The sequence below is a fragment of the Chlorocebus sabaeus genome, chromosome 7 (genome assembly GCF_047675955.1).
Source record: "Chlorocebus sabaeus isolate Y175 chromosome 7, mChlSab1.0.hap1, whole genome shotgun sequence".
In the NCBI taxonomy this organism is placed as follows: domain Eukaryota; kingdom Metazoa; phylum Chordata; class Mammalia; order Primates; family Cercopithecidae; genus Chlorocebus; species Chlorocebus sabaeus.
Genome location: NC_132910.1, coordinates 75,434,535 through 75,506,623, shown reverse-complemented (window position 1 = coordinate 75,506,623; position 72,089 = coordinate 75,434,535). Strand labels below are relative to the sequence as shown.

At 36.5% G+C, this 72,089-nt stretch overlaps 1 long non-coding RNA gene and 1 pseudogene across 1 annotated transcript; both read left to right on the top strand.

Moving 5' to 3' along the window:
* Positions 1–21,359: 21,359 nt before the first annotated feature.
* Positions 21,360–65,751, top strand: LOC140712099 (uncharacterized). Its single transcript, XR_012093549.1, has 3 exons — positions 21,360–21,431; positions 64,909–65,030; positions 65,451–65,751. It is a non-coding gene; the product is annotated as an uncharacterized lncRNA (long non-coding RNA).
* LOC103236223 (very-long-chain enoyl-CoA reductase pseudogene) lies at positions 59,016–59,933 on the top strand (annotated as a pseudogene).
* Positions 65,752–72,089: the final 6,338 nt, after the last annotated feature.

Here is a 72,089-nt window from a genome sequence, read left to right as displayed (position 1 = left end):
GCCATGAGAAGAAAAAGCTGACTCTCATTCCCATTTGAACCAACCACTCATATTTTCAATTCGTAGAATTTTGATAAATGTCATTGCTCCAAGGTCACCCCCAGGGTGTTCAGAGACTTTTATCTTGCCAGTCATCCTAGTTATTTTTTTCTCTTCCTTTTAAGAAGTTTTTATCCCTAATTTTCACATGTTGTTTATTAACAAAACATGTACAAGGAATGCAGACTCTATATTTCAAACATTTCTAGCCTTCAAGGATGGGAGAAGAATTAAACAAGGGAGAAGGCTGGCTTCCAGCAATAACACAGCTTTAACAAATACATGAAATATTTATAGAACACATAAAGAACAAAGGAAATGGAGCACTTCCTCTGTGTATGATTGCTCTCAGTGTTTCTGTTGACCTGGTCTTTTGCCACTACTTTTTTTCCCCCTGAGATATCTGTTGAGCAGCAGTGAGTGAGATGTACCTGGTCAATGTACTTTCAACACACAGTCTCTCCGACTTTGTAAAGGAAGAATCTCAGATGCTAATGATGATTGCATTAACATTTTCATTCTGAGAACACTGTTTTTTGGAGGAAGCACACTGAGAAATCAAGACCTCTAGTAAGTTGTAACTATTTCAGAAACCATCTAATTTTAACCTAGATTTTCAAGAACAACAACCAAAACTGCTAAAATGTTACAACTACTATAGGAGAAGCCACATAAATTGAGAAACTGGCAGGGTGATTTTCTCAAAGTAAAAAAGAAAGTGTCTTCATACTTACAGCTCATTCCTAGGGTTGCTCTTACTTCCCTAGAACTTAGTTTAACAGTTTTGCAAACATATTTATTTAATTGACCACAGAAATTTTCATTATTTATGTAATGAGAAAGAGAAAAGGTGAGCATATTAGAGATCTGCTTCTGGGGTAAAAACTGATATATAGCACCTAATATAGTAGCATTAATGGGTGTTGTTACTGAAACAGGAGAGTTGTCTGGCCCCCCTTGCAGGGTCTGTGACAGAGTGTGGCTCTCTACCCCACCACTGTGAGCTCAAACCCCTTTCAGGAGGGGGAGCGTGCAGATGAGCAGGTGCAGGAGATAGGGCAAGCTCTTTGGGCTCTGGCCTCATGGTAGTGTCTGGAGGGCGATGCCTATGAGCCCAGTGTTACAGTGCTCTTTTAGCTCTGCTGTCCACAGACTGCTTAAGTGTTAACCAGCTCAGTGTCCCCTCTGCTTTTCTGCAATGGGCCAGTGTGACACTTCCTGTGTCATGAGGTCTTGTCCAGTGTACCCAGGAGTGTCGAGTCACACAGACTTGAAGAATGGTAAATGTGGGGGCTTTACTGAGTGGTGAAGGTGGCTCTCTTCCTTCTAGCATGGGAGCTAGAAGGGGGATGGTGTGGGATCTTCCCCCCGGAGTTTGGCTGTCCAGCAGCCGAACTCCTCCCTGTCTGCCCTAGCGGAACTCCTTTTGGTTCTCAGACGCTCCTCTTTCTCTGCTGCACCATTCTGCTGTTCATATGCTTGTCTCCTTGTCTCCTCATCTCCCTCTAAAGTCTGGGGTTCATGGTTTATATAGGTACAGGATAGGGGGTGTGGTTGGCCAAAAGGCAACTTTTATGGCACAAAAACAGCATAGCCTGTCCTTACTTAGGTCTGCAGGTATCCAGGATTGAGAGTGGGGCCTTTGCCGAGGAATCGCCCTCTTCTACCTAGTATTTCTCTGTCTCCTGTTCGTATAATTACCACATATAATTCCCCATATAACTTGCTCAAACTTACATCACTTGCTTTATCTTTCCAACACTTGGGTCCTGCATTTGTGCAGTGTCATTAAAGTGCTATTTAAACTTAATAATTGATTTTTACAATGCTAGTTTACATCCATTGTACCAGGAGCTGTGCTAAGTGTTTTACATATAATATCCCATTTCATATTCACAGTAGCCCTTTGATATTGGTAAAAATATCAAATATAAGAACATCAAGATTTGAGAAGTCCAGGAGATTTGACCAAGCTGGGAGGAAGAGAGTCTTAGATCCCCCTGGATGTTCTCACTCCACGTGTATTCCCACCCCAGCTGGAACAATGGTGTCACTTTAGATTGTAACATTTCCCGTTTCCTCTCCTCACAAAGTAAAATGTGATCGTTGATTCAGAATAGTCTTTTAGAGCATCGAATTTAACCTGTTCTCTGTGTGTGTGTGTGTGTGTGTGTGTGTATGTGTTGAATATACTGGCTTAAGACAGTGGCCAAGTGTGGTAGCTCATGCCTATAATCCTGGCAAGGCAGAAAATCGCTTGAGCCCAGGAGTTTGAGGCCAGCCTGGGCAACATAGGGAGACTCCCTTCTCTACAAATAATAATAATAAATTAGCTGGGTGTGGTGGTGCATGCCTCTAGTCCCAGCTACTCAGGAGGCTGAGGTGGGAGGATTGCTTAAGCCCGGGAGGTCAAGGCTGCAGTGAGTGGTGATCAGGCCACTGCACTCCAGTCTGGGCAACAGAGCAAGACCCTGTCTGGAAAAAAAAAGAGAGAGAATGAGAGAGACAGTAGTAAGTATCAACATAGTGTGGATTCTGGAATCCATATGCAGCTACCAGTGAGAAACAGTCTCCTAGAGTCCCTTCTATTTTATGAACCTCGCCCCTGCCCCTCTTCCTCTGAAGACCTTGACTATGCTGCTCAGTTTGTTTGGGAGTAGATCATTTTTCACTTATAAACATTTCCTCCACATGTGGTATTCAAATCATGGACTGTTACAAGAGATGTGTGTAAGCCAGGGCAGTAGTTTCAGATAATCAAAAATAAAGCTTCATTTTAGCAAACAGCTTAGAGAAGAGCTCAGCATGGAAGAAAAGGTATTAACTGTACAAATGTTGCAATTGGAAAATTAGTTTTAAAAAAGAAATTTTAAACAAATTTGGTTGACTGTAAGGGCATGATAGTCTAAGTTACATTTCTGGACACATAAAAAATCTATTATAAACACATCCATGCAAAAAAATACATACATACATATTCACCTATTTTTGAATTACTCTATTGTATGACCTCAGGAAATGTTACTTTTTATGGCAAAAAAAACTTCAAAAAGAACATTGTTTTAAATTTGGCAACTTACTTTCTCCTAACTCTGTTAAAACTAGATGATCCCTTTAACAACGCAATGTGGGTATATAATGTGAGTGATCACTTCTTTATTCAGTTTAGTCTTTTCTCCTTATGCTTAATCTCAACTCTGTCTTGAAAATAATAAAGAGCACATGTTGGCTGCCTGGAGTCAGTCATCAAGGAGGCTCCTATCATTTTTATATTATTGGTTTGTTGGGTATAATTAGCACTATATAAATAAACTTCCACCTCATACCTCCTTTCCTTTTAAGACTCAGATTAAAAAGTTCAGCTCCTTCATTGACCTTTCCAGAACCCCAAGAACTATTACCCTTTCCAAGCCTCAGTTCCCACAACAGCTATTGGTATCTCTTTAAGAGCTCCTGGTACAATTTGTCTTCTATCATTTTTGAGAAATTTTGTATATTTTCTCTTATCCAGTGGTATGAATAAAATATGTGACTACAATGTGTGAACAGAAGTTTGGTTCATTTCTATTATTCTGTTAGTTAGTGTCAACAGAAAGAGTCAAACTCTGTAAAATATTTGAAGAGATGTGTTCTGAGCCAAATATGAGTGACCATGGCCTGTGACACAGCCCTCAGGAGGTCCTGAGAACATGTCCAAGGTGGTTGGGTTGCAGCTTGTTTTTATACATTTTAGGGAGGCATGAGACATCAATCAAATACATTTACGAAATACATTGGTTTGATCCAGAAAGGCGGGACAACTGAAAGCCGGGGCTTCCAGGCTGTGGGTAAATTTTCCAATTGACAATTGGTTGAATTTTTCTAAAGACCTGGAATAGAAAGGAAATGTTCAGGTTAAGATAGAAGATTGTGTTGATCAAGAATTTTTTGAAGTATTATAGTGGCTGCCCTTAGAGAGAGTGGATGACAGGTGTTTCCTATTCAGACCTTTAAAAGGTGCTACACTCTTAGTTAATCTCTTTAGGATTGGGAGGACCTGGAAGAAAAAGATCTAACTATGTTAACAGAGATTCTTTACAGATGCAAACTTTTCCCCACAAAGGACAGTTTTTTAGGGCCATTTCAAAATATGGCAAAGAAACATATTTCGGGATAAAATATTTTGACTTTCTTCTTTGTCATATAGTCGGAAAGTAAGAGTCAGATTGGGAAGTAAGTCGCAATATATAGGGTCTGCTGAGAATTTATGGTTTGTAAGGCATGACTCTCCAGAGCCCTTAAATAGGAATTAGGGCAAGATAAAACAAAAAAAAAAAAAATCAGAGTTTAGTCCTCATTAGCAACACTGGCACTGTCCTCTGTGTATGAGTCATTTAAACTTATTGGCTAAATAACAATAGAAAATGTTTATGTTTGCTTACAGTAGACCTTTATATAAATATTTCTTATAATCCTCAGAACTATTATCCTCCATTTACAGTTAAGTAAACTGAGGCCCTGGGAAATAAGACATTTTAGTTTTAAAAGCTGCTAAAGTCTGCTGCTACATCATGCAGGTAAGTCTTTTTACTTATATTTGTCATATCACTCTTAACCTTTCAGAAAGCTTTAAAATAATAATTACTATGCCTAGTGCTTTTATGACTATGTTAACAATTCATACCTATTCTTCCTAATATTCTACCTAGATGATGTAATTTGAAGTTAAAGAGATACATACAAACTTTGCTGACCCTAAAATTCCCTTCCTATTGTTAGATATGAGTTCTAAATTTTCTCTTCGAATAATCAATATGTCAGTACGTTCAATTCTTTACCTTCTACTTTTAAACTTAACTTCCTCATAAGGCAACCTTTTTTGATTACCTGCTCCACCCTGACTCATTCCAATTACCTGCTCTGTCATAACCGTTTTTCCTGCCAAACCACTCACCCCATCACTCTCTCTAAATTCGCCAGTTGGAATTAGTTTAGCCTGTGTGGTCTAACCCTAGCCAATAGGGAAATGACACAGCAGCATGTGCATCAGGTATAAGAACCCCTTCCCCTCCTTTGTCCAAGTGTGTGGTCACCATTGTTCCATCAGTGAGGGCCCACCCTTCTATAGAAGTAAATTGCCTTGCAGAGGATTAAAAAGAAAATTTTATATTTGAGTGCTATTTCTTTTGTGGCACCGAAACTTTATTTATAACACTATGTACTGAATTTAAAAAAACAAAAAACCTAATACCCTCCTTTTTGGCTTGGAAGTCAAAACTAGGACTTCTATCCCCAGAAGATAACAGTTAAAATACCTTAAGCTATGACTTCAGGGAAACCTTCTAGTTATCTTCCTAAACTAGTCAGAGTAGTGAGCAGTATTGTGGCTGATGCTATGAAGCTGACAGAAAGAAGCACCTAACAGATGAGGATGGGTGTATGTGGCAACCTCCAATGAACTGTGGGAGAACCTGTTCTTCCAAAGATTTCAGCCCCCTTTTCATTGCAAGGGACGATGGACCATTGCATATGATTGCAAGAAACTTTAGTTACCAGTCTTTGAAACTGCAGGTTGCCTTAAAAGAGAAAATGTTAAGAAGGGTGTGTGTGTGTGTGTGTGTGTGTGTGTGTGTGTGTATTTTCTGGGAATAAGACAGGTAAGCACATTATTAAGTAAATAGGGGTTAATAGGGGTGAAAGTTTTTTCCTAATAGGAGTCTTTAGCTTCAAAGGAAGACCTGATTTGACAAAAATGAAGGTATGTAGTTAAAACACCGAGTGCCTATTTTACGATGGGGCTGCAGAAAATTTGAACCCATCTCTGCACAAAAGGTGATGGATGGGGGCTTATGATCATCAAGAATAAATATAAGGAATAAAAAGCAAGCAGCTCCACTAGCTTTATTTTCTCTACTTTTCTCCTAGCTAGCCTGGGCTCTGCTTTGCTTGTGTCACTCAGCTCTGAAGAACTCTTTGTCCTGTAATTTAGTCTGTATGCCATTAAGTGGGATTAGTTCAGGGAAATCCACAGGAATAGCAAAAGACAGAAAACATGAGGATGATGCCCCCCCTCCACCCCCGCAGGACTGAAAATGTTTGGAAACATCAAGGGAATAAAAGTATGTCAGGTAACAGACTTTGTCTATTGAACGACTTCATGATTTTGATGCTACACAATACTTCACAGGAAACATTCAATTACATTAATCCAAAATTCCCTGGAAATAATAACAGATAGAAGAGGAAAAAAGGTACATAAAGAAAACAAACAAAATACCTTGAAAAGCTAGGAGAAAAAAGGGAGAAGAAAAAGGAACTAAAGCGGAAAAGGAGAAGGGTAACGTAGTTCGCATGTTACAGAGAGATTGGACGCCACTGCTTACTGCCTGAGGTTACTAAGGAACCTTTAAATGAGATTTATTTCTGGCTTGGAGCAGTTTGAGGAATAAATGTGATTAATCATTATTTTGATTCTTATAAAGAAAAATAGCATATCCATATAAACAACCATCTATCCAATTTTATTCAATGAATAGATGACAAAAGCTGTGACAACACAGGTCTATGATTGCAGAAACACTTTAGTAGAGTACTCAAAATATCAAAAGGGTGTTTAAAAAGCAAACATTTGACTAAATTGGAAATGCGACAATTTACTAGGTGGCTATCTTAAGTGGACTTCTTTGCAATATTTGTTGAATGAACTAAATTAATTTTGTGCCTTCTCTCTCAATACCCGAGTTTTCTGGGATCCTATTTTGGACAATTCATCTTTCCTTTTTCTATACATCATATTTTTGCTAGTGAACCAAAACCCATTTAAACAAAGTTTGATTGAATAAACAAAACAATACTGAGGTTAAAATAAATTTCTAGCATTACTTCTGCAAATATAAATGTGTATATAAGTGACACACTTCTCTAAGACTTCAGTAGCAACTATTTTTAGGGGGTATGATAAGATTTTATTTTGAGTAAATTCAATTTGAAACCTCAAAATTGAAATAGGTTTGGCATTTTTTCATCACTGGCAACCACCCATGTTATTAAATAAGAAACCTGAGAACCATTTTTTCCATGAAATTTTTGAAATACCCACAAGTGGCATTAAATGCTATTTGGCTGTGCCAACACAGTCTTGAGCTTCTCTTGGCTGAAATGCTATCCAAGGACAAATGATCAAATGATGCCAGTTTGCCTATATGAAGGTTCATCCCCCCATCCCCACTATTATCCCTTCAAGAATATATACTTGAGATCAGTCCCAAGGAGGCTTCTTTAAAGCAGTGCCAAGTGGTCATGTTTCCACAAAATGTACTATATATTGCATGTGTGTGTTTAAATATACTCCAAATTCTTCTTTTCATGGGACAGTGCTAAGAAATTATGTTGCTCTAGTTCACTGAAGACTTTCCATAAGTGGTAAGGCTTTGCTGTTTTCATCAGCTAGTATAAAAAAAAACTTTAAATCATAATATCATTTATATTAAATTAATATTAAAATATTAATATCATTTAATTAAAATTAATTTTTAAGTGTTTACTTTGTGCCTAAGAAAAAGACAAAATTCCCACTCATAAGGAGTTTATAATCTTGTTGGGAAAACAGACAAGTAAACAGGCTGCTAAAATGTAATAGAACAAATATAATGACAGAGGCAAGAATAAAGTATTGTAAGGGCCCAGAAGAGAAGCATCTAATCCCGTGTTAGAGAGTAAGAAATATTCAATGTTCACTGAAAGTATATGAAACCACAGCAAGAACGTAAACTTTTAAACAGAGATTTGACTATATATGTATGGGTCAAAGTTAAATCCACCAATTAGCTAGATAACCTTGAACAATTTCCTTATCTCCTAATTTTTGCTTTTATAAAATAGATATAAAAATATTGATTACAAAAGACTTTGGCAAATATTAAGTGCCTGGTGCCTTTTGCTTAGAAAACATTTCTAGGCCTTTTGCTTAGAAAATATTTGCTTAGTAAATATTAAGTGCCTGGTGCCTTTTGCTTAGAAAAAACTTTTCCCTCAAATTTATATATAAAGGTATAAAACTTGACTGCATATATGCTCAGATATCAGGAAAGCAACCTAAATATTATGAGAACCAAAGGAAAATGTATGTTTTTTTATCTTTCTGACTTTTTATGTAATATTTGTGTACAAAAATTTTGTTAACTACAGAAAACATCAGGTATAACGATGAAAGTTAAGTCAATTTTTACATAAATGATATTAAAAAACTATTCATGATGGTGTTATCACAAATATATTTTGGGCTCAGTAATTTCTCAAAAACTATGGAATCATAGTTTAAGATTCAAAGTACCTTTTGATAAGATGGTATCACTGTGTTATTTAATGTAATATTTGCTAATAGAACAAAGTTTAAGTGTATTGTATGTAGTTTCAATAAAACTTATAGAAACTTCCAAAGTCTTTACCTTTTCCAAAGTCTTGAACTTTGTCTTGACATACTCACACACAAAGATTTCACAAACGTGCAATGCCTAGGATATATTAGGTATAGAAAGAGATGCAAAATATGGGTAGATATGGTTCCCGCCTTCGGCAAAACTGATGTGTACATGGTGGAGTGCTTCATGGTAGAACATAGGTAATAAGGTGATGGTGAGATCATTGGAAATGGGCTTAAAATACAGTTAAATAGACATGAGGTTCCTGATTTTTCCAAAAAAAATATTAATTCTTGTTTCCATTCTTGCACCTCTCTAATCCATTCTCCACACATTTGTCACATTGTTCTTTAAAAAAATATGTATTATATCATACATACCTTTTTTTTTTTTTTTTTTTTTTTTTGACACGGAGTCTCGCTCTGTCGCCCAGGCTGGAGTGCAGTGGTGTGATCTCGGCTCACTGCAAGCTCCGCCTCCCGGGTTCACGCCATTCTCCTGCCTCAGCCTCCCGAGTAACTGGGACTACAGGCGCCCGCCACCACGCCGGGCTAGTTTTTTTTTTGTATTTTTTTAGTAGAAACGGGGTTTCACCGTGTTAGGCAGGATATCCTACATACTTCTTGTTAGACACTCTATGATGTGTTTCACTAAACTTGGGACAAAGACTAAAGTGAATACTATGGTCCATGAGAGGCTTCATGATTCGGCCTCTGCCTGCCTCTCCAGACTCACTTATAAATATTTTCTCTCCTTCATTATGCCTGAGCTCATATAGCTCTTCATTCTTCACAGGTCAAAATCTCTTCTGCCTCAGAGGCTCGTCATTTGCTATTTCCCCAGCTTTTGTGTAATGTAACATTTAATCTTGAGCATTTCCTCATAGAATTAAACAGGTTTTAACAACGTAACTTTTAATGGTTACATTGATCACAAGTGTGTATCATTATAGAGGGACGTCTTCAGTTTCCGACACTAGAAAACACTCTTCATTTTTATGAATAATTTTCTTTTAATCACTCATTTGTCTTTACTCTCAACCTATGATTTGGGTAAGATTGGTTTTGCTCGAGGTGCCATAGATAGGTCCTAATTAGTTTAAACTAATTGATGTATATCTGCTTTCTGGCCACAGAATTCTTCAGGACAGGACTTCTGAAAAAATTTGAGTCAATGCACAGGATATTGTCCTGGGAACCACCATATAAAATAAAGAAGAGAAACAGAATCTGTGGCAAAGAAAGGTTAAATTATTGATAGCATGTTTTGAATTCTGAAACATCAATTTCTGAAACTAGAACTCCTGGGGGTTTTTTTAATTTAATTTTTTATGAAAATGCTATAATTCAAATCTCAGTAAATCTTTGTCTTCATGTCTGATTATTTAAGAAAATTACTAGAAAATGGATTAATGATCCAAGGGTGAAATTATTTTCTAAGTCTTTTAATAAATGCTTTTTAGTACAGTTGGTAGCAATTATTATTCCCAACATCAGCGGGCAAGGGTGACTTTCCCAACTTGAAAAAAACATTCTTAAAGAAGAAAACAAAATCTTCGCCTTGGACTTCTCAAATAAGTACATATAGGTAGTACTAAAATTAAGTTGGAAACAATTTGTATTCTAATAAGTGGGAAAAATAACAAAAACTTGAACGTATTCGAGGACAGATCATATCCCAATATTTCTGACATCAGAAAAGTTTAGATAATTATGGAGGAAATTAGTTCTAAACAGTAGAAAATACAGGAGAAATTGAGATTATACTAGGTATCTAATAGATGCAAGCATTTAGCCAACAATCAATTTACAGAATTTGCTTGTTTTTTAATAAGCACTTAATTTTAGTTGACTACTTTGCATTATACCCACATAAAAATGTTATAAAGTATATTTTATTTGTCTGAGCCTGTAGGCCTCTTTTGAAAACCAAATGAGAATCAGCCAATTAAAACTAAATAGTTGAAGAAACAAGCAAACTTGGCAAATTTGGTTATTTGCAGGATTGCCTGGTTTATTGGCTTTTGAAGAACTGGCTTTTGGCAAAATGATCTAGACACAAATCTAATCGGTAAATTTTTGAGGGACTTGCTAGGGAGCTATTCTTTATGTTCCCAAATAAGTAGATCTTATAAACAAAAATGGGCTTGAAGGAAAGAAGGACACATTTTAATTGAACATAAAGACAAATGTGCTAATTTTAAGGATGAGAAAAGATTGAAATGGGTTGAGTTTTCATATGCTGAGACACTTAACCTGCCTGCGGTTATTTCTAAAGTTCCCTTCCAGACTCACAAAAATAATGTCTTACCCAAACCAAACCAAAGGGAAAGAAAAAGTCAAGTCAAAGACAACCAGAGACAGACAAAAGCTCACAAAGCATGGTCTGGGTAGGACAAACCAGAGATTTTAAGCATTTCACAAAATTAGTGGTAGATCAGGTGTGGAGACAGACATAAATATGATGCTTATACCTGGTTGTCTAGAAGCAGCGCCTGCTTGGCCATTCTGGTGCAAGTTATTTACTGAGAGAGCCCTCTTGGGAGAAAAGGAGTGATGGAAGCGTGCTGTGGCTTCCATTTTTATGTGAAAAAAGTTAAGCATGGATTTGGTCTTAGTTGAAGTCTAGCTTCAGCCTTTCGCTTTGGGCCTGACCCAGGGACAGTCCTGGAATCTGAAAGTCCTTCCTTATCAGTCAACCATTGTCTGGGGGCTGCTGCAATATTCCAAGTTAAGATGGCTTTCATTGCCTGAAAGCAATTCTCCACTATAGAGGACAGCTGTGAACTATTAGCAGCCAATACTTACAGGAGCTGGGCAGGATGCTGTCTGCCTAAGTAAAGGACACCCTGGTGGGGTCACTGACAGCTTAGAATGTATAATGGAAATGTAGAATACTGGATGCATTATTCTCTGGTCTATCTAATTAATTTTAAAAGTATTTACTAATTACTTTCATAATGGTGACTTTTAAAATCATGTATTAATGTTTCCCAAGTATTTTCATTAGTATATTTCTCATGTCATAAGGAAAGGAGAGAATATTGTGAAACAGGGAAACTGCTCTCTGAATGTCTAGCATTTCTCTGGCATTTTTTAAATTTGTAAAATTCAAATAAATTTCATCTTCTACTCCACATATACCTATGCTGATTTTGATGAGAAAATATATTTGATGCTACAGAAAAGTTAATTTATAGTAACTTGTTATGAAATATTTCATTAAAATTGATCCACCAGGAGGATGCTTCTGATTTGTTTTGTGGTTTACTTTGGCACCTTGAGGATATGGGTACCTTGTTTGTGAACACAAAATAGTGGCATCAGCCATCCCTACCTCCTAGGCAGTAGGTGCTTGGTAACCTGGGGGAGCTAACTTTTCTATTTATATTTTCAAGGTTGCTAAATTACAGGAATATATTTGAGACAATGTTGACCTTATTTCTTTTGTTGTACATCAATTCATGTTGTTGATGTTAGGGCTACAGAATTGTTTTTCACTAGTAGATGGATCTAGCATACTGAAGACTTCTTAGACATACATCTTCTTTTACCTATATATCTTATATTTGTGTCATTTGTCCCATCAAAATATACTTAGACTTGTATAGTTATTATCCTTAATGTAGCCTGTGATTGTTTATTTGAATTTCACTCTGACACATGCAGTGGGAGTACAAAAAGATTTTAACCAATCTTACTTACTTCGTGGAATAGCAAATGAGCTGAGTTAGACCACAAAATCCTGGATTGGATTTGAAGACTGGGAAGAATGTTAATTCTGACTGGCATCCATGGTGTTTCATTTCAGTTTACCACCCAAATAGCCAACAAGTAGTGCAAAGGTCACAAGAAATGAGAATAAAATAATAGACTGGAAACAGCTCTGCAAAGACACCCTGTGTTTCTCAGAGACACTCCCACAATTCAGGAGTCAAAGTATCTGGTAGGTATTGAGAATCCTGTTCAGTGATAGCAGCCAAGAATTGGGGCTGTTTCATCCAGTAGGCTTGGGCAGAGGCCACTTTGGCACTCAGTTGTGTTCCCACCAATATGGAAGACAACACTCTCTATGCTGCAGACATCTATTTCTTACTGCTCTGCATCAGGCCTACCATGGGCTTGTTACACAGAGACGGCTTAACTGTTGAAGATCCTTGCATGAGCAGACTTCTGTGGGGCCAAAATACAAAACATAAATAACTAAACCCATTTCTAGACCAAAAAAAAAAAAAAAAAAAAAAAAAAAAAATCCACTATATAGGAATATTCTAAATTGCATGTTAAAACACTGACTCCAACTGACCAGAAGACTGTTTTATCAATTTGTTGATTTCACAAAATTGGCCAAAGGCTAAATAATCAGTATGAATCAGTCATTATGCATAGATTCAGTATGTCCCACTAAATAGGGGAAAAAACTCCCAAGATACCAGTAACATATTTTATGTGACATATAGTAAGCAATTGCTACATGTATTTGGATAAATTATTATATTTTCTGTGCATCTTTACTTCCGGAAACAAGGGTTCAGTTTTTTCTTTCCTGGTTTTTGTTTGTTTTTGTTTTCGTTTTTTAAGAAAATAATATGTTTACTCCAAATTGCAGTTTATTCTGCCTACGAAAAAATAAAGGATTTTTTTTTTTTACTTTTAGCCTACCAGCTATTGTCAGATAGTTATTGTCAGGAATTCCCTGCTACCAACAAGAAGCCTTGTACTTTTCACACCATAGCGCTCAGGGTGAAAATCTTCTCAAAATACTTCTATTTTTCTTCTCTCTTCCTCTAACTCTCCCTGTCTCTGTCTCTGTTTCTCTCTCAAACACTCACGTAAGTATCATCTTGTGAAAATAGATTTGGATCTCCAGTTTATCCAGATATTTATGGACAACAATCCCATTTTAAAGAATTTCTGACTGTTCGCAGTAGCTCACTCCTGTAATCTCAGCACTTTGGGAGGCCAAGGCAGGAGGATCACTTGACGTCAGGAGTTTGAGAAAAGCCCGGCCAACCTAGTGAAACCCCATCTCTACTAAAAATACAAAAATTACAGGCACGGTGGTGGTGCCTGTATTCCCAGCTACTTGGGAGGATGAGGAAGGAGAATTGCTTGAAACTGGGAGGAGGTTGAAGTGAGTTGAGATTGTGCCACCGCACTCCAGCCTAGGCAACAGAGCAAGACTCTCTCTCAAAAAAAAAAAAAAGGAAAGAAAAAAAGCCCCAAAGCAACAAAACAACAGCAACAACAAAGAATTTCCATAGGTCACTAAAATTTTATCATCTATAGATCTGCCTTTGTTGTTTGTGTATCTGCATGTATCTAAAAATTTATCCATTTATCAGTGAGTATCTATTTTTGATATCATTTAGAGTTAGGTCAGTAATTGTGTATCATGTGCATTTTTATTTGTTAAGTAAGACAATTCATTTACCTCTTGCATTTTACTTGTTCTTTATTTGTTTAGAGGTAGGAAGCTGTTTTATACCTATATATTAATCTTTCATTTATTACTGAAAGGTTAATCAGACTAATTTAAGACATTTTGGATTTCCTTTAGAGGCCAGAGGTATACAATTCAATCCAATTATTTTATTCTTTAAAATTAACTGTACCTATGTAGCATAAAAACAAATTATTCTATAAGTAAATAATGTAATTTCACTCCCCAAGCACATTTTAATAGATACTAAAAGATGAATAATGAATTTGATAACCATGGCCCTGTAAGTAAGTATATTGCTGGAGGAGATGCAGTGTAAATTCCTGTCACAAATTTCTTTAGGCTGATTTTATTAGTAGTAAAATTATCTGAAAAAAAATTAAAATTGTACTAATTTGAATTATTTAGTAAAGAAAGGAATACTCAGTGGAAAATAAATGTTTGTTTCTCAAAAAGCTGAATATAAGCCATGTTTATATATGGAAGAAAAAAACCTGTTTGGACTATTTTATTCTGTGGCCTAGAAAATAATTCAGTAGCATTACTATAAAAGCTTGTTCACTGCATTAAAACACAGAGATTAGTCAAGCACAGGTTGCTCATAACAACCAGACTTGATAATTCACAGTAATATTCTTCCTGAACATTTTGAGCTTTGATACTATCAAGATTTTTTCTCTAGTTTCAGAATCATTATATTAAGGATTTGAGCTTAAATTATCCATTAATAACTTTCTGGCCAATGCTATTGAAATACAACACTCTGGTATCTTCACTTTCACTCATCACTATAAAATGTACTCCTATTTTTAGTGTTATATTAGTTTAAGCCATTTTGAGTGCTGTTTTTCTTTAAATACAGGTATTAGTCCAGATTTTTGCTTGCAAATGACAGAAATCCAACCCAATGGCTTAAGTGGAAAAAGGGAGACTTTATTGGCAGTGATAACTAAACCACAAAAAAGAATGCAGCCCAGTCTAAGTCTCAGGTTCCCTCTCTGTGTCCCATTCTGTGTCTAGCTGTATGTACTCTTCAGCCTTTCAGGGTATAGCGGACTCTTGTTTGTAACTTCACCAGTGTGCATGCCACCTTCTTCCAGATTTGCTTGAAAATCTGTATGGTTCTGGAGATGCTAACTCAATCCCTGACATCAGAAATCAAAGTCATACATTTGACAACAAAGGGAGCCTTAGATTGTACCACTAGCCTACTGTGACATTGGCCTTTTCTATATTACTGTTTTTCTTTTTCTATTGAGATATAATCCACATAGCAAAAAATTCACCCTCATAAAGTATATGCTTCAGTGCTTTGTAGTATATTCACAAAAATTGTACAACCATTACCTATGATCTAATTTCAGGACGTTTCATCATCCCTCAAAAAAACTTTTTACACATTAGCAGTCATTTTCTATCCCCCTCCCTTTTCTCAACCCCTGAAAATTACTAATCTACTTTCTGTGTCTATAGATGTACCTACTATGGGTTTTCATACAAATGGAACCATTTGATATGTTTTTGTGTGTGTGTCTGGTTTCTTTTTTCTTTTTTTTTTTTTTTTTAACTTAACATAATGTTTCCATGCTCATTCATGTTGCAGCATGCAGCAATACTTCATTCCTTTTTATGGCTAAGTAATAGTTCCTGTGTATGGATGCACCACTTTTGCTTATCCACTATCCATACTTTCATTCATCAGTTTATGAGAGTTTTTGTTGTTGTTGTTGTTTCTTTTCATTTGTTTCTACTTTTTGCCAATAATGAATAACATTGCTATGAAAATGTGTATACATGTGTCTGAGTGGACATACGTTTTCATTTTGAGGGGTATATAAGAAAGAGTCAAATTGCTACATCATATGGTAACTTCTATGTTTAACTTTTTAAAGAACTGCCAGAATATTTTCTAAGCCACTGCACTGTTTTACATTCCCACCAGCAATATATGAAGTTTCTAATCTCTTCAGAATCTCACCAGCATCTGTTCTTTACCATCCATTTTATTCTAGCTATCCTAATGCGTTTGAAGTGATACTTCATTGTGGTTTTGATTGGCATTTTCTGTGGATACGAATGTTGAGCTTTTTTCATGTGCTTGTTAGTTACTGCCTATCTCTTTGGAGAAATGTCTGTTCTTGTCCTTTGTCCCCATTTTATTGGGATACTTTTTGTTATTGAGTTGTAGGAGTATTTTATGCAGTATGGAGACTAGTCCCGTATCAGAAAGATGGTTTGCAAATATTTTCCCCCATTCTATATATTATCTTTGACTTTCATTATAGTGTTCCTTGAAGGACAAAAGCTTTCAATTTTAATAAAATCCGATTTATCTATTTTTTCTTTTTATTATTTGTGCTTTTGGCATCATATCTAAGAAATCAAGGCCTAATTAAAGGTTACCAAGATTTATAATATTTCTTCTGTGGGTTTTATAGGTTCACCTAATCCATTGTGAGTTAATTTTATATATGCTGTTTGGTATGGACCCAATTTTATTCTTTTTCTTGTGGATATCCAGTTGTTCCAGCACAATTTGTTGAAAGATAATTCTTTTCCCATTTGATTTCTTTGTAGCTTTGTCCAAAATGAATTATCTACAAAGGTAAGAGATTATCTTGAACTCTCAGTTCCCTTTCATTTAACTCTGTATCTGTCCTTATGCCAGTACTACATAATTTTCATGGCTTTGTGGTAAGTTTGGAAATTGTACTAATTTTGGAAAATGTGATTTCTCAAATTTTGTTCTCTGTTTTTAATATTATTTGGGCTCTTCTTGCATTTTCATCTAAATTTTAGGATCTGCCCATCAATTTCTGTAAGTTATCTGGGGTTTTGATTGAGATTACATTGAATCTGTAGGGAAATTTTGTTAATGTAGTTATCTTAATAATATTAATTCTTCTAATTCATAATGATGGAAAGTATTTCCATTTATTTTGGTCTTCTTTAAGTTCTTACAATGATTATGGTAGTTTTCAGTGTCCAAGTTTTCTACTACTTTTGTTAAATTATTCCTAAATATTTTACTATTTTAGATTCTACTATAAATAATTTGTAAAATTTTTATCTTTGGATTATTCATTATAATGTATAAATAAAATTGATTTCCATTGATTTCATTTAGACAATCTTCTATTATCTAAATTCATTTATTGGCTCTAGTAGTTTTTATTATGATGATGATGGATTCCTTAAGATTTTTTTGTATCTCAGATCATCTATAAATAGAGTTAATTTTACATCTTCCTTTCCAATCTTGATACCTTTCATTTCTTCTTTTTTGCCTATTTGTCCTGGATAAAACCTCCAAAAATGTTCACTAGAAATGATGAGAGCAGACATCCTTGTATTGTGCCTGATTTTAGGGAAAAGACTTTCAGTCTTTTACAATTAAGTAGGATGTTAGCTGTGGACTTTTAATAAATATTCTTCATTGAGTTGAGCTTCACATTTCAAGTTTTTTGACTATTTTCTTTTTATGAAAGGGAGTTGATTATTTTCTAATGCTCTTCTTCTATGTCTATGGTGATAATCATTTGGGTTTTGTGTTTTATTATATTAATGTGCTTATTATATTAATATAGTATACTGCATTAATATATTTTCATATTTTAAGTAATTCTTGCATTCCTGGGATAAATTCCACTGGGCTATGGTGGATAATCCTTTATATGTGTTGCTGAATTCAGATTGTTAAAATCACAGATTTTACATCTATATTCATAAGCCTGTAGTTTTCTTTCTTGTAATGTTGGTGTTATGAGTTTTTGTATCAGAGTAATACTGGCCTCATAGATTGAGTTGGAAAATGTTCCCTTCTCTTCTAGATTTTCAGATGAGTTTGTGAAGGATTTGGTATTGATTTTTCTTTAAATGTTTAATAGAATCGTCAGTGAAGTCTTCTGGTCCTGAGTTTCACTCTGCAGGATGTTTTTTGATTAGTGAAAGGATTACCAAGGGAATACTATGACCAATTATATGTGAATGCATTTGATAACCTAGATGAAATGATATCCTGGAAACATGCAAACTACTAAAACTGAAGATAAAATAGAAAATTGAAATAGATCCCAAAAAGGTAAAGAGGTGAAAATAGGAATAAAAAAGACATAATAAGAAAATTGGAGACATATATTTCTTATTAATATAGATGCAAAATCCATGATAATACCAAAAAACATTCATTTGTTTTTATTTACAGTTATTTGTTGATATCTCAATTTGCTAAGACATTGTTCTTATATTTTATTTTAGTTCTTAAGACATGGTTTTCTTTAATTTACTAACCATGTTTAAAATAGATGATTTAAAATATTTTTAGTAGGTACAATGTCTTGTACCTACAGTTTCTGTGGACTCTGTTAGTCAACAGTAGTTGACTTCTGTTATTTTTACTATTTATTTCCTCGCATGTCACATAATTTTTATTTCAAAACTAGACATTTGAAATAATACAGTGTGGCAACGTTGGAAATTAGATTCTCTCCTATTGGTGTGTTTTGTTGTTGCTACTTATTGTTGTTATGTTTGCTTGTTTAATGGGTTTCCTGCACTAACCATTTGAAGCTGTTACTGGCAGCAAATCCGTAACAGCAGCAACCTTAGTTCTTGCCTCCTCACAAGAAAGAATTCAACTGAGGGGCATAAGGCAGAAAAAGAGACTGAGGCAAGTTTCCGAACAGGAGTGGTAGTTTATTTAAAAGGCTTTAGAACAGAAAAGAAAGGAAAGGAAAGTACACTTAGAAGAGCCCCAAGTGAGCACTAAGATCAAGGGTGGTGTTTAACCTTGATCTTAGGACTTTACAGGCTGGCCCCTTTCCCATGATTCTTCCCTTAGGGTGGGCTGCCTGCATGCACAGTGCCCTCCTTACCCAAGGGAAGTGGGCACATGCAGTGTGTTTAGGAAGTTGTATGCATGCCCATCTGAGGCTTTCTTCCCTTTTCCAAAGGAGGGCTCCCAGAAGTTCCTACTCCACCATCTTGTCTCTTAATGCTTATGTCCAGGAAGTTGCTTCTCCCTGGCATCTGCATTCAGTTAAAACAGTCATGCAGTAGGTGTGGACCATCAGGAAATGGCCTCTCCCTGGTGCCAGCTGCCCAGTTCTCACTTTTTAGAAAGGCAATGTGATAATTGCCAAACTGTCACCTAACATTCCTAGTGGTGAAGGGAGAGCCCTCTCCTTCCCAGGTGATGCGTAACTACCTGTAACGAAGCCCTTATTCTTTATTGACTGTGAGCTCTAAAGTCTCTGCATGTTGAGTTTAATGGTCAGTTAATGATTGGACAGACATTCTTTAAGTCTCCTATTTTCTGAGTGGCCCTGTATGCATGTGGGGGCATGGCATCAGTGCTCTGGCAGGCGGTTTGCAACTCTGCCTTTCCCTTCATTTCCTGCTCATGCAGAGGCTCAAGGTCAGCCAGAGGTGAGTGCTTAGAGCCTTCTTTATAATTTGGGGGTATACACATAGTCCTTGACATGCACATAACCCATTGCAGGCACATAGCCTCCTAGATTCCCAAGAATTTGTTGTAGCTTTTCAAATTTCCCCTTAGATATCTTAATCCCTAGGCTTTTTGTTTAAGTTCTTTAATCACATGTTGTTTTCTCCAGTTTGTTATTGCCATGTCAGGCAACTGCAGTGTTAAACAACTGCTGCTGATTATTTTAAAATGCCCCCAGGAAAAAGATCAGAGCTGAGTGAGCTTTGATTCAGGTCCAATAAATGCAAGCTTTGGAGTTGGATTTTCCAAGGAATTTCTAGATAGGTCAGGGAATGATGGTTATCTGGGAACAGGACTTTGAAAAAGCTCTAGCCATGTTCTCTCATCAGTGACTGCTAGGCTGCTGGTTTTACCATGACTGCAGACTGTTGGTTTTCAAGGCTATTACAGAACTAAGGAGAGAACTAAGGCTATTGCAGAACTGAGACGTGGGAATGGGACACGTTAAATTGCCACAGGCTCACTGTTGTCACTGAGATTCAGAAATTTTTCTTGAATAACACTCCTCAGATTGTGGCAAGTCTTTGGTTCATTCCCACAGTTCTGAAAATGTTGATTTTTAAAAATGGCAGTGGTGTTCTTGTTGCTTTTAATGAGCAGAGGATATTTGAGGTTTTTATTCTGCCATTCCCATTGATGTCACCTTTCATTTGCCACTTACATGTATAAGAATTCGAGTTTAGTTTTTCCTTTGAACTGTAACCAAGAGCATCTTAACTGATACCCTTCCCTACTCAGGATAATTCATGGCTTCCAGTTCTAATCTCCAGTCTTTTTTTGAAGAACTAGCTTCTAATTAAGAAAGTCCTGGGATAAATTCAATTGGCAGAACCTGGATGATCTATACACGTTCTATGCAATTACTAGGATGAGAGCGTGCAGTCCTTTGATTGTTCCAGCTGAGTGGTCAGATAAAAGTAGGAGTGGAACTGTGTCTGGAAACCTCTACCTGGCCACGTGATTACAGATAGGGAAAAACAATTTTCCCAAAGTTCAGTAATATTATTCTGAATAGACAGGATTAAAAAATGCTCACAAAATGCAGTTTGTCATTTTCAAAGAGGAATTGTGATTTGCTGGCAAAAATATGGCAAAATCAGGAGAGAAGCTATACCGTGCCCTCACTCCACTTTGGTTTCTTCCTTGTTCCACACTCCATGATTGTTATTATAACAAGCTTCATAACCCCAAACTCTGTGAATGAACTTTATGGTTATGACTTCTCTGATCTGGGGCAATACTGAAGGGCCTTGATGTAAACACTTCCGGTGGCAGGAGAAGGAAATACTAAAGAAAAAATGTAAATATGATTTTACTCACCGGGAAATGTATACCATGATTTTTCATGGATAGTAGAAATAATGTGATCAAGCATATGCTGCCAAATGTCTGATACCCCACATGAATTCGAAAACATTAGGCGATCAAGCAGGGATTTTTTATTTAGAAATTCTGATAAAACTATATTCATGATTGCATTTTAATCAAGTTACTGTATTGCCTTTGAATGTTATCATAATTTCAAGGTTTAAATAGTGATTGTATTTTTGTGTTCCTTTTGCATTTAGAAAAAGCAATTATTACCCAATGAAAGGGTTTTGATGAAAATGGCTTAGAGAAGTAATTATCTAAGTTCAATTCTTATACATAATCATAAGCCAGCCTTTTAAAGTTTAATGAAGGTTTTGCCTCAGTCCGCCTTCTTACCTCAAAATGTTACAGACAATGCAGGCAATAGTGCTGTTCATTAAGATACTGCAATATTCTTGATACAAATTATGACTAGGGAAATATACCAGACAAAATAGAGGGGTGGGGTACCTGGAGTCCTTTGTGGGCTGATCCTATTGAGGCTAAGGGCATAACTTAAATGACTAGATTTCAAATGAGAGTCATTCCAATTCCCCTTTTCCTGTGTAGAAATAAATGTTTCATGACTTTCAGGCTGTCTGAAATTCAATCTCATTCTGTATCCTGTCTTTTGGAGCCATTGCCAGTACAATCGCAGGAGCAGCAGATAACAAGGGACTGATAATGAAAGTGAGGTATGTGCTATAGCTATTTGCTGTATATTTTACCTCCCTTCCAGCTAAAAGATATCAGTGGGAAGACAAGCGGCTGTTTCTCTGCTAAGCTCTTGATGATTATTTGGTGGAACAAACTTTTTGATTCGTAGATTGTCAGAGATAGGCACAGTCTTGTCATCTATTCCGCTATTTATTTAATACAAGAATTGCTCTTATATCCTTAAATTTTGTCATTCATCTTCTGAATAGATTCAGTGACTGGAAACACTTCCTGGTGACACAATCCATTCCAATTACACATACCTTTTAGAAACCTCTTCACAGTATAAGCTGAAATTTGACTTCTTAAAAGTTCAAACATTGCACTTGTTTTGTCTGAAGTGGATAGGGAAAACTGAAAATCGTGCAGGCTCAGAATACTGAGAAACTTCATACTAGGTTTCACAGAAAGATTTCAGTTTAGATATTTTTTTTCAGGTAATAATTCATAACATTGGAAAAGTGATATAGATACTGCTTTTGCCCTCCATTGAGATATTTGACAGTTTCTCACTCTTATGAATATGATGTGAAAATGTAGGCTAGGTGGTAAAATTAATCCATACTAGCTGGTTAGAGGCCATCCAAAGGATGTCTATTAATGGATTTCTGTTAACCTGGAGTTTGGATGCAAAGGTTCTTTCCTTGATCGTGTCCCATTTGACATTTTTGTCAATAGCTTGCATTAGAATTAAGAAAGTATATATTTACCAATATGCAGATGGCATGATGTAGAGAAGAAGTGCTTTTATGTATAATGACTAGTAAAATCAGATTCAAAACTATCATAGCACATTAGATGTACAGGCTAAATCTAATTATAAAATTTTAATAAGGGTAGACATAGTCCTTTTCAAGTAAACACTAGAGGTCTATAGCTTAGAAACATGATATGAAGAAAGCCTAGAAACTTTAGCTGACAGAAAGAATATGAGTGCTCTTATACAGGAGTTAGCAAATTAAATCCTACTGTCTGTTGATAAACGAAATGGTATTGAAACATAGTTGTACTTACTCATTTACAGCATGCCTAAGTCTGCTCTCATACTTCAACAGAAGTACATATTTCAAGAGGAATTTGAGGACCAAAAAGCAAAAAAATATTTACTATCTGGCCATTTATGAAAAGTTGTGTTGGCCTTGATCTAATGCGAATAGTTTTGGTTAATACATATAGATGGTCCATGTATATGGAGATAACCCCTGACATTTTTGGCACTACTGCTTAGTTTTATCCTTTTTAATAGTTTCGGTTCTGGACTCCACATTTTGCTAGGGACATTGCCAACTATCCAGAAGACAGTGATGGGAAACGTAAAGGGACAGCAAAAAAGCCATGTTACATGAATAACTGTGAAAGAAACTGGAAGTAATTTCCCTAGAGGAGAGAAGATTTCTAGGAAATAAGGTAGCTGTATTTGTGGTTTCATATATGTGAAAAATAATTGCATAGAAGTTATGTGCTATATTATGAAGCTTTAGAGGGCAGACCTAGGAAAAATGGGTTAATGAAATATATGGAGTTAGGGTTTAACATATTAAAGAACAATCTACTGATTAAAATTATCTGAAAATAAATTCTATTGCATTGGGAGGGCATTGTTTCCCTCTGTAGAAAGAATTGAATCAGGAAGGCACATCCACGTTTTTGGATATGTAGACATGATCTTAGGAACAAGGAAAAACAAACTCTTCAATAACCTTTTTGGTTCCTATAAATGTTGAGACTGTACTATTTTATGTCTGTTACTGACCACAACTCGTCCAGACCTCATTTCATCCTGACTGGTTTCCAGCTTTGATCCCATCTGTTTCTTGTCCTGGGCCTGTCTGGTTTGTCAGGAATCCCCTGAGACACAGGCACCTACCACAAATTCCAATTACCTAGTCCTAACGTCCATCTATAGGACTTTGCTCTTAGATGTAATCCCACTTCACTTATTTTATCCGAATGATAATTCTGGCCTCAGGCTGGATAGTGACAGCGTAGTCCTAATCTAAGGCCTAGGATCATGCTCATTCATGAAACAAATATCCATTTTCACTTTTTGTTTACTTTTTTTTATTAGCACCATTTACTTGCTTTAGAACAACAAACATCCATTGACCACCTAACAGGTATTATTGTAGCACCTGGGGATATAGCAACATTTATTATTCATAAATGATCCTAATCTGGGCATGATCTTATATGAGTCACTTATTTTCTTGTCCACTTGTTGCCTAACAGAGATAATATTTATAACAGTCTACCACTTTGTGCTGCTTATAAATATCTGTTACATTTCACACACACTGAAGTGCTGCATACCACTTGTTAGGTACTGTCCTAAGCACTTGGTAATATTTGATCATCTAATCCTAATAACATGTCTACAAAATAGAACCTATTATTTATTATTCCTATTTTACTGATGAGAAAATAGAGACCAAAAGAAATTAAATAACTTGACCAATGTCATGAAAAAATTCTAGAGCCAGGATTCAAACACAGGTGGTAGCCTTGCTAAAACCCCGGCTTATCATTACAGATGCTAGGTTGAGTGAGAGTTCCAGTAGCTTAGCTGGAGGTGTTTCCCTTTCCCTTTTCTCTTGTCCATGGTCGTCTTTATAGGGCCCAGAAAGTTCTTTCAAGGAAAGTCATCCCATGGGAGGCTAATGCCTGGAAAGTCATGCATCTTTTGAGTTTCAGCAGGTATTTGCCAGATAAGGTACGTGATGGAACTCTGCATAACCATAAAGTGGAACTCAAAACTCTGCTTAGCTTCATCATATTGGTCTGTTAGAAAAATGGAGGAGGAGAAAGAAGAAGAAAAGCAGAATGGGAGAGAATACTTAATTGTAAATGCAATCATATAGAAAGAACAACTATGCATCACCCACCAAAAAATATTATTCAAATACTGTGGTCACTTTTAGAAAATAATATCACTCATGCATAAAATTAAAACTATCAAATTGCTTCCATTACAAGATAATGTGGATTGGTAAGTTTTCATGCTTGTATTATGCCTAATTCCTGGGCCGTTTGCTCTTCTACGGTAATCCATGCATTGTACTGCAAGTAGAGCAGAATTAATCTATGCCCAGGGATTTTTTAAAAGGCAGCCTGCATACTTACATATCACTTTTGAGTTTGTATTTGTTCACAGGACCATCTCCTTCTAGGTATTGCCTAAACTTTGGGTCCAACCTTGTATGTAGATTTCTATATTGCTGGGTTTTGATATGGTTTCCTAATCTATCAGTTTTCTATTAATCCTTTACATATCATCATCACACTGGACCAGGTAGGAGTTTCAAAGTAGTTCTAGCTGTATTTCTCTTACGTTTTGTATGGTGAAAAAACATTTGTAGTGCATATTTTACCTAATAGCAGTATATTATAAGCCCCTTCTCTTCCTTTCTCCATTCCTTCTTTCCTTCCTTTAGCATGTATTAATAACCCAACATGTGTCAGGTCTTGGGCTAGGTTCTAGAACACAAAGATGAAGCATATACCACTTCCTTCTCTATGAGCTCATAACCCAGAAGGGAGTCTCTAATAATAGATAATAATAAATACTGTAATGAAGATGTGCATGAGATACTGTATTATGCTGTGAACCCTAGAGGAGGGATGTTATTCATTATTTATTTGATAAATAGTTGACATGTATTCACTAAGGATTAGACATTGGGCTAGATGTTGACGGAAGATGAGAATGTTGTAGACAACATTTTGATGAGTTTTGCTGTGGGAAATTGCATCTTAATAGGCTATAGGGAAGGTTAAGTTGGGTGATAATAAGGCAAGTTTATGTAATGGAAAAGATACAAAAGAGAAAGAAAAAATGCTGATGCAGTATAATGAGAAAATTGAAGGATCAAAGTCCTTAAAAAGGCTAGAGGAGGCTGGATCTAGGTCACAAGTGGTGATGTTGATTAGATAGAGGAAGGAACTATTCATTTGCTCCTAACAGGAGAGAGGATAAATTAGGTCTGTTGCCACAGACCTGGGTAGGGAGGGGTTATTGTTAAAAGATAAAGCAGTTGTCATATGTTTGCCTCTTTTTATGTATATAATAAGGTCACCACTTGTTAGTGAAGGTGGGAGACATGTTGGATATTTTTAGGTGCACACAGAAAAAAAAAATCATTGTTTTGGAGAGTAAAAGAGTGAGATTACTAGGTAGGCAACCTGCCTCACAGATTTAAGGGCGTATTTTAGATTTTGGTTTTAAGTTTGAAGGAAGTAGAATTGAAATACAAAAGTTTCTCTAGCCATGTCCTGCTATTTAATATGTGCAGTTGTAGAATAAGCAAATGATTGGATTGAATTGCTATAGTGTTTTCCGGAGTGCATCCATAAGAAAGAGGGATTAGCAAGGATGTTTCCATGAAAGTAGTTATGGTGGTGAGTCATGAATATGAGCTGTATGAGGAGGACAGTGAAACAGTAGTGAACAATTTAAAAGATACTTGTTCCCTTTAGGCAATTTGGGGCTTTGAAATCTTGCCTGTATTAGGTGGGTAAGATACGCCTTCTTTATGGGTGTGTTTAACAACATACGAAGGGCTTCTTAAACTCAGCATTTAAAAAAATAGCAAAATGGGAATAACTAAATAGAAACTCTCTAATAAGACCTATATTTCATTATATGTTACAGAGAATGAACAATGAATGTTGGAGAATGTCCTTTCCTGTCTCTTCATCATTCTGAATCTAAACTAATGATAAACTTCAATCAGTGACATTGAGGGGATGGGTAAGGGAAAATATAAAGAGTCCTCTGTGCATGCAAATTTGTTGTTACAAGGAGCCTAAGATGGTGGCGTCTTGCTTTAAAGACCTTACTAATCATTACAGAATATTCATATTCTCTGCTCAATAATTTGGAAATGACTTAGATGCTGTAGCTCTCTGTGTCTCTAATTTCTGATCTCTGTATTCATCCATGCTGTCTTTAGTACAAGTATTTATTTCTGCAGACTTCCCTTGTTCAGTTCTTTATGTTACATGGAGGAAATTCTGAGAATCTTCATCAGTAGCACTATGAAACTCCTTCCATACAGAACAGGCTAGAACAGGCATTGTCAAACTGGGCTAAATCTGTTCTGCCATCTGGTTTTCTAAAGAAAATGTTGTTGGAACATAACCACATTCATTCATTTCTGTATTGTCTGTGGCAGAGGTAGACCATCATGATAGAGACCATATGAATTGAAAAGCCTAAAACATTTATTACCTGGCTCTGAACAGAAAATACTTATTGACCTCTGGTCTGGAACAGCATTGTGTATATCCCACAGGTCTAATACTGGAAGTTTCCATTAGTCCTTCTTCAGAGGTGATAGAGTGCACAGTCATAATGGCAGGGCCCTAAGGACTTCACTATCTCACACTTCCTGTCCAGTCACCTTCACTCCAGCAACCATCTTACTGAGGGGTGCTGTCACTGCTCCTGTCCACTTTCGAGCTGTTGGATGCCTCGAGAATTCTTTCTGCCCTTGATAAGGAATAAACCTGTCAGTAGCATGTGACAGTTTTTCAACTAATTTGGGAGATGATGCAGATTTTGCTGTTTCTTTACTTTTAATTGCTGTGTTTTCTGGTTCTCGGTAGGGAGACATGAAGAAAATTGCTAATTCCCTTCAGTTAAATAACAGTTTAGATTAAATAAGAAAGAACTTTTACTCTTTAATAAAATGCAAAGTTATCATGCTTTTCTCCGGCTCGGTCATTCATGCATCATAATGTGAATGGAGTTCTAGGAGTATGATGTTTATTCTCACAATAGGTTTAATTCTGAGTGAAAGCACTAATTGAAAAATCAGAAGAATTTTGTCTTTAAGAGCTCATGTTAATGCATCCATTCATCCATCTGAATTTTGATGAACTCTGTTTTTTTCTATGTAAATTCTTATCAGAATGGCCTGACTCTAAATTGTGCTCTGCTTGTAACTTTCATTTATGATTTGCTACTTGTTGTTTACCAGCTCTTTTTAAACTACATCGTAGAAAGAAAATGTTTTAAACAATGTCACATCCAAACGGTGATTTCTCAGAGCTTCAAATGTAGGTTTTAATCCTTCTTCCAGGTTAGCCAGACTCAGGCTGCTGCACAGCACTGGGGCTTTTCAGACACATTAAGGATTCTGGACAGCTTTCACCCCAGACACCCTTGTGCTCCTTGCCATTCTAATGGTTGCATTTTGTCTCTGGGTGGAATCTTCTCACATTTCATTTAGGGGAAGTGATTTGTTTCCAGGCTACAGCTTCCCAAAAGCTATAATCACATGGGTTAACCGACATTAATTTCCCTATGCATCCTGTTCTGCAGTCTATGGGGAAGGAAGGCAGATACTGCTTAGGTTTTCTGTCTTGTGTCCTTTTGTGTTTTCATCAACTTTTTATTGTGCAGGAAAAGATTAGGAAAATGGGAATCAGGGTGGCAAGAAAAGCAGAATGAAGGGAAAATAAATTGCAGGGCAGAGCTTTTTCCTCGTCTTTTTTCTTTTTTAAAATTTAGCCATTAGGGACCTAAAGAAAGCTAACTCAAAATTCACCAGGGCTTTAGGACTGCAGGGTGAGGATTTAGGCAGCATATTCCTTCAGGCTCTACTATCCCCACACATATCCTGAATTAAACATATAAACCAGGGGGTGAAGATGTGTGAAATTATACAGACTGATGGAGGTTTCTGCTTCTCTTTTAAGGGAAGATCAATACATTACACCTAGAAAAGTTCTTTTTTTTTTTTTTTGCATGTTTATTGTAACTTAAATATCCAAAATATTCATGTACATTTCTGTATCCTTGGCCATAACAAAAACCGGCTTGGCAGTAGGAGTGTAGAAAGAAAGATTCACTTTATAAAATCTGAGTCAGAAAATATTGATCAGAATTGTCAGAACTTGATAGTTTAACATTTATTTTAGTGATCATAACTAGTTTAAGATGGTTTTACTTTTTTGATAAGAAGTTTAGGGTTATGTAGTTCATTTTAGTTTTTAAGATCAAAAGCATATATTCCAATTTAAGAATTTTCCTTACTTAAATTAATCATTGTCCTGGCAATAAAAGTGTACATTTGTGGAAAGATTTGCATGACATAAATAGTCATTCACCTTAAATTAGGAAGCCAAAGCCCCAGTGAGACAGGCAGGGAAGGACTCCTGTTTAAACTTATTTCATCCAGTGAAAGTGTCGGAAAATGAGATCCAGATTCTGGGTTCCTTAGCACTTCATCGTCCACCTATCCACTTCACCAAGCACTTTGTTTTAATACCTAGAGATTGTCATCATAGAAAAGAGTAATGTGATTCTAAGTAGACTATCACTAATGCTTTAGCCATAATTACAAATTAATGTAACTATAGTCTTCTGACATCTATCACTCATTCATATATCCACTCACTCAACAATTATTGCATGTGTATTCTGTGCCAGATATGGAGCTACATACCAAGGAGAGAAATTGAAACAATTTTTTATCCTCAGTAAGCACAGAGTCTTTTTCTGTGATGCTGGCAAATTAATCAGAAGACCAAAATAGCTATCAAAATATTTCATTCTCAATGTTTCTGATCAGATAATAATTAATAATTCAATAATTCCAGAAATTAGGCAATAATTCTCCTAAAATTAGTTTGGTTTTGCACATAGTATTTTAACAGAGCTAGACATGGAGAAACATACAATTATTAAGTGGAATGGCACTTGGACATTTATTGTGTGCCAAGGAGTTATTGGAATATCAAGTGCAAAAAATAATCAGGTATTATAAATGTGTAAAATAATATTGGTACAGAAGAAAAGTCAATGGACTTATTGAAATTAGGGGTTCATATAATTCTTCTGTTACTCTGAGAGCTCAACATTCCCAAGAATAAAGGCTGCGATGAGACAGTGAGCAAGCCACTAGACTTGGAAACACGTATCCGGATCTGAGACCTGACTTTATCATTTACTCAGTAAGAGATGTTGGGTATGCAATGCCACATTATCTTGAATCTGAGTTTTGGATTTTTTTAATGGTCACAATAATAACTACTTTATCAAGTTACAGAGAGAACAAGGTGAGATGCAACAAGGGAAAACACTTTGTAAGCCATAAAATTGAAGAGATTACTGATATTAATAAACAGTAAGTATAAGTGTATCTTATGAACACATCTTTTTTCCTGCACAATCTTCTACAATTCACAAATATTTATTCTCAATATGTTTTCATTTTCCCCTTCCCTCTAATGCTTGGTTAATTGCCTTAATTAAAATCTACTACCTGCCCCTTCTCTTCTCCATTCCTCTTCATTATATTTATAATTCAAAATTTGACATTAGTTTTGACTGATATATATAATCACAATGTTATCCATAAAAGTAAAATCATAACAATATGAATTTTGGTGCAGCAGTGAAGATCTCAATCCTAGAATCTCTGAAGATGTTTCTTCCTAATTCTCTCATATTTGGGTCTAATTAAAACTGTATTTCCACATATATTAGATTTTCACAATAAATGAAAATCCTATTTACCATAATTATGAACTCCTTCCTTAATATACTTGCATTGCAACATCACGGTTTTCCATCAGTTTTTGTTATAAATATAGAATATTTTCTAAATATTTTGGAAGAAGTAGATTATTCATAGGGCTACACCAGCAGTTTGGTTTTTTTAACTAACCTGAGGACCTTCCTCTCTATTCTCTCAGCATTTTGCTTTTATGTCTGTTATAACATTTAGCACACTTGATTTACAAATTGAATGTTTATCTTCTCTTTTTTTCCTTTACCTTAAAAAATTATTCAGGATAGAAATCAAAATCAAGTTTTTACTCATCTTTCTACCATCAGTGCTTACCCTAATAATGGCAATGATGGCAATGTTGTCAAATTATGTTTGTAAAGCAAATTATTTTCACTGACAATGTAAAATTCATGTACAAGTAGCTTTTCAATGACTTTTTTTTTTTAAGTGGTGGGTTTTTTTGGTAAATAGGGAGGTTTCTATACGGCTTTTTTTGGTATAGGTTGACATATGATAATCATATTATTTTACTAATAGTTATTGAATTCTTATTGGGTTTTACTAGAGGCAGTAAGGAACTTGCAGTTAAATATTCACAATATTAAAACTACACAACTTTATTAGCACACATGAGCACTTGTGCAGATTATTTCAGTTCTATGCTAGGTACTCCATATAATAAACTTTGTTGTAAGAGAATATTAAAATGAAACCTACAGAAGTCAAAGACTGCAAACTTTAGTAAATGGTATAAAAGTTGACTTGGATAAATGAAAAAGCATTATGTATTATTAGAAATAAAGCCTCTATATTATACTAATATCAATTCTGTTGAAATTATTTCATAATATAATGTAATCCCAATTGACATTTTAATATGGCTTTGCCAGAGGGTATTCGTCACAAAATGATTTAAAAATTTATTTGAAATAGTAAATGAGCAAGAATAACCCCAAACTTTAAGTATATAATAAAGTACTGGGATTTGTACTAATAGATAGTAAAACATATAATTCTAAAATATTTAGAATAGAGTGGTATTACTATGAAAGAAGCAAAAAATAAAATATATCATAAAGTCTAGAAATAGAACCATGTATGTTTGGTATATGATGAATCTATACGTTAGTATATTATTAAAATATGCTGCAAATTAATAGGAAAATTATGTATACTTAATGACAAGACCTTTTCTCATAAAAATTCTATACACACAATTAAAAGGTGAATAGTTGCATTATATAGGACCTTTGTCAATAAGAAAAAGATCAGCATTCTAATAGATAAATATAATAGGCAAATAGCACACCGAAATTTGCAAAAGAAGAAATACAAATGTACCATAAACACATGGAAAACGTCAAATTTTGTAATAATCAAATATATAAAAATTAAATTAATTATGGTATTTTTGCATATTAAGATTAATAGCAATGTTTAAAAATGAATTCATTTGGGATTAGTATATACGTAGAAGGCGGGTTTGCTGAGCATCTGCAAAATATGAAGAAATTTAAACTCTTCACCATTTCTTGCTACTCACAAACAAAAGTAATTTTTAAATGTAATATCAATACAAATAATGAAAAAAACAGCCAATGAAATGGCCACATTTAGTAGAAACAAAAGTATATGGTCATGCTTTTCTGGAGAAAAAATAAACAGTACTTACTAAGATCTCTAAAAGTAAGCACTCTCACTGGCCTGCCCGAGTCACACTCCTACGAATCTTCCTTAATTAACTAATTAAGGATGAAGACAAATATTTATCTAACAAGATGTTCTACAGATCCTTGTTTATAATGGAGAAAAATAGAATCTAGTTAAGTGAGCCTCCGTAGAGGGATTAAATAAAAGATTGTAAAGCCTGTAAGGGGAACTTCACATCTAATGACATGAAGGGATATCTATGATATGATATGGCATCTGGAAAACAGTATTTGTGATATGATAGGAGTTTTGCAGAAAGTTTCATTAGACTAGGAAAGGGAAGTATAATATACAAAATAATGTTTTTGGTGATTATTTCTAGGTAGTAGTTAAGACTAGGTAAATATATGTATTTTCAGACATTTTACAATTAAAAATGTGTAATTGTTTAGGAAACAGTCTATTATTTTTAAATAAAAAGTAAGACTATGACTACTCTAATTAATTTTTATTTCTTATGAAAATATTCTCTTTTTGCAAAAGTTCAGACAATGTATGTGTTCTGTTTTATGATTCCTGTCCCTAAGTTCTACTTTCCAGGGTTTACTATGACTAATTGCAGTATATGTGCATTATATATACACATATCAAAGCCATCATCCTCAAAGAAATTTTCTAATTGCTCATGTGTGCAAATAATTTGAGAGGGCATACGCAGGTTAGCCAAGTTGTGGACTGATCAAAAAATTTAGAGATGACTGCTTTCAACATTACCCTTGACATGATAGTCAAAGTGTTATTGTGCTTTCCCTTAACTCATATACTTCTCAGGCATCCCCTTAACCACAGGGCACACTCTGTCATTGTAGATTATGTCCCTAGATGATAAAGTAAGCAGAATTTTTGGGGGATGTGGGCTTCAGTCCTTCCTTTCATGGCATCTCTGTGCCTTTCTAGCACCTCTCTAGGAAACCAGTGCCCATGTAAGTTAATTTCTTAAGCATGACCATCCGTCCTCTGCACCTGCTTTGACAACTAAGTCTTTTAAAATGTTCTGGAGAAATTCCTTTTCTCCAGAAATTCCCTGGGAGAAGCAGCAAACTAACTACCAGTTTAAACATCAGCTGAAATCTGAGTAAACTGTTGCTCACTATTAATTCACAGACAGCAATGAAGCCCAAATAACACCAGGCATGAAACAAAATGAAGCATTTTGTGGAGATAATAAAGTAAGAAAAATGTAAAAAAGAAAAAAAAAAGGAAAAAAATCTTTGCTTTACTTCTATAAAATTGTATCTCAATATCCATGAAATGTGACAAGATATAATTTTGATAAGTTGCCAGTGTAATTGGTCATTTATTAAAAATGAAAACTAGGGTGTTATTTCATGGGTATAATTTAATAAATGAGCATCATTTTTACAAGTCAGCATTTGGCATTGTGTACTGATATTAGTGACTTGGCTGAAAAAATGTAATGTATCTAGTAGCTTCAATTTAAAATCGCCTAGATTATTTTAGCACAGTCCAAGCAGATTTTTTTCTAGAAATTTATCTCTAGATTTCCCATTTATTTGTTAAGAGTTGTGGGTCTGATACAAAAACACAGCACTGTACTACTTCAATACGGGACGTGCCCCTTCCCCAGATTCTTGTCTTTAGATGAGAGTACTTGAAATCTTTCTTAAAAGTCAGCATCTTTAGTTCCCTGAAAATCAGGTCAGTTTGTGGAAAGGAGATGCCGGAACATCTAGTTAATAATCACTATTGACTTTTCTTCATTGGCTCTTTTTTTTTTTTTTTTTTTTTGAGACGGAGTCTGGCTCCAGGCTGGAGTGCAGTGGGGCAATCTCAGCTCACTGCAAGCTCCGCCCCCCGGGTTCACGCCATTCTCCTGGCTCAGCCTCCCCAGTAGCTGGGACTACAGGTGCCCACCACCGCGTCTGGCTAATTTTTTGTATTTTTAGTAGAAACGGAGTTTCACTGTGTTAGCCAGGATGGTCTCGATCTCCTGACCTCATGATCAACCCGCCTCGGCCTCTCAAAGTGCTGGGATTACAGGCGTGAGCCACCACGCCCGGCCCTTCATTGGCCTTTATATGGAAAACGCACCACGGAGCTAATCCAGTGCCAGGCCTATGATGTAAGATGCTTTTATTATTCTAACTTTATAGTAATATGAGGAGAGAACAGCTAGTTGTGAATTCTGAAGGAGACAGTATGCAAGCTTCCATTAACACTGATGAAGTTCGTGAAGAAAAGGAAATGTACTTAGTCTTATGTCAGGTAATGATGATGTATTGCACTCAGTCACACATTTATCTCTTTTTAAAAATGGAACTTCTATCCAAAGGCTGAGAGGTTGTTCATTTATAAAGCATCTACTATGTGCCTGGAACCCTGGGCAAGGAACAGTGCAGAGATGAAGGAGAATAAGATCCCCATTCCCAAGAATGTCACATAAGGCTGGAGAGTGGAAACTAAATAATTGTGATATAATGAGATTTGTATTCTATTTTAGATATAAGGGCAAGTCTTTCACTAGGAAAGGGTTTAAGACATCTCTGCCAAAGTGCTGAATAAATTGGGAAAAGGAAATGGAAAGAAATGGTGTTTTAGCCTATTGGAATCACATGAGCAAAGCCACTATTGAAAAATTCTACTTGGTCGAAAGTAAACACTCTGCAAGACTTACCCACCTGAGTAGCAATGGAGCCTGAGATAATTGCATAGTTGCCAGAGGTATATGGGAAACTCATGTTTACCTTCCCATGTTGCATATCAGCTGCATTTGCCTGTTTCTTTTTCTGCATTCCCCCTGAGGGTTGAGTGATCTCTCCAGTATGCCGGATTTTTCTCTCCAGGTTTCTTTTGTGCTGCATTTTTGGGGATGGTTACTTGTTGCAATTGGCTTTCCCGCTCAATGGTGGTTTTTTTTTTTTTTTTTTTTTTTTTTTTTTTTTCCCCGTCTTTGCTGGGGGTTGTGCCAACTACAAGTTCTGCTGTTTCTTAATTAAATTCTTAATCTCTATAGGCTTATAACAGAAAGTCTTTAGTTCTTGGCTGCAAGAAAAAAGAATGTAAGAACAGCAAATAATACACAAAATGAAACCATTCATAATTGTTTTAAAAAAATGGGAAAGCTAGCAGCTGCTCAATTCCATTTATTTCTGTTATCTGCAGAATTTCTCATGGAAGGCAGGAATAATCACTGTACTCAGCAGCTTGGGAAATGCAATTTTATATAATACACAGACTTCATGAAACTGCAAAATAACAGGAAGTTTAGCCATATTTGAATGCAGGGAAAAACTGAGACTGGGGAAAAACAGTGTCTGAATTTGCCTTGAAATAGGAATATGTCCAAAAAGCTTTCAGTATTCACAGACATTCATCCATCGCTGCTTGTCTTACTGAAGATTTTATTAGCCCCCATTCTTAGATGAGGAACTAAAGCATTCAGCATGTTCAAGTTCATATAGCAAATCAGCAACCATAGTCAATAACTGAATTCTGATTTTACATTTCCCAAGCCCATGACTTATTCCCCTGTGTCACAGCTCTCCTTTTTTCCCACACTGTGACCTACCAGATGGCAGCCACAGCTGAAGCCAATGTCTGAATACTCTTGTGTGATGTCTATTTTTTTTTTTTTTTTGACGTAGATGCAATGTGATATTGCCATTTCTTTTATTAATATGAGTGCTGCTTCTATTGGGAACATTTCTTCCTATCCACCTTCTAGGAATATTTTTCTAGTAAGATTTAGTGTTTTCGATCTTCCAGATGATGGAATAACCATCAAATTTTGTTTTCCATTTTCTATTATAGATATTTTCCATTGCCTTCCTTGTATGGTCTAGTGTCAGTGATTTTCTGTCACAGAGTATTTTTTTCTCCATGTTTATCCGTTTTCTTTGTCTTAGCAAATATAAGAGCTTTATAATTAGCTTCTCCCCTCCTCCTTCCCCTCCCTCCTCCTCCTCCTCCTTCTCCTTCTTCTCCTTCTTTCTTCTCCTTCTCCTCCTCCTTCTTCTTCTTTCTTCTCCTCCTTCTTCTTCTCTTCCTTCTTCTTCCGTCTTATTTTTGTGAGACAGCATCTTACCACCCAGGCTGGAGTGCAGTGGCATGATCATGGCTCACTGCCTGGACCTCCCAAACTCAGGTGATCCTCTCACCTCAACCTTCTGAGTAACTGGGACTACAAGTGTGTGCTACTATACCTACAGACTTTTTTGTACAGGCAGGGTTTAACCACATTGCCCGTACTGGTCTTGAACTCCTGGTCTCAAGTGATCCTCCTGCCTTGGCCTCCCAAAGTGCTGGGATTACAGGGGTGAGCCACTGCGCCTGGCTATCTAGCTTTTTCAAATACTATAACTACATCTAAGTATTTGGCTCTGTGTCCTGTTACCACACTCCACACTTCATCTATTTCTATACTTATCTACCTCTTCTTTTACCCAATCATCACTAGATAGTGCTTACACTCAAGGAACTAGTCCAGATGCTATGAAGGAGACAAAGATTTAGACACCAAATTCTTTATTCTGTAAACTTACAGTCTGCTAGGTCAACCAGGACATTTAGTTGCCCATTCACTTATTCAATTATTCATTCATTCCACAAATTTTTCTTGAGCAGCCAGTACATATCAGTCCTGTGTTACGTGGCAGTGAACTAAATAAGTGCTGCCTCTGTCTATCATGGATTGGATAACAGAGTAAAGAGCTATGGTATTGTTCCATGCTGACATGGGAAGTAGAATTCTTAGGGAACTCATACGAGTGGCACCTCCTTTGGAGAGAGGGAAGGCTTCCTGAAACAAGATATGTCTGATACATGAAACATGAGTGGGAGTTAGCCAGATGAAGGCAGAAATGAGTGCTTCAAGAAGAACATACATAAAGGCTCTGAAGAGAAAGAAAGCTTACTGTATTTAAGAATCCAGATGACATTTAATATGGCTGCTTCTGGAGTGTGAAGGAGGAGCTGGTGAGAAATAGGCTTCAGCAGAAAAGTGGGTTGGAATTAAAGAAGTGTTTTCTATTTAAACTACTTGAGATATTAGAACTATTTTTTCTCAACTATAGATATTCACTGTATTGAGGCATTATTGCTATACAAAAAACTATGCATATTTAATGTATATAACTTAATGAGTTTGAAGATAAGTATATGCCTATGAAATCACCGTCACAATCAATGCCATAAACCTATCCATCACCTCTAAAGGTTCCTTCTTGTTCTTTTATTATTGTTATTATTATTATTTGTGATAAGAACAAGATCAACCCTCTTAGCAAGTTTTTAGGTGTACAATACAGTATTGTTAACTGTAGGCACTATGCTATGTGGTAAACCTATTTATCTTGCAAAACAGAGACTTTGTATCTTTTGACAGACACCTTCCATTTTCCCCTCCCCAGCACCTGGCAACCACCATCCTACTCTCTACTTTTATGAGTTTGTCATTTCTAAGATTCTTCATATAAGTAAATGGATTCCACAGTATTTGTCCTGTGTCTGATGTATCTTAGCATTATGTCCTTCAATTTCATTCATATTGTCACAAATGGCAGGATTTCATTCTTTGTTAACGTTGACTAGTATTTCAATTGTATATGTATAACACATTTTTTTTTTTAATTCTTGGGTCTGTATTTTTAAAGCTCTCTCTGTCTCCTGGGTAGAGAAAAAATTAGATCAGTGGTTTTCCAAATGTTTTTGGGACCAACAGAATCAGCATCACCTAGGATCTTGTTTGAAATGCAAATTTTCGATCCTCTAGATCCTCACAATCAAAAACTATGGGGATAGGAGCCCACCACTATGTGTTTTAAGAAATCTTTCACATGATCCCAATGTATGCTCAGGTTTGAGAATAGCTAGATTAAAGAGGAACAAGATTGCGGGAAAAGAGACTGTGTAGGACGCTGGGACAATGACTCATGTAAAATTTACCTACACATAATTTTAATGTGAGCTAGAAGACTCCAGTGTCACGTCAGAGGCACAGATCTGCTGCCATGTTTGTTCAGAGAAAGCAGGTCAGGCTGAAGGATAGGCTTTTTAGAGAAGGAACCATTGAACTGAGCCTATAGTTTTAACTCTTAATTTACCGTCCCATGTGTAACCTTTTCTGACTGTATTCATAATCATAGTTTTGAAAAATTGTTAACTGTCATACCACTAGCTTGATATAACTAGTAACCACTGAGTTATACGTTATCATAGTGGAAAATGTCCCAACTAAACATTCTATTGTCCTGAAAATTTGTGCAAAATCAATTGACTTTTATATTTTTATGTATATTGTTAATAAAAATTACTAAAATATAACTCATGAATCATATCTGAACATTGCACATCTGTTTTTAATGGCTCATGTATATATAACCTAATAATGATGTCCTTGGCATTCACTGGAAACTCACGTTTGCTGGAGAAATTAATTGTAATATTGCTTGTGCAAAGCATTGTACCTGTTTTGTCTCCTTCCTTGCCTTCCTTCCTTCCTTCCCTCCTTCCCTCCCTCTTGTCTATTTGAGTTGTGACCATTATAAACTTTTAAGCAGAAGCTACTCTCTCTTAACTGTGTAGCATAGAATCGGTACAAAAAAAATTATATTAACAATTACATGCTATTTATCTTGTATATAGTAAACTGGAATCTTTGCAAAGTTTGCATTTCTTTCATGCTCACATATTTTCTCTCTGGCTTGCCAAAATTAAATCTACTTTTTGCTTTTTATACCACAGAATTAGCACATATTTTAATAAACATTTCTGACATTTCTTAATGCCTCATTATACTTGATTTGTTATCAGCAGCATCTGCAATATTTATTTCTAGAAATGGCGACATTGAGGTTTGGATCATCCAAGTCTTAAAAAAAGAAAAACTCTGGGACTTGATCATTGTATATGTACCATGTGTGTTTAGTTTTCTTTTTTTCTCAATTTAAATCTTCTAGCATAAAGTAAGGCCAATGTAAAATATTCAGAAAAATCCTGTAAGAATTGAGCCTAAGAAAGCTGAACAAAGAGTGAACTTTGCCAAGTCTTTTAAAAAGCCAGCTGTATGCATCTGCTTGTTAACATGTAGCATTATTCTGAACTGGGAATTGTGTATGCAATTCACAGTGTACATGGGCCATTTGTCCTGGGAACATATATTGTGACTGCCAAAACTAAATAGAGTTAGCCAGTTCCCATGAGTGGAACATGATGGTCCTGAAACAAAGAGAAAAAACTGAAAATAAAAGTGACCGCTCTGATTGTTAGGGTGGAAAATGAACTGGAAACTGAAGAAAAATATGAACCAAAAGTGTTTAACTATTTACAAAACTTTAAAATTTAATGATTACTAACAATGACAAAATATTGCAGTGTACCATTTTTTATTTTGGTAAATACTTTGATAAATAACATGTTTAGAATATTAAAAGTAATGTATGATATTCAGTGATGTAGTATAACAAGCTATGTTATGAATAAAAATATTTGTATTTAGTTTAAAATTATAATTAACACTTGTAATTGTTTATGTTAAACATAGAATGAATCTTAGATTTTTTGAATTACAGATTGGTTAGGATTAGGTTCAGAGGCATACAGCAGAAACAAACAACCAACCAAAAAAAACCCAAATAGTGCAGGCTTAAATAAATAAAAACCTAGATAAGCAGTCTGAAGTAATTGGCCCAAGGCTGGTGTGGCAACTCCAGAAAGTTTTCAGGGCCTCTAACTTCACACTTCAAGCCTTGACCATCTCTCAGTTCTACTCTCTTCTTCAAGGTTGAAAGAAGCCTGTGGAACTCATTATCCAATCTCTATTATTGAAAATAGGATGGAAGAAACAAGAAATAAAGGAACCCCCCTCCAACAATTCACACCCTTCTTTCCCCTCATATGCAAATATTTGCAAATTACCTTTCCCAGATGCAAATGTTTCACATAGCTGCAATCTATTGTATATGTAATGTACTTTCATCTTAGTTTATAACACAAATTTTTAATTTAATTCATAATTTCATCTATTAGTCAATCCTCATGCGTTCAATAAGTATTAATTGATTATCTTCTTTCTCTGTAGTGCTAGGTTTAAGTGAGGAATAAGATGTGGATTCTCTCCTCATAGAATTTACATATTTAGGGGTTAATAATCTATACGGATTACAGTTCACATGTAATGTGGCTAAGGGACATGACCTTGGACACAGAATGCCATGATATTGCAATGTGTGCTTGGCATTTATGTGTCAATTTTCCATGGATCCTGTTTGGGAAAATATGACTCCTAGTGAGAAAATGTTGATCATGTGTCTCCACTCAGTGGATGGGGATGGAATGATGCTTCAGGAAGAAATGATAAGCTCTGCTTCACAGGTCACACAGATCACACACAGAATGTTTACATTCATTTTACTAGTAAACAGGATGGTTTTCTACTGATCAGCCAAGAACTCATTTCTGGGATTACCAGACTGCATTTGTGTTTTCTCATCATGTCCCTTAGCAACAGTGACGGAGAGTCACTGCAGTACTGATGGCTGCCTTGAAGGCCTTCCTTGTTTTTCCCTTCCTGGGATAATTTCTTCAAACCTCTCATGATTTCTTGGAGTTTGTCTGCTTTTGTTATTGCCTGCCCTTCCAATTATGACTGGGAGTTCCTATAAATGGTTCTACAAAGACTATGTGGAAGAAAACTTTGGCTAATTATTAGAGAAAGTAAGGGATGTTGTTGTGCAAGTGAAACAATATTATGTTTAAAGAATTTACAAAATTTATTTCAAGCTTAGCTGTGAAATAAAATACTTTTGCTTGCTATCTTTTGAGTAGATACTGAACAAATATACCAGTAATGAATTCTTAGTTTTCTAAGTTAATTTTTATTTTAGAAATTTTTTTTAAAAATTATAACATTGATAATTACTGTAGAAAATCAGAGAATGTTGTTAAATTGAGATGAAAAGTAAGACTACCTATAACTCAATTATTCAGAGAAAACCATTCTAAATATTTTAATGGTTTATATAACTACCTCCTTATATACATATAACATTTTTTAACACAAATTGCTTATAATTTGCCACCTGTATTACCTACTGCTATCAATCAAAATAAAACTTAAGCATCCTTCCTTACCAGTAAATATATATATTGTAGATTGTTATTTTAATGTCAACATTACTTTACTATTTGAATGAAACATTACTTATATATAGATAGCCATATTTATTTTTTGTACTATAAATAAAACTTTAACGGAATACTTACAAATAAATGTTTGCATACTTGTTAATATTTCCTTAGGAAATATTTTTAGAGATAAGATTTGTAGATTAAGGACAGCACACATTGTAATACTTTAAAACATAAAACCAAATGGTTCTTTAAGAAAGTTGGACCAATTATAACAATTACAAATGATCCTCACCATGGCGTTTTGTTTAATCACTGGGGATATTTGAAAAATGTTAACTTATTTTTAAAATTTTATTTATTTAATATTAGGATTGAAGATACCTGCCTATTTTGGGCTACTTTTTTTTGCAAATTGTTGTAAGATTTATGTAACTATTAATTTTTAAAGTAATTTAGTCTTTTTGTGATAACATCAATATCATGCCTTTGCATAACAGGCAGTCGACACATACTTATTGGAGAAGGAATGAAAACAATTGAGAATCTTGTATCACTCTAAGGGTATCATTATAAAGAAAAACATGACTGAAAAGCTCTAGAACTGCCCATTAGTTTTATTGATGGCAGCACCCAAAAGAAACATAGCTCCAGATAGTTCCTGCGTTGTTTACTGTCATTTAACTAGACAGTGAAAGACAGTGAATAGAGTTATTTGTAATTTAATTCAGCACAATACAACGGTGCTGTACGTTGGGACAGAAATTAGGACAGAGAAGAGATGAAAAGATGAGAGTTTAGAATTTAAGATAAAGTGAAGAGTAACTATCATTAAATGAAAAAATTATGGCATTGATTAAGTAGCTCCATTTTAGACTCTTGGATGGAAAGCTCATATCCACATTTCTTGGGTGTTATTTAATACGTTGGTAGTTTCTACTATATAAGAGCTTTACAGGCAATTTAATATCCTGAGATGATTTCTGTGATTTTTATTTGTGACTGTAGTACTTGTTTTTCTATTGCCCAGAGACCAGCAGTTTTCCAAAATTACACAATGATTGATACCACAGGATAATTGAGTCTTTCATTGTATGCAGGTTAACTTAATATGGTACAAAGTAGCTCTTAGACATGACCCTGTGTCCCATGAGCTTTAGAAAAACATAAAACAATCACAATTTCTTTGAACTAGCATTTTAAAAACCACTTTTGGTTTCTATTAATTTTAGTTTCAATAAGATAGATTTTCTTCCTGCTGTACATTTGATGATACATAAATTTACTAGCAATGTAACATACTAAGTGAATATGAAACGTAGCAGGTGATTACAAACCACCTGCTAATACATTAGGTACTACTAATACATTAGGTATTAGTACCTAATGTAATTACACTGGTATTAAAAATAATTGGCTTTTGGATTCATTTCCTTCAATAATGACTATATGTTGCATTTAATTCACTATCAATTTTCTTTAAATGTAGGTAATTGCTAAATTGTTGAATCACTGCCTTTGTATAAGAATATGATGTTGTTACCTTTGGACTAGGGAAAAAAAAGAAATGACAAACATGACAGAGAAAACCTGTTTCTTGGAAATTCCCGTGGGCCAGGTATGTCTGCTATGTATCCAGGTGAGAAACCCTTGTAATCACATCAGTGCATATCACAATGTAAATAGGCAGCTGTTTGCCTTCACCTATAAAAGGAGAATGTTTGGTAGTGAAATGTTATACATCCAAATTAGTTTATCCAATGTTCAATTTCACTTTTATTTTGATATTAGTGGAAAGCAATTTTGAGAACACTGAGAGTATTTTGCTTTTTTTTTTTTCATCAGTTCATCTTGATTCAAAGTATACTGAACTTTAAAATCAATTTATTTCATTTAATTTGAAAGCTGAAATTTGGTATATAAATTGTTAAGAGTCATAGAACTATCAACTGGCCACTATGTCAAATTTTTCTTTGGGAATCACTCTATTTTTTCTAAAGACTGTAATTGAGATAAGCCAGTAGAGTGTTTTGCTTTTTAAATTCCTTCCTTGTGCTTATATTCTACAAAGTATCTAGATTCGCCTCCTGTTACATTTAAAACGCATTGCCATTAACTGTTGAGATAACGTGGATCAGTCTCAATCAGATAAGGGATATGGAATTTTCAAAAAGTTTATAGTATCTGTTTATGGTATTAAAGTACATTTGTAATTTCAAAACTGGATTTGCAACCTAGGTGCTACACCACAGCCCATCCTGTTCATATGCTCTCACCCTTATTGAGCCGTTTGGCTGGGAAACTGCTAATGTATCTCTTTGTGCACAGCTAGGTAACTTTTAGTGCAGAGAGAGCTTGTGTTTGTTGGTGATGGAGGTAAAGGAGGGAAAGAGCAGGTTTGGGGAACTCAGATCTGCGCTACTTTTGACACTGTGTGGTATGCAAAATCTAAAGAATTTACTGGCCTGGTAGATTAACTACTTACACAGAGAAGAGATAATGGAGACCCGGCGTGCTTTCCAGGAAACAGGCAGCTGGGAAGAGAGGGCGTGATTACTCCCCAGCCAGCCTTGCTGAGAAGTGCCCTCACAGCTGAGAGCCATGCAAAGAGGATGACAGAGTTGAGTAAGGCAGATGGGATCTGTTAGCCACCGCTGACTCTAACAATAGGCCAAAAAGGAAAACTGCCACTGTGTTCCCAGACAGTGAATGAGAGGGGCTGGCTGGCACTGCAGTCCCTGAATAGAATTTTAAAGGAGGAGTGGGCTGATCCAGGAGGGAGGGATATCATAAGCACAACTCAATTCAGACTTGTGCCATTATCTTGGGCTGGTGGGCTGTTAATTTGGGTAAAGAGTCTGTGTTCACTAGTGATGGGTGTCAAGAAGGGAAATACTATGTTTAGGAAAGTCAGATCTATGCTACTCTTGCTCTACCTTGTACTCAATACCTACAAAACATTTTTTGAAAGTAGTTTCCAGGGACATCTACACCTGTTTATCCATCCATTCTTTCCTGAACATTTATTGAGTGGCCAGCCAATACTAGGTAAACTACTGCAGGACAAAAACAATAAGACCCAGCTCTGGTCCAAACCTCTGAAGATCTAGTAAAGAAAATAGACATATTAAAAAACAACAAAATGAATAAATAAAGTCAAAATGCAGTAAGTTACACTAACTTCAAACCAGAAGCGCACTAGAAATCCCGACTATACCCTTATACCTTATGCTTTTATTTGTAGACGATGATTGAGAGTCAGGTTTTAGTGGCTCCATTGTCTGTTCATTGAAATAGCCCACCTGCCCAAGAAAACAATGACTTAACTAATTTCACTAACAAAGTGCTCTATAAATCTTCTAATACCACATGAGGTAAGAGACATGTATCCATCTTTGGACAGATGAGGACACACAAAAGGTAGATAATTAGCTTAATGTCCCACTGCTTGTTTTATTTATTTTTTGAGATGGAATTTCACTCTTGTTGCCCAGGCTGGAGTACAATGGCTCGATCTCAGCTCACCAGAACCTCTGCCTCCCACATTTAAGCAATTCTCCTGCCTCAGCCTCCCCAGTAACTGTGATTACAGGCATGCACTGCCACGCCCGGCTAATTTTGTATTTTTAGTAGAGACAGGGTTTCTCCATGCTGGTCAGGCTGGTCTCGAACTCCCAACCTCAGGTCATCCACCTGCCTCAGCCTCCCAAAGTGCTGGGATTAGAGGCATGGGCCACTGCGCCCGGCCCCACTGCTTGTTTTAAAAAGTTTGTAGGAGAGAATTGAAATACATAATAATCAGAAATATAAGTCAACATAAGGTGATGAGGACATTATTTTGCTAATGTTAGAAGAGTTGTTTCTTGCAATAAAAGCTTCTGAGTCAGAGAAGGATGATATTCCCCACGAGAGGGAATGGTGACGGGTAGATGGAAGTGGATGGAAGAGAACAGCGCTGAGGGGTCATGTGCATGAAAACTGAGGGTCAGGGCTGGACACAATCCACAGCAATTAAACTCTGTAGATGGTAAAAACCTCCAGATGATTTTTAAGAAGTCATGCTGAATAAAGTACCCTATAAATCCTCTGAGCTTTCCCTAAAGGAAAACTCACAGTAAAGACCTATATTATTGCTCAAAGTTGTTTGACTGATAGTTCGTTACGTGTGAATGAGTACAGAGATCAGGCCACAGGTCTGTTTCACTGTATGCCAGTCACATGAACATTGCTAACAGCAGGCTGTCTGTAAAAACCAGTTTGGAGGTGAGAACACCCAAGTTACACTCCAGGTTCTGAGCAAGACATTTCCTCTTTCTGGGCCTATGGTCTCATGAGAAGTTGGATTTTAAAACCTCAACAGAAGATTTCAGTGGCCGTAGACAAGAAGAAAAGATAATCAGGCTAGTGGCTCAGATCAGGGCTCATCTGGTGTGTGTTCTTTAATTTTCGTGTTTTAGAATGCTCCCCTAATAAGCACCATATCTGAGCTGGAAAGACCCAAGCAGAGTCATTGTCCATATGCCTCCAGGGCTAGGCATAGTCATAGGAACATCATTTCTCCATTATAAAGTTCCAGTAGGAAAACACAATGGAATGAAGGTAAAGGACCACCTCTTCCAGGGATCTGGAAAGAATACAAAACAAGGGAAAGATGTGAGTCAGGTCTGCTTGACTCTGACTTTATAATATTATTCCCATCAAGTACATTTCTATGACACTAACAACAGCATTCTTTGTAGAAATTATACTAAGCCTCCTTGAATTGGACCATGAATACTGAAAGATCTGGGGGCTTAGCAAAAGAGACTGGTGTACACCAAGAGCCCATGCTGTGATGGACACGGTGCTAGTCACTCATGCTGTCAATGTGCTTTACTTACCTCTCATTTATTCTTTAATACTACCCACCGCATGAGGCAGGAGACATGTATCCATGCTTGGACAGATGAGGACACAGAAAGGGTAAGTAACTAGCTTAATGTCCCACTGCTTATAAGGTCAGATGTGATATAAAAACACTACCTTCTAGCCCTCAAGCCTATGTTTGTTTGTTTTACATCATCCCGTAAGAATGCTTTTCACATAAGGCTACTGTCTTAGTACCTGTAGTGCCCACTGGGATTGTAAATTGAAGGAAAAGTTTACTAGGATACTATAGGATTAAAATTGTCATGTACCTGTCAGTCAAATATTATACCCTGCTTGATGAAAAGGTACAGCATTTTTGTTATGGGGCAATATGAATAATTTATCCCTATACAGTCATGTGTAAATATCATTCGTGCTTATTGCATTAAATAAGATTTTCATGTCAGTCGCATGTAAAATTATCTAAGAATTATTCTCAAGCTCATTTCAATTTATGACCTTAGATGAACCTGCACAGTTATTTTAAAAACCATACAATCCAATAAAAAGTATATAGAGAAATTTCTTCCATGACCAGACTTTGAGAAGAAAGAAGGAAAAATCTCTGCACTATTTACATCTATATATATCTAATACTTAACACAGTGCCTGGAATATTGGTGGTGATAAGTATTTTGTTTTCATAAAGGTAGAGGTTTGCTGTTTGCAGTAGTTCATGTCTATACTCCCAGCACTTTGGGAGGCCAAGGCCAGTGGTTTGCTTGAGCTCAGGAGTTCAAGACCAACCTGGGCAACATAGCAAAACTCCATCTCTACAAAAAAAAAAAAAAAAAAATTAGCTGAGCATGGCGGCACATGCATATAGTCTAAGCTATTTGGGGGGGCTGAGGTGATAGTATTGCTTGAACTGGGATCGTGGAGGTTGCAGTGAGCTATTATTTTACCACTGCACTCCAGCCTGGGTGACAAAGTGAGATCCTACCTTAAAAAAAAAAAAAAAAGGTAGAGGTGGTGGTAGGATGTGAGTGCAAGTATTTTCTATCATGTTCTCTTAAATACATTTAAATTAATGTCCAGATGCAAAGAAGAGATGCATTTGGTGAATAGCATCTCACATTAGGTAATAAGTACAGCAATTTCTAAGAGTGAAGGCCCTGAAGTCAGGCTGCCTGGATTTAAATCCCAACTCCATGATTTAAGCAAGCCTGCATGTTCCTTAGCCTGTGATATAGGTTAATAATAGAACCAATGTTCTATCACAGGGTTTTTGTGAGGATAAAATGACTGATGCAAGTAAAATACTTAGTTGAGTAATTAAAACATGGTAGGCTTCAATAAATGTTTAATTTTTTAATTAGGTGAAAGAATTAAACTTAGATTCACTATTGGCCAAAGAAATGTCTCACAATGCTCTATCATTAAGGATATAGAGAAAAGTAACTTCTAGTCTGATCCAAAAGATCATATTCTGCCCTTGTTTTCTGAATCCCATTTCTGAAAAAGAGACCATGGCAATGGAATAAAAAAAATTAAAAAAAAAACAGGGATTAAAGCATACTTTTAGGAATTATTACCTTTTCATTATTAGTTCATTCTCCCTGATTTCTAAGTTGAACTAAACCCCATGCCTCCTCCAATCTTTTGATCAACTCAAAGTTTAATCCTTTCCATTTTAGCTGGATTTGTTCTAAGAAAGGATTGTTGAATTACAGAAGACAACTCAATCTTCACTGAACATGAGTGTATTCGATTTTCTTTCTTTTCTTTTTCTTTAATTTCAGGGGATCCTCATATCAAAGTATCATTCTGGAATTTGTGAAAGAATAAAAAGTAATATTTAAAATAAAAAGTGTCTATCAAAAGTGATATGAGGTGGATACATTAATTTGCTTGATGAAATCGTTTTACAATGTATACATAGATCAAAACATAACATTGTACCCCATAAATATACACAATTAGTATCTGTCAACCAAGAAAAAAAAAGTGATGTGGAAGTAAGGTGATAACCCCATGAATAGAAAAAAAGCTACCATGCTTTTAGCCTGTGATATGGGTTGATAATAGATGTATCAAGATGTAAAACAGTATCATTATCTTTTTATAAAACCTCATGTTTCACGATGAGGAAATAAAGTACCCAAGAAAACATTTTCCTGCCTAGAGGTTTTTATATAAATAAATATATTGCCCTTTTCCTGTTCTTCTCCACCAGAGTTAAACAATGGACACTTAGAAGGGAAATGATGTCAACACCCTATTGATAAAAATCAAGCTATGCTGGAGGAAACACAATAGAAAAATAACACAGCTTTCTAGTTTCTGTAGTTTGTTATTATAACTCCACGAACCTTTATTAAATGTAAAGCATAATTTCATTTTAGCCCCATGCTGACTTAAGTTTACTATGGATGCACAGCTTTCATATTCATATCTTTTAGCAAAGATAAGTAGGATATCCAAAGCAAAGATAATTGTCTTTGGCAACTAGAATTCATAGCTTTGAATGTGTGTAACTCTTTTTTTTTTTTTTTTTTTTTCAGTTTGAAATTTGACTGGCATTCCAATGCATTTCACAGCTATTCATTCTGGGAAAGGCCATTTCAGCAGAGTTTACAGAATGATTGTGGAAAATATCTTGAAGACCATTTATCAATTTAATGATACCAAATAAATGCTTGGCAGAACATCCACACTATAGATAAAAGATAGCATAAAATATGTGAAGATTGCAAATTTGCCCGTGGCAAATTTGCAGCGATAGAGTGGATGTATTGCAAATTAATCTTATTCTCAAGGAAGTGATTTCTTCCATGAATGTTCTAGTTTGTTGAATGAGTGTAGAGCTAGATGACCTATTTTGCCAGTTCAGAAAACCAAGGTCAAACCTCTTTTTAGTCTTTAAGTTAATGTCTTGACTCCTCTCCTGCTCTTGTGCAAATTATTTTGAAGAATAAACTATTATAATAGTAATAAGCTTAACATATTTTGCCATCAATATTTCTCAGTTATTAACTGGACATAGTAATTGAAGGACAGCCTCCATTGTATCTGAAATGAACGTTTAAAATCTTTCATATAATCCCCACAACAAAGGAGATCTAATCCTGCTGTTTCTCAGGTAGAACAATGATGTAACCGTGTGTTACAAAGGGAGGAGAAGGACATTGTTTAAAATGAATAGTACCATAGCATCACCAGGGGTGAGGTACCATACTCACTCACCACAAGTCTGAAGTATCCAACTGGGAGATGTAAAATGCTTTACATACTAAACTCTCTATTCTTCATTGCATGTGATATCAGAGGTCCTATTTTAATCAGAGCCCAGGCAGTATGGAGGACTCAGTCTCCACTACAATATAAGAACTCAAGGAAGCAATAAAGGTAAGAAAACTACACTCTGAGGAGCCCCTTGTATTAGTTTAACCAGATCTTCCTTCTTTCCGGCAGTCTTAGGTCATACAGAGTCTAAAACACTGGTTCTCACAACAAAAATAAAATGAAATATTGTCCTTGAGATAACCTTGGAGATTGCTCAGCTGGCTCAATCCTTTCTACTCATGAAGACAACAGGGTACAAAATAATAATAACAGCAATAACAATACATAATAATAACTTGTTCTATGTCATAGTCTAAATGGATTTAGTCTATTTATATAATGAATGAATGAACAGATAAAAGGAATAAAGAAAAAAAGTAAGGCTTAATTCATGTCACATTCTGAGACTAAATTCAATACATTGTTTCTTACCCTACCTTGTTTTTGATCTCCTTAAATTTCTGTTAAATCAATATATAATTATTTAATGATAGCCTCATACAAAGAGAGAGAGAACAAGAGTCTTCACTATTGGGTTTTTGTCTAATTTAATTATGGCTGTTAAGTTTCAAATCAGAAAAACAAAACCTAAAATATATCTCAACATCATAATAAAATTGATAGAGGAGGAAAACAAGTTAGTATTAGTCAGAGTTCTCTAGAGAGACAGAACTAATAGGATAGATAATTATATAAAGGGGAGTTTATTAAGTATTAACTCACATGATCTCAAGGTCCCACAATAGGCCATCTGCAAGCTAAGGAGCAAGGAAAGTCAGTCTTTTGTCCCAAAACTGAAGAACTTGGATTATAATGTTCTCCCAGCATGGGAGAAAGATGTAGGCCGGGAAGCTAGATCAGTCTCATTTTTTCACATTTTTCTGCTTGCTTTATATTCACTGGCAGCTGATTAGATTGTGCCCACCAGATTAAAGGTGGGTCTGCCTTCCCCAACTAACTGACCCAAATGTTAACCTCCTTTGGCAACACCCTCACAGACACAAACAGGGACAATACTTTGCATCCTTCAATCCAATCAAATTAACACACATATTAACCATCACAAGTTTACCCTTTGTCAACTTGAACCCATACACATCTCCTGAGATCATACCTAATCTTCAAATAAAGACAATAATAAGGTCATAATTATGCCTAACGTAATACAACTGTACTTTGTACAACTGGAAACACACCAATCCCTAACCCAAATACTATTACATAAAGTTAACAATACTTAAATGCTGAAATGAAATCAATCAATCTTATGTCACATAATAAAGGAAAAAAGAAAATAATTTTTTTTTAGTACAAGTGTATATATGCACAAACATGTTTTTAACAAAGAAGAATGAAATACTACTGACAATTACAGTCCTCATTTCTGCAGCTGGTCACATGGTTATAGCTGGTATTGATGACTACCTTCTTCTAGTACCCATTCTGTATTCTCTTTGCCTTCAGCAAACACCTCAACAGGTCGTGTTTTTTTTTTGTTTTGTTTTTTTTGTTTTTTTTTTCTGGTGGAGCGACCCAAACCTTCATTCCTGAAGGGTCTAGGCCATTTGTAGTTCTGCCTGGATTGGGTTGTTGTAGTCTCCCATTTACCTTAATCACAGGGCATGGTAATACACTCGGAGTGATGGTGAGTGGTGCCATATCCACTTCCACCCCTTGATTCCTGGACCCATGAACCCTGGCTATGGGAGATGCAGTACCATATATTGGATGCTGATTCAGAGAATACAAGGCCTTCCAGAGAATTTTGCCCCAGCCCTGCAAAGCAATGTCACCTAGTTAGCATTTTCATTGTGACTTCAAAAGGCCATTCCACCATTCTATGAATCCAGCTGTTTCAGGATGATGGAGGAACATGGTAAGACCAGTGAATTCCATGAGCATTAGCCCACTGCCTCACTACTTTAGCTGTAAAGTGAGTGCCTTGGTCAGAGGCAATACTGTGTGGAATACCATGATGGTGGATAAGGCATTCCGTGAGTCCACAGATGGCAGTCTTGGCAGAAGGATTGTGTGCAGGATAGGCAAACCCATATCCAGAGTAAGTATCTATTCAGGTGAGGACAAACCTCTGCCCTTTCAATGATGGAAGAGGTCCAACATAATCAACTTGCCATCAGGTAGCTAACTGATCACCCCAAGGAATGGTGCCATAATGAGGACTCAGTGTTGGTTTCTACTGCTGAAAACAGGGCACTCAGCAGTGATGATAGCCAGGTCAGCCTTTATGAGCGGAAGTCCATGTTGCTGAGCCCATGCATAACCTCCCTCCCTGCCACCATGGCCACTTTGTTCATGAGCCCATTCGGCGATGACAGGGGTGACTGGGGAAAGAGGCTGAGTGGTGTTCACAGAACGGGTCATCCCATCCTATCCACCTGATTATTAAAATCTTCCTCTGCTGAGGTCACCTGTTGGTGATCTCTCACATGGGATACAAATATCTTCACAGTTTTTGACCACTCAGAAAGACCTATCCGCATACCTCTTCCACAAGTTTCTTTGTCACCAATTTATCAATCATGCTTCTTTTAAGTTCCTGACCATCCAGCCAAACCATTGGCTACTGCCCATGAATCAGTATATAATTGTACATCTGGCCATTTCTCTGTCCATGCAAAGTGCACAACCAGGTTCACTGCTTGAAGTTCTACCCACTGGAAAGATTTTTGCTTCACTGCTGTCCTTCAGAGATGTCCTAGAAAGGGGCTGTAGTGCTGCAGCTGTCCACTTTCTGCATATTGTGGAGAACCATGTGTGAACCAGGCCCTACCTAGTCTTCTCTTCCTCTGTCAACTGATCACAGGGAACTCCTCACGAGACCATCAGTACAGGCTGGGTGAAAGACGGCAGGGTGGCAGAAGTGGAGATCATGGACATTTGAGATACTTCCTCATGTAACTTATTCATGCCTTCAGGACCTGCTTGAGTTTGATCACATATATACCACTTCCATTTGATGATGGAATGCTGCTGTGCATTCTAGCCACACTGGCAGCTAATTAGATGGTGCCCACCCAGATCAAGGGTGGGTCTGCCTTTCCCAGCTCACTGACTCAAATGTTAATCTCCTTTGGCAACACCCTCACAGACACACCCAGGATCAATATTTTGCATTCTTCATTCCAATCAAGTTGATGCTCAGAATTAACCATCACAGAACTCATGAAGGATCCTGGGACCATTCCTCAGGGAGGTAAAAAGCTCAACTGCATTGCATTAGGGAATTTATTTTCTGAGTATTATTATTGACTTAATCAATGTTTTGTTACTCATAAGGAATTGGCTACCATACTACTATTGTAGCAAGACTGTAACCCTGAAACTCTTAGGACAGATTTATTGTATCTGAATTTTCAAGAGACTCTCTTATTCATTTCCAGAGATTTTGAAATTGGAGAGAGAGAGATTGAGGATAATTTCATCCAAAACATTTTTTCTTAAATTATTTAGAAATACCTTTTGAATTATATAAAATTTATTTAAAAAAAAAAAGTACGCCATAAACCTGAAAATATATGGAAGTAGCATAACTTGGTGTAGAAGGAGGCAGGAAGGAAGGAAGGAAGGAAGAAAGGAAGGAAGGAAGGAAGGGAGAGAAGAAAAAAGAAAAGAAAAAAGAAGGGAGGGAGGGAAGAAAGGAAAAGAGAAAGAAACAAAGAAAGAAAAGAAAGAAAGAAAGAAAGAAAGAGAAAGAAAGAAAAAACAAAGAAAGGAAGGAAGGAAAGAAAGGAAAGAAAGAAAAGAAAGAAAGAAAAGAGAGAAAGAAAGGAGTCATATAATCCCACAATTCAAAATGCTACTTGAAATTGGAGTCTGATAAGCCTGTGGCAAATTGCATTCCAGTTACTGGCCAGTCCTATCATGTTAAACCTCAGTCTACATCTATGTCTGTGGATGAGAGGCGATAACCTCTCTTTGTTGTAGGCGTTAACATAATACATAGAGATTGCCTCATATAGTGATACACTGGCTACATCGTAGACTTTCAAAAGATAATTTCATTTTTGTTATTTTTGCCTGCTACAGATATTCTGTTAGAGGGTAAAAATCCTCTAATTGTATATATGTGAACATAGATAAGGAAGACAAAGATGTAGAGCATCACTGTGAGAACTCCCTTGTTTTTCAGATCGTATTTGAAGCTTTTAGGGGTTTACTGATAGTCCCATGAACTAAGGGAAAACAGTATATCTTTCACATCTAGTAAACATCTAATTTTAAAACAGAAAACCATGATCAATTCTTAAAGAAAAGAGAGAAATCAATGTAAGAATACATAGGAAACTGGTAAGGTTGCCTCGAGGAAGGAGGAATAAGGGATAAACGTGGAGACGGTAGAGTCAATTTTCACTTTACTCCCTTTTATATTTTGCTATAGTGTGTACGCATTTTTGGCATCATTATTTTAAATGGTATTTTTTTAAGAAACAGACACTGAAGATAAATGGCGTTTAAGTAAATCAGCACAATGTATTCCAAGCAGTCAGTTCTTCTACAGTTTTGGAAAAACTTCTGTACTTTGTAGGGAATCAGTTGGGAGCAGAAAGTTTTTCAAGCATATTCTTCACAGACATGGTATTTTATGAATCAAAGTATCTCTTGTGTTCAAGTAATACTCTAAACTATCTTTAAAATTTATAGGTAGAAACTATCATCAGAACCTGCTAAGCAATGATTATTTAACTAAGTAGCAAATATTAAAACACACACACACACACACACACACACACACAATATGCAAGGCTCTTGGCTAGTCCTTTGGTGGAGAGGTACTGGAAGGAAGTTGTAAAATATACTATAAATGTGTTTAAGCTATAAAATAATCTTATCTGGATTATGATGCAGTGGGGAAGATGAACACATTTTAAAAACCATTATAAGGTATCCTGCAGTACATTTTATAAATGCATAGCATTAATAAATACTATATGACATGGAGAGAAAATGATATTTTTGTGTGTAGAGAAATTTAAGAAACTGTCTTTGGAGAAGGTGATAGAAGAATGGATATCTGAAGGTTGTCTACGGAGTAAAGGGCCTTGCAGACAGTAAGAGCACTTCAGTTAAGGAGCTGGGGTTGGTAAGCACAGGGAGTGCTTAGACAGGAAAGGGTACGAGGGTACCAGAGGAGGGCAATATATTAGGAGACAGATAGACCTGGCACAGTGGTTCATGCCTGTAATCCTAGCACTTTGGGAGGCTGAGGCAGGTGGATCACCTGAGGTCAGGAGTTCAAGACCAGCCTGGCCAACATGGTGAAACCCCGTCTCTACTAAAAATACAGAATTTAGCCAGGCATTGTGCTGGGTGCCTATAATTCCAGCTACGCAGGAGGCTGAGGCAGGAGAATCTCGTGAACCTGGGCGATAGAGGATGCAGTGAGCTGAGATCGCATCACTATACTCTAGCCTGGGCAAAATAGTGAAACTGCGTCTCAAAAAAAAAAAAAAAAAAAATTGGAGACAGACTCCAGTCAGGAAAGAGCCAAAGAGCCAAACCGCATCAGGATTTGAACATCAGGTTGAGGACTTAGAACTTTTTTCTAGAAAAACTGGGGAACATTTGAAGATTTTTCAGCCAAGTTAACATTTTCAGATGATAACTTTGTGTCAGTATAACAGATGAACTGGCATGAGGAGCATCTCAGGGCTGTGAGATTAGAATAGGCTTTTGAGATGGTACCTGAATAGGAGCCTCATTATATGTCAATCCTGGCTCTGACTGCTCCTGCCAAAGCAATAAAATGTGGAACTACCTAGGGGGATAACTGCAAAACAGGCATGTCTCATGCCTCTTACACATTTTTGTTTAATCTGGAATTTTTGTTAACATCGTGAAGAGAAACACATGTCTGGCATCATTCATGATTATCTTAAGTGAAGAGGTGATTCAAAAGCAATTGGCCCTGTTACACGGAGCGTGACCACAATTATGCTGGAGATCATTACTATTTGAATCAATAAAAGAGTATGAGTCGAGATGTTGCTCCCTTAGGAGTTTCAGGAGAGTCCATTTTCAATATCTACACTAAGGTTTCTTCTAATTTGGATGATTTTTACTTTGAAACTGGTTTTGTATAACAAAATATTATGCAGTAGCTTCCAGGGATAATTTCCTAAGGTAAGGTTTTAGTTATAGCTTGTGATTTGTTTTGTAAATTAGAGATTTTTTTTTCTCCAATTCAAGAAGCTAAGAGTTACGCCTGGAATTCTTTGGAAGAGCTATACTGGTTAAGTGCCTGGCTCACACTCTAAAAAATGCTTTTCTAGTTTAAGGAAGCTCAAGTAGAAGCCGTCAGTTCTGATTTGCCCATGGTGTCAAACATCAGAAGAATTTTCCAATGGGCCTTTATAAGTTTTATTTTCGCTTCAATTAGGAAGATATCTGGGTGTTTAATGGGGACTTCTCAAGCTACTGGAGCAGAGCTAGAGCAAATGACCTCATTCACTTGGAGAAACAAAGTAACAGTGTCACAGATGCTTCGTAAATGTTCACATAATTGCAAATGGGAGGTAAGGGAAATATCAGAAGAGAAATTTAGATCAAAGAACATTATATCCATATATGTAGCTGTGTTTCTCTTACCATGAGCTTTCAAAACAATACACGCTTGCCAGCAAAGACAAAAGGAAAGCTACTTTCATAACAAAATATTCATTAAAAGATTCATTTTATTTAGCTGGAACTAGGTTAAAATGTCAGTAGAATTTAACCGATTTCCAGCAATATGATTTTTCTGGTCATCAAGGGAAACTTTGTATTTGAGTTCTGATTTAGACCGTGGGTTCTTTAGCGAAGAGAGGAGATCTTGAGTGTGCTGTTCATGTTGTTTTTAAAATATAGCCTATAAAAAAAGTCTCAAATCCTCTTAAGAATTAAGTTGGTGCCAGAGATTTCCAGAAAAAAAAAATAGAAATAAAACAGTGAAGCTTGAAGAGCTTATAAAAGAAGTAACTTGGGTATAGTTTAGCTTTCATACCAGGTGGTCATTGTAAAGTACAGGAGTCTCCTGGAATGGTGAAGAAATAAGAGAAAACAAAGGCTTTACCGGAAAGAGACCCTTAGAGAGGTTTGCGCAAATCTGGGGAAGTAGTGTTGCCTCAGGAAAAGATTTATGTACCCAGGTGGATATATCTCTCCAACCTGAAGCCACATGGAGCAGAAAGCTGTAAAATTAAAAAAATCCAAGCAGAGTGAGCTAAGAGAACTCTGAAGGTAGTGAGAAGTCCTAAGGAGGCAACTTAAGGTCTGGTTTCTGATCAGCTGTGAGTTGTACTTAAAAACTGCTCCCATTCAGAGATCGCTTTCAGTGAGGCCTGATTGTGTCACAGCTGTGATAAAGCACCAACGTACTAGTGCTGTGAGTCCACAGTGTGTCTATGAATGATTTTAAATTTAGGAAGACACCCTAAATGAGTTAGATTTAAATTTGCACTTGTTGATAAGAATGAAACTTATTAAAACTTTTACTTCTTTAAAAGCGTTTTCAATATTAGCACTTATAATATATAAGTAATATGAGTACATGTTTAAAAAGTTAACTGCTAACTGCTGTTTTGTTATTTTAACATAGGTATTGGGTGAGTAGGAAAGGAATAGAAATGACTAAAATTTAAGGCTGTGATCAGTGGTGCATGAAAGTATACTTGGTGCCCACTTTTTTTCAGTGGCAGCCACCTGTTTTATGCCTGCAGAATTTATGTAAAAAGTTACTGAGTCTAATAAGCTCCAAATTATGGAGAGAGGGCTGAAAAACAAGATATTATTTGGGACAAGTGTAAGAAATGGTAGCTGTAGCTATTCTACATCTCTGAAGTGTGACAAAGTCTGAATTCCAAAGTTGGTCATTTCAAGTATTTCATCAAGCTGTAATTTAACCTCTAGGGTTTATCTCTTTGCTTTTAAAGGATTATTCTTTAAACTAAGCCTACAGCCATTCTGGAATAATCCAATTTGCTCAGGACACATCATATATAATACTACCTCACTTTTTCCCCAACTCCTTTATATTGGTGTTAGGTTACTGACCCTCTGAACATCCCTGTAAGGCATATATCAAAGGTCCCATATTAGTGTTGAAACAGTTAAACCACAGACAAGTTGGAAGGCTGTGCTACAGTAAAATATATGACATGTATTTTGTATTTTTGGGGGGATGGATATTTTTCTCTTTTTTTCTTACTTAGCAAGATGCATGACAGACCAGAGAGAAGGAAAAATAGATAAATTCATTATTTTCAATTAATAGGGGTCATACTAAATCCCCACAAATTTCTAAACTATTTGCTTTGAAATAGGTTTCCAGACTATGAAGAAACCTTACACAATTGCTATATGAACAGCAACTATTTAAATGTTCATCTTCGTAGCCACTAATTAAAATAAAGAGGAAAAATTTAACAAACTTTTATTTTTGGCAAATACATTTAATTTGAAATAAATAGGTAGCCTACTTTATTTTTATAAAACAATCTTCTTAGAAAAATAAATAGAATTATTTTTGTTTTCTATCATGTGGGGATGAATGCAGGTTTAGTAGGTAGAATGGAGGTTTACACAAGTAGAGATCTTAAAGAAAAGTAAAAGAAAATTACAAATACAATATTAGCTATATGCAAATATTCACTGAAAATGAGAAAGGCATCACAATAAATTTCAAAATTTCCCAAGGTCACAAATACAATAGGCATCGAAAATCCAGAAAAAACATAATAGTTGTATTAATTTATTGTCTCTTTTTCTGTGTGATTTAACATTACAGTAATGTAATATTTTCTATAAAGAGAATAGAAAGAAACTTTTATCTTTGCTTTATCATAGTTGAATGAGAATTTTTGTTCAGTCATTTGGAAAAGTTTCTCTTAGCTCCATAAATCATATCAATAATGTTATGTAGAATTGCTGTCAAGCATATGGAAAAATCTCTATTAAATGTCTTTCATAGAAGAACTTACAGTTTCAGGTTCATTTTCGGGTTTCTTGTGCAGTGACTAATCTTACATGCTCTTTGAATGAGCATGATTGATGACAATCAAAGAACCTCCCTTTGAGTCCAGGAGCATTAGAAGGGTACTTGGAGCTATTCCTGCATTCCAACAGGTAGCAGTTACTTACCTGTGCATTAAAGTGATAGCGTGTCACATAAATGTATCCCACTAAACCCAAAATAAAAGTATCCCCAACTTCACTTCTCTTTAGCCAGATTCCAAATGTGTGTGTGGCCATTCCAAACCCTATGGCACTGCGGAAAGTCAGTATGGGAAGTGACAGCAGAACAACTGTGGTTAAAATGTCTTATGATTGGAAATTTCACAAAAATTATAATGATCTTGTAAACATTGCTAGGGTACCCTTACTGGAGGAGCCTGCACAAGTGAAAGGCTAAAATCATTGTAAATTTACCTCTGTTAAATTTAACCAACTAATAAAGCTACAGATTTGTTTAGAGTAAAATTCAGAGTACTAATGTGTGTGAGAGTTAAGATATATACTGACGGGCATTCTTTTGTTATGCAATAAATAATGATGTGAGTTGATTCCAGTACCATATTTACTGTAGCAGTATGATATATGAGTGAGTGTTAATAGCACTAAGATTTTTATGAAGGGACAGTATTTTTTTTTTAAGTTCAGTGAATTCTAATGTTAAGTAAGTCCTCCAAATTTAAGTGTTCTCAAAGGCATTGTCTACAGTTGAGGTTGCGGAGTAAATGGCCAATTAAATAATAAAATGTTTAAGTGTTTGACTAGAATAATGAGACATTTTGAGCATTTTTCTGAATATAAAGTTAATCCTGAGATGGCAAAAAAAAAAAAAAAAAAAAAAAAAAAAAATTTAGGAAAGTACAAGTAAACTATCAAAAGACCAAATATATAAGGCAATATTGTTTTGGGACGTCTGTAAAGAATATCACATAATGCCACTTGGTATATAGTATTGCGGGAAGTCAGGGACCCCGAACGGAGGGACCCAGTGTTGTGCCGCACAGTTAGGCAGCAGCAGGCGCGGAGCAGTAGCCGCCCTGGGAGGGAGCCATGAAGCACTAAGAGATGGAGATTCTGGATGCAAAGACAAGGGAGAAGCTGGTTTCCCGGACAAGGTGGAGCCCCATGCCACCATTGTGGAGATCAAGAACCTCTTCACCAAGACCCATCCACAGTGGTATCCTGCCCAGCAGTCCCTCCACCTGGACCCCAAGGGCAAGTCCCTGAAGGATGAGGATGTTCTGAAGAAGCTGCCCATGGGCGCCACAGCCACACTCTACTTCCGGGACCTGGAGGCCCAGATCAGCTAGGTGACAGTCTTCCTAACAGAGTACACGGGGTCCTTTTCATCTATCTGCTCTTCTACTTCCCAGTGCCCTTCATCTGTGGCCACAAATATGACTTCACATCCAGTTAGCACGCGGTGGTACACCTCCCCTGCATCTGTCACTCATTCCACTACGTCAAACGTCTGCTGGAGACGCTCTTCGTACGCCACTTCTCCCATGGCACCATGCCTTTGCCCAACATCTTCAAGAACTGCACCTACTACGGTGGCTTCAACGCGCGCATGGCCTGTTACATCAACCACCTGCCCCCTACTTAGGGAGCTCAGCAGGTGAAACTGGCACTCGCCATCTTTGTGATCTGCCTGTGCTTGGCTGCTTCTCCATCCACATGGCCCTGTGGGACCTGCGGCCTGCTGGGTCCAAGACCCAGAAGATCCCGTACCTCACCAAGAAGCCTTTCACCTGCCTCTTCCTGCTGGTGTCCTGCCCCAACTACACCTACAAGGTGAGGTCCTGGATCAGTTTCGCCATCATGACGCAGTGTCTCCCAGTGGCCCTGTTCTCCCTGGTGAGCTTCACCCAGATAACCATCTGTGCCAAGGGCAAGCACCGCAGCTACCTGAAGGAGTTCCAGGACTACCTGCCCCTGCGCATGCCCATCATCCCCTTCCTGCTCTGAGCGCTCACCCCTGCCAGGGCTCAGCCCCTCACCAGGCGGCATTCTGGCGGGGGAGTGGGGCCCACAGCTCTTCAGCACCCGGAATAAAGCCTGCCTGCCCCAGTCAAAAAAATGTATATTTATATTTATATATATACACACACACAATTAGCCTGGCAAGGTGGTGCGTGCCTGTAGTCCCAGTTACTCGGGAGGCTGAGGCAGGAGAATCGCTTGACCTGGGAGGCCGAGGTTGCAGTGAGCCGAGATTGCACCATTGTACTCTAGCCTGGGGAACAAGAGGGAGACTTCATCTCAGCCTCCTAAGTAACTGTGATTACAGGCACCTGCCACCACGCCCAGCTAATTTTTTTGTATTTTTAGTAGAGACAGTGTTTCGCCATGTTGGGCAGGCAAGGTGGCTCACTCCTGTAATCCCAGCACTTTGGGAGGCCTAGGTGGGCAGATCCCCTGAGGTCAGGAATTCAAGACTAGACTGACCAACATGGTGAAACCTCGTCTCTACTGAAAATACAAAAAAAAATTAGCTGGGCATGGTGGCAAGCTCCTGTAATCCCAACTACTCGGGAGGCTGTGGTGCATTGGCCAGGGGAACCCTCCCCCAATATTTCAACATAGTTTCTTTCTGTTTTCCCTAAGTGTCTGCCGTTCTGAGAAAAAAAGAGAAAGAGTACAAAGGGAGAAATTTTACAGCTGGGCCACTGGGAGTGACATCATATATCAGTAGGTCTGTGATGCCCACCTGAGCTGCAAAACCAGCAAGTTTTTATTAAGGATTTCAAAAGGGGAGAGGGTGCAAGAACAGGGAGTAGGTTACAAAGATCACATGCTTCAAAGGACAAAAAGGAGAACAAAGATCACATGCTTCTGAGGAAACAGGACCAGGGCAAAATCAGAAACTCCTGATAAGGATCTATGTTCAGCTGTGCACATATTGTCTTGATAAACATCTTAACAGAAAGCAGGGTTCCAGAGCAGAGAACCGGTCTGACCTCAAATTTACCAGGGCGGGGTCTTTTCCCCACCCTAGTAAGCCTGAGGGTACTGCAGGAGACCAGGGCATATCTCAGTCCTTATCTCAACCATGAAAGACAGACACTCCCAGAGTGGCCGTTTATAGACCTCCCCCAGAGGAATGCAATTCTTTCCCTAAGGTCTTAATATTATATTCCTTGCTAGTAAAAGAATTTGGCGATATCTCTCCTACTTGCATGTCCATTTATAGGCTCTCTGCAAGAAGAAAAATATGGCTCTTTTTGCCTGACCCCTCAGGCAGTCAGACTTTATGGTTGTCTTCCCTTATTCCCTAAAATCACTGTTATTCTGTTCATTTTCAACGTGCACTGATTTCATATTATTCAAATACACATGTTTTATAATGAATTTGTACAGTTAATGCAATCATCACAGGTACATCCTCAGCTTACAAAGATAACAGGATTAAGAGATTAAAGTAAGACAGGTGTAAGAAATTATAAGAGTATAATTAGGGAAGTGATAAATGTCCATGAAATCTTCACAATTTATGTTCCTCTGCCACGGCTCCAGCTGTTCCATCCGTTTGCAGTCCCTGACTTCCTGCAACATTATAGGTAAAATCATTTTGCTTGCCATTTAGTAAATAATGTCTTCCATGAGATGGAAAATATAAAATGTTTAATAATACAGTAGTCTGAAAATTACTACTCCCAAAGGGTTTTGCTCATTATTTTGTGTGACGTAAATATAAACACAGAAATGAGTCAGATTACTATTTTTTTCTAAATATCCTTTTCATTTCACACTTATATATGTTCTAGAGTCTGAAAGGTCATTGTTAGCCTCCATTCTCTAACTTTTTTGGTGGGGCTTGTTGCTCATTAAAGGACAGTGAACAGGACAAGTAAGTACTAATTGCTCAATTTTCTCCGTGATAATTTTCTTAGTTTGGTTTATTCCTCTCAAAACCCATGTCCTTTCATATCTGCTCTACCTCAGACACTAGGATCCTCAATGTGGAGGGACCTCATAGTGTAGGGATGCTACCAGCTTAGGAGTCAAACAGACCAGGTCCTGAATCTACCAGACTGTGGCCAAGGGCAAGTATCCTCACTTTCCAATGTTCTGTTTCCATGTTGGTTAAACTCTACTGCAAAGGGGATAAGATAGGAATACACATGTCCAATATAGGGCTTCCTGTGAAGCAAGTGCTGAATGAATAAATGAATGAATGAATGAACAAATTCACATGATTTTTTTTTCTGTTTATATGATAAATAAACATCATCTAGGATACACTGATCTATACAAGTGTGCTATTTATTTTGTGATATGAAAGTGAAACTTATTTATTGTGTCTGTAAGTATTGCATAATTTTTATTCAGTAGTTTCTCTTATATGTTCTCTGTGCCCTATGGTTTTAGCAGATCAAATCACTGGAGCAAACTCTTTCTCTCCTACTCCTCTGTCTTTCTCTATCTCTTTTTCTCCGTTTCTGAAAGCAAAAGGAGATAAGTGAATAGAGTAAAAAATAAAACAAAACGGGAATATAAAAACTTTCCACAATTAAGAAAGCAACTAGAAGGTTTTATTTTCTTTTATTTGCCAAATCTGGACTTACAATAAGAAAAGGAGTGCTGTTCTCTCAGTGTATTTCCCACATTAGTTGCCAGGGGTAACATAATGTGAGAAACAAACAGGAAATCAGTGGGGCACAGGCTTGCTGTCATAGCCTAAATCTTCCTTCCACGCCACATGTTTACAAACATGCTGTGTTCCTCTTGACAAAAGCAGACACAGACACACACCGACTTCAAGGCTTTCTATTGTGTGTGAAATGGTTTCCTTGAGGAGCTCCTGCTGTCAATTTTCAGACAATGCAGAGAGGGAGTGTCAGCTACTGACTACAAACTAGCTTGAGTAGAAGACTTAACTCTTTCAGTTTATAAATATATATATTGTAAAATGAATAGGCACTCAAGATTAGGATTTGTTATGGAAAGGGAAACTTGGTTTAAATGGCCATCATCTGGGCCAAAAGATACTGAAATTTAATGTTAGTGTCTTTGTTCCTTGGAGATCCTGCTGTGGTGCATTAGGAGGGATTTAGTCCCGGAAGTCAGTATGATAATAAAGCACAGCTTTGTTGAATGTCTGCTAGTCCTGTGGCCCTTTACTGCTACTTATACAACAATGGCAAAATTCCTCTACAACTCGAGAGGATCCACACTGTGAGAATTTTTAGCAGTTCCTTTCCTTGGACTCTTCCAAATCAGGAGTCAAGTGTAAGTGGCACCAAAACAAAACAAAACAAAACAAACAAAAAAAAAAAAATCCATATTTTCTGCCTCAATGTTGTCGCTTCACTCTGTAGTCAGTTAATTAAATACTTCTTGAAAGACTTGATACAGGTGCTCCTAGAAAGGTGCTCCTAATAACTTATCTGTCCTTTTTCAGTCCTATGCACCCCACAGAGGTGTCTTCTGCGCTGCTCTAGGGCTGAATCCTCAGCAGTTGTAAAGCTTGGAGGGACTGGGAAGCCCGGAGGATTAGCAATTCAGGCTTCGCTAAAACTCACCTGACATCACATTTTTAGTACTCCCAGAGGGGTATCTAATCTCTGCATATAGACTCAGAGTCCAGGTGACTCTTCAGTATCAGGGCAGGGAAGTGGGGGATGATAACTGGGAGGGAAAAATGCTACAAGGTGGCCTTATGTAGAATTGGAAGCAGCCTTGATGGAGGTATTTTAGGGACAACAAAAAGAAATTAAACATTTTTTTTATGGTGCCAACAATTTTTCAATTTCTTTGGCTGAAAACTTTATCTTTAATGTATGTATTAATTCAACAAAAATTTCTTATACATATATGCCAGCACTGCCCTAGACACTAAAGACGTAGAAGTAAATAATGCCAGCAAGTTGTTTGTTTTAAAGAAGCATAATCCAAATCGAATGACTTGAACAGTAAGTAACCTGGATTTTTCAGGCAATAATATGATATTGAGAGTGAATTTATTGGCTTTTCTTTAGAGAAGGTTTTAGGAGTAGTATAAGAAAGAAAATGAAGAATTGAGTTCTGAAATCATCTCTTGATATTTGAGTGAGTGAGTCTCTGTGTGTGCATATGTGTGTGTGTGTGTTTATGAATAAAGGATATTTGGAGTCTAGAGATAAATCCTTTCTTATTCGTCATTTTTATCAGACACAAACTAAGCACAATAAAAGAGGTTGACTTTGGACTTCAGTGAGACTGATGAAAGCATAACATTGAAGATGGCAAATCTACACTGATGTCTACACTTACAGACACTTTTGAAACAAAATATAGGATTCTTATTGGGAAAAATAGCTGTAGACAAATTTGCTTCATTGCTGCCTCTCAAATCAATGCTTATCATTGCTTATATCAGGAATCCAGTTGGATTGTTTCTATCTCAGATGGTCTTTCTTTCAGTCTTGCTCCTTATAGTGAAAAGTGAAAATCCGGCAGAAAGTCTTAAAACCATAAATTTTGCACATTCAAGAGGAGTTCATTTAACCCTGCCTATGTTTCTCCTTTCACTCTTGTAAATTACATATGCATATGAAGTAGAGAAAAAAAAACATTTTTGTTTTTAAATATAGACTAAAATGTTTTTCTTAAATTATTCAACATTAAAATTTTTTTCCTAAAAACGTTATAAGCTAAATATTTACCTAAGGAAGCAATTTTGAGTGAAGATAGCAAGTAGATTATATAACAAATTGTTTTACTGATGTTTTAGAACATAAAAATGGACTTCCATCACTGACATTTTAGAACTAAGGAGCACCAGTTCTCCTTTTACACTTATTTTCTGTACCTTGCATTTTGTCATTTCTTCAAACAAGATTTAGATTTTTTTGTTTCGTATTTGTATTTTGTGACTGTTGAAAAATATAGTATCCTTTGCAGATGTTTTAAGTATCCTAAGCTGAGACCGTGACTTCTGTTTCCTTTATATTCCCCACAGCTCCTGGTACTCAGGCTACATTTGTTGAGTGAGTTTAAGTGGGTAAATGGAATAACTTTTGTGATGCCCATGTGAAGACAGGACAATCCACTATATCTATAGAACTGGAAGATTCTTCTAAAGTAAGATTTCCTGGGTTACAATTTTTAATCTTAGACATTTGAAACAATTGTAATTACTTGAGTCACATAACTATAGTAAACTAAACATATCACATGGAGCTTTAAAAAATCCAATTAGTGTTAAAATATGTAATATACAAGTTTTCGGCTGTTCTTTTTCTGGAATTGGAAGTTTAGGTGAGTGGGTGTAAAAGGAAATAAAGCATCATTGCAGAACTTTAGGCTTAGTAGTATGAAGAAATAATTTATGAGAATAAAATAAATAGAATATGAGTTATCCTTTTGTGTTCCAAAGAAAATGCCTTAGAGAGGTTATGAATAAAGAATACTCATCAACGCAGAAAAATTCAAAAGGATGCAAACTCCACAATTTCATTAACAGTGCACATGTTTTTATATTGGCTGATAATTTCTCTGCAGATGTTACTTTGAAAGTTTGGACTTCTGCTAGATCTTTGCCTCTAATGCACATGACTTCGGTCTAATCACTGAGACTTGGTTAGGAAAGACCAGCTGGAAGTTGTTTCTGGAGATGGAGCTTTATGTTTTCCCAAGGTGAGTATAGCTTTTTGGTTTTGGTATAGAAAAGGTCTTTTGTAAAGCAACCCAGTATGGTAAAGTTATGGTATAAATCTGCTTGAGCATTCTCCTGGGAAATATTAGAGCAAGCAGAATTAAGTTGACATGCTATTTCCTCTACTTGCACCTGACATTTACTGACTTCAGCTCATATCTTGTTATGTTTATTGTTGTATGCCGGTAGACCCCAAATCATTAAATAATTGGTTGCTGCACACAAATAAAATGATCTGCGATTTCCCTACATACATATCTCATCGCTTCTGTGGAACAAATTATCACAGAATTATTTCAATTTATTATAAGGTAAACGAATATTGATTGAGAAAATGTAGTAAGAAGGAAAAAAAAAAAGGAAATATTTATTTTTAGAAAGAAAACTGCTTTCTTCCTACCAGTGTGTGGTATATCTTCCCATGTGGAATTCTGATCAATGGACAATTACACTGACCAAGACAAGAGGGTCTTGGTCATACCCTCTGTTGTTGCTGCATTATACCCAGTGCTTCTGGTATTGTGAATAACATAACAACAGCAACAACAAAAATAAACATGGATGAACGATGAAAGAAATGCTGACAAGGTTTTCATTCAAAAGTTAGTTGAATCACAAGGTTTGAATTCTAGCCTTGTGATTTACTAACTATGAAACCATGGGCGAGGTTTTTTCTATCAGTTTCCTTATTTTTATAGAAAACAAGAAGATGGAATGTTAATAGCTATTCTTTGTACCTCAAAGTAAATTTCATTTATATCACCAATGAGAAGAAAATCTTAAAAAATTGGCACACACCTGTAAAATATTATTTAGTATTTGTTACATGTATTTAGTAAAATAAAATATGATGTTTATAATTTGAAATATTAGCATCATACTTGCTGTTTTTCTAGGAAAACATAATCTCCTGATACTAATTAAATCACTTAATTCTGGCATCCACAATATATTTTTAAAATAGAATACAACAAAAGAGTACATCCTATCATTTCAGAGACATCATTGCTATCATATTTTTCTGAAGTGTCATTTAAATTATTTTTGGTTAGATTTGGTTAATGTTCATTTTTGGAGTTTCTTCTCATTCCAAAAATCCCTTTTCATGTGGAGGCTTTTATGAAAAAACTATTTATAGTCATACACCACATACAATGTTTTGGTCAACAATGCACCACATATATGACAGTAGTTCCATAAGGTTATAATGGAGCTGAAAAATTCCCGTCACCTAGCAACATTGTAACCATCATCATGTCATAGCACAATGCATTACTCACATGTTCATGGTGATGCTGGTATAAACAGATCTACTGTGCTGCCAGTTGTATAAAAGTATAGCACATACAATAATGTGCAGTACATAACACTTGAAAATAAACCAGAAACTGTGTTACTGGTTTATGTATTACTGTAGTATAAATTTTATCATTATTTTGGAATGTATTCCTTTTTACTTGAAAAGTTAACTGTAAAACAGCCTCAGACAAGTCCTTCAGGAGGTATTCCAGAGGAAGGCATTGTTATCATAGGAGATGACAGCTCCATACATGTTATTGCCCCTGAAGACCTTCCAGTGAGACAACATGTGGAGATGGAAGATAGTGATACTGATGATCCTGACCCTGTAGGATAAGTTAGTTAAGATGGGGCCATACTTAGTCCAATATGACTGGCATTTTTATAAGATGGCCATGTGAAGACAGCAACACCCAGAGAGAATGCCATGTGACAATGAAGGCTGAGACTGGAGTCGTGCCGCTGCAATCCAGGGAACACTGAACACTGCCAGCAAATCACCGGAAACTAAGGAGAAGCAAGGAAGGATTTTTCCTACAGATTTAAGAGAGGGCATAGCCCAACTGATACCTTTGTTTCAGACTTCTGGTCTCTGGAACTATGACAGAAAAATTTGTTTTTGTAAGCTACCCAGTTTGTGGTATGTACTTTGTTATGTCAGCCCTAAGAAACTAGTACCTGCAGCCACAGCAGTAACTAACATCTGCTCAGTGCCAAGGTGTGTATCAGGCATTGAGAATTCTGTAAGTCCATAAGGCATTTCCTAGCATTAATTATATTCTACAGACTAAGACACTGAGACTAATAGAGGTATATTATTTGGCCCAAATTTTCACATGTAGTATGTGGCAGAATTTCATCACAGTTAGTTGTTTTTGATCCTTGAACCTGAGCACAGGAATCATTAGTCCAACTTTGAAGGTGAGGAAATTGAGAGTCAAAGAGATTGATACACCCTTTACCCTATCTTTTTGAGGCTAAATGTATTCATTTCCTGTGGTCTTTTTCTGGTGGCTATAGACCCAACATTTTTTTCTGTTTTTTTTTTTTTTTTCTTTTCCTAAGTATATGCCCCTCATTTTTGGAACCCCAAACTTAGGGAATAATCTGATATAACTATAATCAGTGAAGAGTTAGGAAGAGGATGACTCTGCTGTTCATAGATGTACTTCTTTAAGGATTTCAGCACTTTTATGGGCCAATCTTAACAGTAAGTGAGTTTAATGCCTGTTTTATAAATGACACTAACAGTATGATTATAACAATAACCATCATTTATTGAGCACTACTAATGTGCCAGGTTCTTACATACATTACTTTTTAAAAATCTAGCAAAAGTCCCAGAAGGTCATTCCTATTATTTTATTTTTAATTTAAGAAATAATTGAAACTCAAGTTTCAGTTATTCCCCAAGGTTACATAGTAGCAAGTGACCCAGAAGAGATTCAAATCAAGTTTAGAAGAATTCTAAAGTTCAAGTAACTGTTATTCTAATTCTCCTTCACTAAATAATATTACTATTCTTGTGCTATTAATAAAATGAGACATGCATGGAAATTTTAAATTGGTTGCTTTTTAGGCTCTAGATTCAGAGTTACAGCCATGTGTCTGATACTGATCTGAGAGTGACATTGTGAGGGTGGTGTCTGTTGGAAATACCCAGACTAAGTTTGCAGGTCGAAGTCTACATCAGTTTCTGGAACACAGAGGAAAATGATAAATCTGTATTTTGCCCCAACACTGACCCTTGAGAACTAAAAGTCAAGAGTATGACTGCAGCCTTTCCCTTAACATTAGATCTGATGGAGAAGGTTTCACGACCTTGAAATTTAAAATGAAAATTTGTAAAACTCCCAAGAGATGAGCAATGTCCATGTTTAGTGAAAGGAGAGGAGTGTTGTCAAAGAATATAGAAGAAGCTCAACTATGAGGGACTTCTCTAGCATATTAGTGTTAGAAAAGAATAATTAAAAAACTGAGAACTCAAAATTGCGCCTCCTACAACTTTTCATGCCTGCTAATAGAGTTTGTATGCTGTCCCCTCTAAATCTCATGTTGAATTGTAATCCCCAGTGTTGGATATGGGGCCTGGTGGGAAGTGTTTGGGTCATGGGGGTGGATTTCTCATGACTTGGTGCTGTCCTCATGATAGTGAGTGAATTATTGCTAGATCTAGCTGTTTAAAGGTGTGTGGCACCCCCTACCCCCGACTAAACTCTCTCTCTTGCTCCCACTCTCGCCATGTGAGACGCCTGCTCCCCCTTCACTTTCCATCATGATTAAAAGCTTCCTGAGGCCCTCACCAGAAGCACCTGCCAGCACCGTGCTTTTTGTACAGCCTGCAGAGCCAATTAAACCTATTTTCTTATAAATTAACCAGTCTCCGGTATTGCCTTATAGCAACGCAAAAATGGCCTAATATACCTGCAAATATTTTGGAAATTACTTGTATATACTAGGAGATATACCTACCTCACTTTGAAGACCACTGTATTAGAGGACTGGACTATCAAATTTATTGTGAGAATTAAGGCGTCACTTAACTTCTTTATTCCTAAATTTCTTCATAGGTAATAAGATAATAATAGTTCACTTATTCTAAAATTTTCATTAGAATTAGATAACAATCATAGAAAATGCCTTTCTTTGCTTGTTTCATAGTGTGTTAGACCATTGTTGCATTGATATAAAGAAATACCTGAGACTGGGTAATTTACAGAGAGGAGAGGTTTAATTGGTTCCTGGTTCTATAGGCGGTACAAGAAGTATGGTGGTGGCATCCATCTGCTTCTGGTGAGAGCCTCAGGCAGCTTTTACTCATGGCAGAAGACAAGGTGGGAGTTGAGAGTGGGGAGGTGGTGTCACACACTTTTAAACACCCAGATCTCACAAGAACTCTTTTTTTTTTTTCTGAGACGGAGTCTTGCTCTGTCGCCCAGGCTGGAGTGCAGTGGCCGGATCTCAGCTCACTGCAAGCTCCACCTCCCAGGTTTACGCCATTCTCCTGCCTCAGCCTCCCAAGTAAGGAACTTTTTTTTTTTTTTTTTTTTGAGACAGAGTCTTGCTCTGTTACCCAGGCTGGAGTACAGTGGTAAGATCTTGGCTCGTTGCAAGCTCCACCTCCTGGGTTCAAGTGATTCTCCTGCCTCAGCCACCTGAGTAGCTGGGATTACAGGTGTTCACCACTATGTCCACCTAATTTTTGTAATTTTAGCAGGGACAAGGTTTCACCGTATTAGCCAGGCTGGTCTCAAACTCCTGGCCTCAAGTGATCCTCCCGCCTCAGCCTCCCAAAGTGCAGGATTATAGGTGTGAGCCACCATGCCCAACCCTCGCAAGAACTTACTGTGGTGAAGACAGCACTGAGGGGATGGCTCTAAACCATTCACCAAAGATCTACCTTCATGATGCAAACACCTCCCACGAGGCCCCACCTCCAACACTGGGGATTACAATTAAACCTGAGATTTGATAGGGACAGATACAAACTATATCAAACAGTAAATGTCCATTAAAAATAATATTTAATATTATTAGTATCATAAGGTCCACAAGTTTCTTTTTATAAAAAACGTAAGAATAGATACACAAATGCAGATGAAACAGTATGCATTACAACTCACACATTAGGCCAGGTAGATTTTCACACTGATAGATTATTAGCTCACATAGTAGAGATTCGTAAGAAAGAATTTAACCTCTTCAATTTCTTTTCATGATTGAAAATATTGGGTTGACACCATTAACTTGTTTTACTCTTCTCATTGAATAATTAGCTATAATTGAAACTCACAATAGAGGTCTTACGACAATGCCTTTCAAGAGGCAGGTAAATACATTAATGATTGTGAGATCCAGTTATTGGTTTATGGCAACATTTTTTAAAGTTAAATAAATGCACCAGTAACAGACAAACAAAGAGCCAAATCATGAATGAACTTCCATTCACAATTGCTTCAAAGAGAATAAAATACCTAGGAATCCAACTTACAAGGGATGTAAAGGACCTCTTCAAGGAGAACTACAAACCACTGCTCAGTGAAATAAAAGAGGACACAAACAAATGGAAGAACATACCATGCTCATGGATAGGAAGAATCAATATCGTGAAAATGGCCATACTGCCCAAGGTTATTTATAGATTCAATGCCATCCCCATCAAGCTACCAACGAGTTTCTTCACAGAATTGGAAAAAACTGCTTTAAAGTTCATATGGAACCAAAAAAGAGCCTGCATCTCCAAGATAATCCTAAGTCAAAAGAACAAAGCTGGAGGCATCACGCTACCTGACTTCAAACTATACTACAAGGCTACAGTAACCAAAACAGCATGGTACTGGTACCAAAACAGAGATATAGACCAATGGAACAGAACAGAGTCCTCAGAAATAATACCACACATCTACAGCCATCTGATCTTTGACAAACCTGAGAGAAACAAGAAATGGGGAAAGGATTCCCTATTTAATAAATGGTGCTGGGAAAATTGGCTAGCCATAAGTAGAAAGCTGAAACTGGATCCTTTCCTTACTCCTTATACGAAAATTAATTCAAGATGGATTAGAGACTTAAATGTTAGACCTAATACCATAAAAACCCTAGAGGAAAACCTAGGTAGTACCATTCAGGACATAGGCATGGGCAAAGATTTCATGTCTAAAACATCAAAAGCAACGGCAGCAAAAGCCAAAATTGACAAATGGGATCTCATTAAAGAGCCTCTGCACAGCATAAGAAACTACCATCAGAGTGAACAGGCAACCTACAGAATGGGAGAAAATTTTTGCAATCTACTCATCTGACAAAGGGCTAATATCCAGAACCTACAAAGAACTCAAACAAATTTACAAGAAAAAAACAAACAACCCCATCAAAAAGTGGGCAAAGGATATGAACAGACAGTTCTCAAAAGAAGACATTCATACAGCCAACAGACACATGAAAAAATGCTCATCATCACTGGCCATCAGAGAAATGCAAATCAAAACCACAATGAGATACCATCTCACACCAGTTAGAATGGCGATCATTCAAAAGTCAGGAAACAACAGGTGCTGGAGAGGATGTGGAGAAATAGGAACACTTTTACACTGTTGGTGGGATTATAAACTAGTTCAACCATTATGGAAAACAGTATGGCGATTCCTCAAGGATCTAGAACTAGATGTACCATATGACCCAGCCAT